Below are 72,089 nucleotides of genomic sequence, written 5' to 3'. Positions count from 1 at the left end.
GAAATAAACCAGACACAAAAGGACAACTGTTTTTATAATTTTACTTGTATAAATTTGCTAGAATAGGCAAATTTATAGAGACAGAAAGTAGAATAGAAGTTACCAGGGCCTGGGGGCAGAAAGAGATGGATGTTATTGTTTAATGGATACAGAGCTTCTGTTTAGGGTGATGAAAGAGGTCTGGAAATGGATGGCAATCATGATCATAGAACATTGTGAATGTACTTAACACCAGAGAATTGTATACTTTAAAATGGTTAAAATGTGTTATATCTATTTCATCACAATAAAAAAAAATTGAGAGAGACAAACACAAACACAGAGAGACAGAGACAGAGACAGAGAACCAAAGGTTCAGAAGCCTTAGGTGACTTGCCCGAGGCTGCGTCACTAACAGATGCCAAGGTACGGATTCAAGCCCCCTCCAGCTGGCCCCAGCACGGCAGCCTGGTGCGCGACCCTGCCCTACCGCCTGCACCTTGTGGTCCTCTCACCATAGGAGCTGGAACAAGGCGGGGAGCACCTGCTTCCACCTCGGCTGGGAATGTGTGCCACTCAGATTTTTCGAGGTTCTGCACAAGTCTGTAAATGACCTCAAAGGGCCACAAGTATGGATTTGGGTGTTACAAATGAATTTTAGCAAGTAGGGGAATGCACAGATGTGGAATCTGCAGATAATGAGGATCAACTGTATTTACAAAATTATATTTTTAAGCTTGCAAGGCTTTGGAAGTGACCTCCAAAGCAGAGGTACCCGAATGGGTGAGGTGCACAGTCCCCTGCTGGCTTTACTTGGATGGACTCTTCTTCAACATGCGTGGAAATAGATGGAGTTGTTCACACTCTTTCATGCACATAAGAATCACCTGGAGAGCTTATGAAATGCAGATCCTGGGCTTCAGCTGAGGCTCAGGTGATGTAGGATTGAGCCCAGGAATCTTCATTTTTAAGAAACAGGCTCAAGTGATTCTGACACATTTTGAAAATGAAATATTTAGAAATTTAAAATCTAAGCCTGCTTCTTGTTCATGCACTGCCGCCAAAAACCACCAGTAATACACCTGAAGTCAAACGAATTGGGGTTTATTGGCTGGGCTCACTGCAACCATGGAGACCGCACACTGCGGGGAACTATGGGGTCTCTCATCAAGAAAGAGTTAGAAGGGATTTTTATGGGAATTTGGCTTCTGTGACACGTTTTGGGGGAAGGCTCAAAAAGCAGGCCTTTGCCACAGATTAGGTGTTGTCTGGAAGTAAGAACAGTTCTATGATGGGGTATCATAATCATTTTTGTCTAGGAGGCAGGAGAAAGGAGGGGCTAAAGTTGCAACTGGTAAAGAACCAGCAATTACTCTGCTGGGACAGAGGGCATTTGACCAGTTTTATGACTGCACAGTGACCTTGTTTGTTGTTGAGCTCAGAAGCGATTACTGAGTGGTCTTGCGCCTTTTTCCCTGCATCACGGACGCCGATCCACCTCACCCAGTGTTGGTGCTCTGGCAGCCTGCATGGGTTCAACAGAGCAGCAGGGCCAGCGGCGAGTGCTGTCAACCCCAAGGCCAACTGGTAGGATGAGGCCTGCTCTCAGCTGTGAAGGGTTGCTTTTTCCTTTCTCACTCGTGGACGTCAGTTTTTTGCCCTTTTCCGTCCTCCTTCCATGGCCCTTTCACATTCCCGTTGTCTCGTTTCTGCCAGTGTCTTAGCAGAGTCAAGTCCAGCACTGCAGACTGGGAGCAACAGCCCTTGCTCACCAGCCCTTTCACAATTAGCTTGTCGAGTATACTCATAAAATTTTCCAAGCTCGGACAGATACCATAATACATAAATCCTTGTTAGAGAAAAATGCTCCCCAAACACCCACAGATGAAAGATGAAAGTAATGTGGTTCTTTAAGTTGTTATCCCAAGGGAAGATATTTTGTCTTCTATATAGCTCTTGGCATATCATAAATATTAAGCAAGTTCGAAAGGCAGTGTGGTGGTGATCTTGGGCTGAAAAACGGTGGAAGCAGCAGTGTTAAATGGAGTCAGAGGTGTTTAATCTCATTTCAAACCCTTAGAAAAACTATAACCACCTCTAACAAACAGCTCTAAACATGTTGCAGTAAGAAGATGTGGATTGAGTGATCATAAGGGCATTAAGAAAACCAAAACATGTAGTTCAGATTTTTTAGAAATACAGAATCCACTACTTTTTAAGAAACTTGGAATGGTCAAATTTGATTTTCCATTGGTTCTGGGTCTGCTTTGGATAGGAGGGCTAGAGCTGATGGGCGTGTGTAGTGATGCAAATGGTTGGTAAAACCTAGATCTTTATAAGCGGAGTGACAGTTACTATAAATATGCTAATTATCACTAACTATAAATGCTTAAATTCACGCTTTCTCAATATGCTTTTACTTGCTCAGAGTCTGGGGAGTAGATATGTTAAGTTAAATGTTTGCATCATAAAAATATATGTAATTTGTTCACTGAAAATATTTGCCTTTATCACATATTTGGGCAACATTCCCCACACCCCAACAAAAAATCTTAATGAAAACTTTTGCATTATTATTCCTATAAACCAAGTCTCTGATAGTTCAAAATAACAAAATGAGTGTTCTATGCCTGAAGAAAAAAATCTGCTTTTACCAAAAAGAAAAAGTAAAGAATTGGGATGAAAATAGCCCAGGGGAAAAAGAGAAATTGCATCAACTTGGCAAATAAAATAGTTCTGGATAATCTATTTATAGCAGCTCTTCAGATTCCAGGTGATCTTAGTTTTTCCCTGAAACAATACACTCTTTCAAAACTCTATCTTAAAAGAAAAAAGTCATTTTTCCAAATATAGAATACCTCATTATCCCCTTACTATCCTTACCTCTTAATTTCTCTATATGTTGTCTCCAGACAACATCTACTTCCAAACAGAAAGTATCTGGAAAGAGAAATATAAACATACAGAGAATCCTCTATTTTATTATTGTTTTTGAGGCTAGATTTATTCCAACCTTGATAATCACATTAAAGCACATGGTTACTCTACAAAGGATTAAAGTAAAATATGTGCTTTAAGATCTTTACTGATGTGTTGACAAAATATACCAGTTCAGTAAAACAGTTGTATAAACGGAAACCCATATGAAGTAGACCAGTAGTGGGCAGCGGTAAACATATTTTGGTTTGTTTGAAAAACTAAAATCTTGGTTGGATAAGAAAATACAACCACAACTAAAATTATAGACTTACCTGTTTACAACATTTAAAATTGAAGTGTACACCACATAATATTTGCCAGTCTTCTGCATAAGAGGTGGGAGAGGGGACATATATTCCTTTAGTCCCATTTTATTTTTGAAAAATAAATTTCAGAATCTAGATGGGTGTAAAGCACTGAGGCTGGGCGTGTTGGGAAGCTCAGTCCTGTCTAGGCTCTGCCCAGGCTTCCAACTGTACTTGCACTGGGTCTCTGTCCCTCTGAGCCTTCAAGGTCCCAAGCCTCTTAACTTTCATACAACTTAGTTGTTAAAATATACAAGATCATATGACTGGTCTACAACCCTGATTTTCCTGGCTCTTAAAGCTATGTAAATTGTTTATGTAATAATTAAAAATAGTAAAATCTTGATAAAGAAGATGTGGTATATATACACAATAGGATATTACTCAGTCATAAAAAGATGAAATCCTTCCATTTGTGACAACATATATAGACCTTGAGGATATATGCGAAATGAAATAAGTCAGAGAAAGACTAATACTGTATGATCTCACTTATATGTGGAATCTAAAAAGCTAATAAACAAACAAAAACAAAATAAATGAACAAATCAAACAAAACAAAAATAAACATGTAGATACAGAGAACAGAGTAGTGATTACCAGAGGGGAAGGGGTTGGCAGGAGGGCGAAATGGGTGAAGGGGATTAACTGTATAGTGATGCATGGAAACTAAATTTTTGGTGTGAGCATGCTGTAGGGTATACAGAAGTAGATAGATAATGTTGTACATGTGACACTCACATAATGTTATAAATCAATGTTATCTCAGTTAAACAAATAGCAAAATCTCTGTTGAGTTTACTCAATAATCATCAACCAAGAATAATACAAAAGGAAAAAGTACCCTAATTAGAAGGAGAAGAATGAAAAGATGCCTCAATTTTGTGACTGTATTCTTGAAATTTATATATACATAGATAGCTTATGTATGTTTATGAAATTAAACCAGTTTTTCTGCAAGACACACATCTGCAATACCTTTTGAGAACAGACGCGTTATGAAATAGCACAATCAGGAGAATGGCATTTAGGTGTATTCTCTTTCAGGGTTAACACACTACAATTTTACTCAGTCTGTTCATGTGTTTAATTGCCTTCTGTTATTATTTTTTATGCAAGAAATCCAGCCAGAGATCAGTGAATTGGAGCAGTGATATTTGGTTTGTACTCGTTCAAATGAGAACAGGGCGTACTAATTGCTATGAAGTTTACCTTCACCTGCGCTTTCAGTAGTCTGCCTCAGACCACCTACACAGGCAGAGCGGAGGCTTAGAGCATTGTTCAGGTAAACCAAACCCCCCAAAATAACTGGGATAAAAAAGTACTTTCTAAAATACGATATGGTGACTAATTTACACAGATTGATTTTATTTTATTTATTTTTTTATGTTAAGGCAGATTTTATTCAGGACCATTGTGATAGGTATGGGTACCACTACAATGGGATTTTACAGTGGGGGAGAGAGGTTGAACTCAACTCCAAATACAGCATGGACAAGTGGGACTTTATTGTCAAGGAGGAGGGTGGGAGTCATACACAGATTGATTTTAAATATGCATTTTATCAACCAATTGTTTATAAAAATTACTTCTCTTAGGTATTTAATAGTCATGTGATAATATGTGTGTTATACTAGTTATAAAAATGAAAAGAATGGTTAGAATTACATGGAAAAGGCAATTAAATTGAACTGAGTCTTAACATTTGGAGAATCATTGTAACGGACCACTGCCTCGGTGTGACGCTAAATGGAGTGGAGGTGTCGACACTCTGCAGCCAGACTTCAGAACAAACATTTTTATGTTTCTGATTTTTATCACGTTCACATGTTCAAGACTAGATTTTCTCTCTTCTTTCTTTCTTCGGCTTTTAGCTTCAGTAGTTATGAAGAACTGCTGGCTTCCCTCCCGCCTCTCCACACCAGGTCCCCTGTGGTTGGCCCACAGGGCTGCGGGGACCAGCTCACAGAGGCTCCGGGAATGTGGTTCTAGGCGGGCTTAGGAAGCTCAGAGTGCCTTCTCTGCAGTAAGCCTTGTTGTATTTCTCTTTTCTCACTGTTTTTCCTCAGTAGTTAAGTACGTTTATTTCTAAAATACTATATTCGTACTCAAATGTTTTACTGTCAGTTTTATTTCTATCATTTAGCTTGTTCTACCACTAATTCCTAAATTTATTTATTTGACATAATTACTAAATTTTCTCTCTTTGTGCAAGAGGATCTCTTTTGGATTTACATTATATTTAACTTTTTCTCCTTATCTTTTATTTAGATTTATTTTCCATTCTCTAACATATTTTTCTCAGTTTAATGGTGTCTTAGTTTTCTGACCAAGAGCTACCTTGAGTTTGGTTTTACCAGAGTTAGAGTCAATCTTTGGCTTAACGATAAATATACATAGTGTCTTAGCTAGTTTTCTGTTCAGTTCCATACATTTAGCATTGTCCCTCTTTCTATAGTATATTCTCTCTTTTTACACTTACCTTTACACATTTTTATCCACTTAAGGAAAGAAGCTCACATTTGTAGGTTTAACCTGGAGGTTAAAAAAATCACATAATTTGGATTGTTCAGTCCTCAGCCTTTTTTGTAGACGATATTGGAAATATGCCTACATTGCAATGATCTTGTAGCATGCTGTGTGTTATCTTGGTCTTTTTGACTATCAACAGAGTCAAGGTTCTTCTACTAAACTTAGCTTATGGAATTGGAACTCAGCCCTAAAACTGCCTTAAAATAGATGAATAAACAAACAGTAGCATGTATATAAAGAAAAATCAGTTCAAAAGCAGAAGGTTACAGAAGGATTGTTTAAGAGAAATAACTTGGGAAACCAATAATTTGCTTATCTGATACTATTATCTTTAATTACATGTCTATTGATTCCACTCATCATACTGTCTGCCTATGTTAGATTTGTGGTTTTTTTCCTGAGGAAGGCTCTTCTGGACCTGCATATGTTGGAAGCAATTCCAGAATGCCTGGGCTGAAGATCAAAAAATAAAATAATTGTAAGAATTCAAAATCTTAGGGAACAACATGGTAATTAGGATGCATGGTAACTGATGGTGCTTGTTGCTTCCCTTTCTTCCGGCTAGCCTCCTTACCCAATGAACCACAGGTGCCTCTGGAAGTGTCTTTGCTTTCTGGAAAAAGAAATTTGCAGGCTCAACTTGACTTTTCCTGCTGCAAGACACAGGATCAGATGTTTTGAAAACTCATGGTTCCTTTTAAAAGAGAACGATAGTGGAGAAAAAAAAAACAAATTAGGGCACTGGAACGTATTTTACATACTGTTTACTGTTCACATGACTGCTGGAAGGAGGTTGAATGACATCAGGGAACACACTTCTCCAATTACTGTGCTAACAGCAATAATCTGCTAAGAAGAACAGATGATGAGTTCATGTTAATGGTTTTAATTTATCTCTGCTTAAATTAAGTCCCTTTAGTCTTGTTCTGTTAAGGGAGCTTATTTTTCTACTTTAGATAATAGAGTTCTTCTATTTTATGTTAACTTTAACATGCCATTCTATCTACTTGCATACGAAACCATGTGTCTTAATTATTGTGTTGTCCCCTAAAATGTCAAATTCTTAGAATTCTTCTAATTTTGGGAGGGAGGAATCATCCACCCAGGTATACTGGAATTGGCTCCAACGTATGCAAGTTCAGAGAGCTTTCTCTACCATCAGCAGCATCATCAGAACTCTAAATATCTTAAAGTGAAGAACCGCCCCCCAACCTCAGGAACACGACCACAAATCCAACCCAGCCTGATGAGTAGAATGGACACTTAATTGAAGGTAACAATACCTGATGGGCAAATCACTGGTTCTCTAAGTTTGTTTATTAGCAATGCATCTCTACCCTTCTCCTTTTGAGCTGATTTCTCCTTTACTTTTTTTCTTCATGGTTGTGCCATTGTTCATTTGTTTGTATATTTATTTTAAGATTGTCTTAGGGCTGAACTCCAGTTTTAGAAGTCCTTGGATACTATTATCTCAGTGTTGTACAACTCCCATGATCAAAACAAGGCAAAAAAAAATCAGATAACCTGAAAGTAAAACGAAATTATAGCTAGAATCATTGGAAACCCATATTAAATGGAATAGTTGAGAGAAGTCTCTTCTTAGGAAGTTTATTTTGAACAACTTCTACTGACTCTGCTACATTCCACAAGAAGTTTTCTTAAAAGACAAAAGCTCAACTGAATTATATTGTTTCCATATTTGAAGAACTTTTAGATATTCCCCTAATAACATTACATGTAATACCCAGACACCTTGGCTCTTCTGCAGAAACTTGCAGTCCAAGAATTTTTTAACTCAGCATATTATAGCTATAGAAAGTTTTAGTGCAAAAAATCCAGATTCTTGATGGATTAGAATATTCCATGCCTATACCCCAATACTGCAGTCTATGATAATTACCTAGTCACCACAGAAATAAATAACCCAAATAATCCAGTTCTACTAAAAATTTATTTAAATAGAAAGAAAGAAAAGAAGAAAAAGATGGTTTCCTTTTTCAATTAAAAACATATATAGAGAAGTCTCACACAACTAAGAAATATTAACTTCTTCAGTTTTATTGTACCATACATGTCAATCTTTTTTTTTTTTAAATGACATGAGGAGAGAGGTTTACCCTGTTGTAACCAGATGGAGGAAAGAAACAAATGAGAGTCCAAATAGCCAGATTTGTGGTTTTGGTGTCAGGAGGATAAGGAAGTTGAAGTCTGAAGGTTTCTGTCTTCTCAGGCAAAGTATTTTCACAATGAAGTATGAAGTGAGTGCATCACCTTGAGAGTGGGTGTGCAGGAGCGGGTGCAAAAGTTTGAGGAGAGAGTACGAGATAGAAAATAATCATCTCAAGGAGTGGGAAAATTGGTCAGTAAGAAACAGTGGGATTGCAAAACCAAATGTCTATGTGAAGTCTGTCACCATGAATTTAAAGTGAAGGTATTGACCTGGGTTGTGTGGTGCCCAAATGTCCAACTGCTTAGGTGGCAAAAGAAAGCTGTGGTTTCCTGGTTGTGCCTTGCCTCAACCCAGGTGAATACCGAGGGTGGGGAAGGGGGAAGGGAGGTAAGACCATGGAATACAGACCAGCAAGGAGGGAGGTAAGATGAGAGGAACCTGAAATTATGGTATAGTCCAGGAACTGGATAGCTCCATGATGTGGAGGAGGGGGGCTTACTCCGGCAACTGAGTTAAAGGGAAGGAAGTAGTGAAGTGAGTATTTGAAAACAAAATTTCAGAAGTGGAGACATTTTTTGAGATTGATATCTTGATTGTGACCATGGGAAGTGGTGCCAGGGATCAAGTAGAAGAAAAAGTCATTAGAGATGTCTTGGACCCTTTTCAGCCTTACATGTTTAATTGCTTATCACTGGTGTATAGAACAATGTTGATTTTTGTATTTGTTCTTGTATCTGATGGCCTTACTAAACAATCTAATTAGTTCTAATTATTTTAAAGTTGATTCTCTTGCATTGTCTAGGGAGGTAATTATATTACTGGCCAATAGTGACAAATTTCCAATAATCTTACTTACCTCATTTTTCCTGTCTTATTGAATTTGCTAGAATATCCAGTAAAATGTTGAATAGTACTAGTGATTATCAGAGTCCACTTTGGTTCCTAACTTTAACACGAATACTTCTACTATTTCATCACTAAATGTGGTGTTGGCTATGACTTTCTGATATATGCCCTTTATCAAACTAAGAAGTTACCTTTTATTCCCAGTGTATAAGGTTTTTGTTTTATTCCTTGCTATGAAATTGGGAGTGTGCATTACATTTTATCAAATGTTTTTTCATCATTTATGATGCTAAACATGTTTTTCTCCCTTAATTTCTTATAATAATGGGTCTTATTAAAATGCAGATACTATTTCAATTCAATTTAATAAATATTTTTTGAGTTGTTGCTATATTCCACATCCCATATATTTAAATCTCTGCCCTCATCAAGTGTATATTGTAATGGATCCATATAACTTAGTACTCCTTCATCTAGGGATTTATTCTAGAGATATATACTTAAATGTACGTAGGTTCAAGAGTATTTTACTGGAACTATTTTCTATGTTGAAAAATATTCAACAACAGGTGAGTGATAAAGGAATGTTGTCATATTCATGAATGAACACTGTGCGACTATTAAAAGAATGAGGTAGACACATGTGTACTGACATGAAACGTTCTTTAAGATTATTAAATTTAAAAAGAAGTGCATCATCAAAAAACAGACATCAATGGAACAGAATAGAGAGCCCAGAAATAAATCCACATACTGATGGTCAATTGATCTATGACAAAGGAGGCAAGAATATACAATGGAGAAAAGACAATCTCTTCAATAAGTGGTGCTGGGAAAACTGGAGAGCTATATGTAAAACAGTGAATTTAGAACATTTTCCCACACTATATACAAAAATATATACAAAAACACCCTCAAAATGGATTAAAGACCTAAACATAAAACATGACACCACAAAACTCCTAGGAAAGTACATAGGCAGAACACTCTTTGACATAAATCACAGCAATATTTTTTGGATCTGTCTCCTAAAGCAAAGAAAACAAAAGCAAAAATAAACAAATGAGACCTGATTAAACCTAGAAGCTTTAGCACAGCAAAGGAAACCATCGACAAAACCAAATGACAACCTACTGAATGGGAGAAAACATTTGCAAATGATATGACTGTTAAGTGGTAATATACAAAACATATAAAGAGCTCATACAACTCAATATTCAAAAAACAAATGACCCAATTAAAAAATAGGCAGGGGCTTCCCTGGTGACGCAGTGGTTGAGAGTCCACCTGCCGATGCAGGGAACACAGGTTCGTGCCCTGATCCGGGAAGATCCCACATGCCACAGAGCAGCTGGGCCTGTGAGCCAAGGCCGCTGAGGCTGCATGTCCAGAGCCTGTGCTCCACAACGGGAGAGGCCACAACAGTGAGAGGCCCACATACCGCAAAAAAAATAAATAAATAAAAAATAAAAAATAGGCAGAAGACCTGAATAGACATTTTTCCAGAGAAGACATACAGATGACCAACGGGAACATGAAAAGATACTCAACATAATTAATCATCAGAGAAATGCAAATTACAACCACTGTGATATATCACCTCACACCTGTCAGAATGGCTATCATCAAAAAGTCAACAAATAATAAATGCTAGTGAGGATGTGAAGAAAAGGGAACCCTTGAACACTGTTGGTGGGAATGTAAATTGGTGAAACCAATGTGGAAAACAGTATGGAAGTTTCTCAAAAAAACTGAAAATAGAACTGCCGTATGATTCAGCAATTCCACTCCTGGGTATATATCTGAATGAACAAAATCACCAATTTGAAAAGATACATGTACCCCAATGTTCATAAGAACATTCTTTACAATTGCCAAGATATGGAAGCAACCTAAGTGTCCATCAACAGATGAAGGGTTAAAGAAGATGTGGTATGGATATACAATGGAATACTACTTAGCCATAAAAAAGAATGAAATTTGCAGCAATGTGGATGGACTTGGAGAGTATTATACTAAGTGAAATAAGTCAGACAAAGAAAGAAAAATACTGTATGATATCACTTATATGTGGAATCTAAAAAATACAACAAACTAGTGAATATAACAAAAAAGAAACAGACTCACAAATATAGAGAACAAACCAGGGGTTACCAGTGGGGAGAGAGAAGGAAGGAGGGGTAAGATAGGGGTAGGGGATTAAGAGGTGCAAACGACTATCTATAAAATAAGCTACAAGAATATATTGTACAATACAGGGAATATAGCCAATATTTTATAGTAATTATAAAGGGAGTATAACATTTTAAATTGTGAATCACTATGTTGTATAACTGAAGCTTATATAATATTTTACATTATCTATACCTCAATTTAAAAAAAATTAAAAAAAAGAAATGCATCATAGATCCATTGTGTAAAAGATGTGTATGTCCATGATATACATGTATAGAAAGAGAAGTGAAGGAAATTGTGATGGTTAGTTTTATGTGTCAGCTTGACTGGGCTAAGGGATGACCAGATGTCTGGTAAAACATTAACTCCAGGTGTGTCTGTGAGGGTGTCTCTGGAAGAGATTAACATTTGAATCAGCAGACAGAGTAAAGAAGATGCAAGTGGACATCATCCAACCCATTGAGGGTCTGAATAGAACAAAAAGTTGGAGGAAGGGTGAATTCAGTACCTCTGTTTGAGCTGAAACATCCATCTTCTCCTGTCCTCACACATCAGTGCTCCCTGTTCTTGGGCTGTTGGACTCAGACTGGGACTTACACCATCATCCCCTGATCCCCCATTCTCAGGCCTTCAGACTTGGACCTAATGACACCACCAGCTTTCCTGGTTCTCCAGCTTGCAGATGGCAGATTGTGGGACATCTTGGCCTCCATAACCATGTGAGCCAATTCCTATAATAAATCTCTTCTATGTGTATCTATAGCTATAGCTATAGCAATAGCCATATATATATATATATATATATATATATATATATATACATATACATATATGTATATATCCTAGTGGTTCTGTTTCTCTGGAGACCTCTGACTAATAGAGATGCCCATCAAAATTAACAGTGGTGGTTACCTCTATGGAGGGAATTAGAAATGAGAGTAGGGTGAATAGGAAACCAAAATGTTACTCCACAAACTGTATTGTTTGTTGTTGTTCTGTATTGTTTGAACCATTTACAATGAGAATTTATTTGTGTATTATTTGCGCACTTTTAAAAAGAGAGAGAGGGAAAATATCAAAAGCATGCAACTGCTGTGAAACTAGCAAAATTTTAACAGATGGTCTGTCAGAACTGCTAGGGAAAAAATGCAAGCACTGGGGAAATAACAGAGAAAAAATATCAGGGAAACATCCTCGGTTAATTAACACTAAGAAAGAAGAGGAAGAGAGAGAGAAAAATAATCTAAATAATTGGAATCTAAAACCAAAGCAGGAGATCTGAGAGATCTTGAATAGCTGTTAACTTGACCACAGCCCATTACATCTGTGATTTATGAAGATCATTTTGTCAAAATGAGAGCGTCACGAGTCTTTCTTACAGTTCTATTTCAGAAAGGCTGGAAAGCATCATTTCATTTTAACACCCAAGAGGAAACGATCATGAGCCAAGAAAGATTTAAATATCCTCAGAAACAAGACTTTTGCTTGCCAACTTTTAAGGAGCGAAGATTTACTTGTCATGATGAACCAAGATACTGAGCAGAAAACAGATTCTCAAGTAAAAGGCAGGGACCAAGCAGAGTGACATATGCAAATCAGATGTTTTTATTAAGGAATTTGGATTTTTTTTAATTTTTAAGACTTTTAGATTAAAAACTTATTTAATACATGTTTCTCCAGTCAAAATCAAATCATATCAAAGGAGAGATAGCAGCAGCTTCCTGGAAATTTAGCTGTCCACATCATTGGGCCCCTTGTTCTTGCACATTGTCTGGTGGTTTATAAAACACTTTCTCATGCATTCTCTCAGGGAGTTCTCACAACAAGTGTAGGACTGGTCCTTTTGATCTTATAAGTGGGAAACAGCTCAAGGGAGTTTCTTCAGCAAGGTCACATGAGTGAATAGCATAGCTGGGAGGCAAATCTATGACTGCTGACTGCAGTGTTCCCCACAATGATCTCTCAGACAGAGATAATTAATGTAGTTGACCTTTGCCTGAACAATATTTGTGTATTAGTACAAAAGAAGGAAAGCAGATAGTTTTGGACAGAGCAGAAGAATTGGGACAAAAAATAATAGAAAATAAGCTTGGGGGAGCATGTAAGGATGAGTGACTGAGCAGTGTTGATTTTGCTGGAGGGTTTTTATATGTTATGATTAGGCATTCCAAATGCCACTACATAACTTTGAAAAGGGAAACACCATGATGAAAACTGTGTTTAAGTGAAATTATCTGAAGAATTCAGCTTCAGAGGAAATGGAAAAATGGTGTATTAGAAAAAAGGAGAGTGGAGCAATACAGTAAAAAATGATGAGAATCAGAAATATCAAGCACAGGAAGTTTCTCAAGACCCTGGAAAGAAGAGCCATTGAGACCATGAATGAAAAGTGAAGAATGAGTCAAAATATATAGCCCAAGATTTGATACTAATTATGCCAGACTGGTAGTGTTGCTAGGAACCAATGGGAATGTTGACAAGGTGGGTAAAGATGATCCAGCCAATTACAGGTACATGAAGTTTCAGGTCTCAACAATCAAGTGAAATGCTCTTATGTAAAGTTGGTAGTGGGACTTCCTTGGTGGCACAGTGGTTAAGAATCTGCCTGCCAATGTAAGGGACACGGGTTCGATCCTTGGTCCAGGAAGATCCCACATGCCACGGAGCAACTAAGCCTGTGCGCCACAAATACTGAGCCTGCCCTCCAGAGCCCATGTGCCACAGCTACCGAAGCCCATGCGCCTAGAGCCCGTGCTCCACAACAGGAAGCCACCGCAATATGACGCTCGTGCACCACAACGAAGAGTAGCCCCCGCTTGCCATAACTAGAGAAAGCCCATCTGCAGCAATGAAGACCCAACACAGCCAAAAAAAAAAAAAAAAAAAGAAGTTGGTAGTATAAATCTGGAGAAAAGTGAGAAATGAATGCTAGTCCTTTATATCTGAAAGCTGTTTATTTAGTTAGGTGATTGTGACAACTAGGAGAATAGAGAATTGTGCAGGCATAAGAAACACTGGAGAGGTCCACCCAGTAGTAGCCAGAGAGGGAACTCCAGCCAGGCAGAAGGGATGGAGCAGATAGTGAATGTTTCAGCAAGCAGAGCATTAGCCAAAGTAGAATGAAGTAATAGGAGTCACTTATCTACCCAACAAGATCTGCAAGTCTGCGAATACAGCCTCATGGAACATTCCTGGTAAACTCTGGATTCATAGCAGACCTCCTTTTTGCTTTTGCTAACTTCTTATTGAATGGAAGCAAATCCTAGGCTTAAAAGCACTCATTATGGCCATGAAGAGGCTACTGAAGGAAGGGCAGGTTGTTGGAATTACTTCATTCTAAAGGTGACTACTGTATAAAAGGGAGAAAAGCCAAAGATCAAGTTTAAGAGATAGCCCACAATTAAAGAACAGGAGAAAGGTTAGTGAAGGAGAGAGAGATGGGGAGAGAACAGGAGAAGGAAAGAAGAGAACAACAGTAGCCCATATCTCAGGCTAGGTAAAGCAGAGATAGTGCCGTTAATCTAATTTGAAAAGATATGCACCCCAATGTTCATTGCAGCACTTTTTACAATAGCCAAGGCATGGAAGCAACCTAAATGTCCATTGACAGATGAAAGGATAAAGAAGATGTGGTATATATATACAATGGAATATTACTCAACCATAAAAAAGAATGAAATAATGCCATTTACAGCAACATGGATGGACCTAGAGATTATCATACTAAGTGAAGTAAGCCAGAGAAAGACAAACATTATATGATATCACTTTTATGTGGAATCTAAAAAAATAATACAAATTTACGAAACAGAAATAGACCCACAGACATAGAAAACAAACTTATGGTTACTGAAGGGGAAAGGGAGTGGGGGAGGGATAAATTAGGAATTTGGGATTAACATATACACACTACTATATATAAAATAGATAAATAATAAAGACCTACTGTAGAGCACAGGGAACTCTATTCAATAACTTGTAATAACCTATAATGGAAAAGAACCTGAAAAATAATACATATATATATATATAACTTAATCACTTTTCTGTATGCCTGAAACATTGTAAATCAAATGTACTTCAATAAAAAAAATTTTTAAAGCAAAAAAAAGAAGTGTTGTTAAATGAACTAGAAGATCAAAAAGGCTGAGAACACACCAAAAAAGATTTCAATTATTTTATAATCAGGAAATCACCAGTGATGAGAGAGGGTAATTTTAATGAGGATGAATGCCAAATTGCTAGGAAGAAAGATGGTTAGAAAAGCCATAGGAAAGGAATAACCTTGCAAGACAGTAAAATAATGTAATGACAGTTGTTAGAAAAGGAAGATTGAATTTAACTGAAGAAACATTTAAGGAACATTTATTAAATGCATAGCATCATGTTATGTGTTTTAAATGTTTTAAAAAGAAACAGACAAAGGAAAGTAAGGGAGGGGTCGTAAACATGGCACGAGCAAGGTGGTCCCCAAAAGGCTGACAGGAAGAAAGCAGAAGGAGTGACAATCTGTCAGCTAGCTGCTCAGATACAGAGGCCACGTGGAGGGCAGCTGGGGCAGAGAAAAACTCAGGGTAGAAGTATGGCTTTAAAGGGGGGTTGGTCATTACTAATCATCTACAAGATTGGCAACTCCAGTCAAATTGCAGTACAGGTAAATGTAAGGCAGCCGTTGAGGACAGCGAGGTGGGGGAGAAGGGGTCTTATGAGAGGTCTGCATAATGAAAGTGAAGAATGTTCGGGGCAGACCAGGTCATTTCCAGCGGCACGTTGCCTTTGTAGTCAAAACAGACCTGGTTTTGAAAGCTGGTCCTGTCACCCTCTAGCTGTGTGACCTTAGGGAAATTGCTTAACTTTCTGGAGCTCTAATTCCCCCCTATAGTAGCTATCTCATAGTGTTATTGTAAGTATTATATGAGAGAATGCCTGTAAAAGCAAGTGCCTGACATTTGGTAACTACTTAAGAAATAGCCACTATTATTAATATGAAGTTCATGGGGACAGAAGCATGGGGGTGGGGGTACAGGGCTGGATTGCATCTGAGGCACTAAGGCGCCATGGTTCTCAGGGAATGGGGTAAGGAAAGCAGGAATGAACTCAACAGTCAGGCAGAGAGCGCTGGGAAGATAGACAGCCTTTGATACTTTCTAGAAGGTACCATCGATAGTGCTAGCAAAGAGGACCCCTAGAGAACAGCTGACTAGCATTTCAATTTTAATATATTTATTATAAAACTAATACATACGATCTATATAAAAAACTAGAAAATCCAGAAAATATGAATAATGAACTCTAAAATATTATGTAATTCCATATGTGGGAGATAGTCACTATTAAAACTGTAATTCCTTAGTTTTGTTTTCTATATTCATGTGCATATGGGGGTAACAAACTGAATCCTACTTTTTTTGCTTAACATTTATATCATAGCTTTTGTCCAGACTCTAACTTATGGACATATTGTAGTTCATTTATCAAATAGCTACATTTATCAAAGAGTGATATTAGTATCTGTGCATCATTTAAAGCACTTGCATAGTGTTCTATTGTGTTACTAAACCTTAATTTACTTAGCCATTTAATCCTCTCATACTAGATATTTTAATTTTTTCTTTCTCTCTGATCTTTGTTATTGAAACAATGTCATAATGAACATACATATGTGTATTGGGGATAAATTCCTTTTAAAAAAAAACTTTAAAAACTCACTTGATACAGACAGCCAAATTTACCTCTAGAAAGTTTGTGCCAATTTTCACCCCATCATCAGATCCTGCTAGTGTCTATTTTAACACATCCCTAACAATAATGAACAATGATCATTTTCTTAAATTCATTGCCAAATTGCTGACCAAACCAATGGTTTTTGCTTTTTTTATTTATTTTATTATTAGTGAGGTTGCACACATAAATTTTTTATTGGCCATTTGTTTTTAATATAATGCTTTTTGAACCCTCTTTAAGGCAAAATGACAGCGACGGAAGCCTCCTTTCAGGTATTAATTACCAGAATCCCAGAAATAATGCTTTCTGTAATACCTTAAGAGAACTTTGTTTCCTTTCAAGCTATAGCTGGGTTACAGAAACATTTGGCTTCAACTCCCAACAGCTCTTCATTATTTATATGCTGGAATGGAAAACTCTAGTGGATATCTGAGAGTGTGTCAGTAACAGAGTCTTTCTTATCTTCTGAATGCTATTTTCTAGTCAGTCTTCACTGGAGTTCACTGAAAGGCTAGGTTGAATAGACTCTATACTTTTCTACCATGCATGATTAAGTGCCCCTCCTTTTTCAAGTTGGAAAATAGACACTGGATATTGGAAGTGTTGACTGTAATTAATTTTTTAAATATAAATTTATTTATTTATTTTTGTCTGTGTTGGGTCTTCGTTGCTGCGCACGGGCTTTCTCTAGTTGTGGAGAGCGGGGGCTACTTTTCGTTGCGGTGCACCAGCTTCTTATTGCAGTGAATTCTCTTGTTGCGGAGCATGGGCTCTAGTCCTGTGAGCTTCAGTAGTTGTGGCTCGCGAGCTCACTAGTTGTTTGTGGCTTGCGGGCTCTAGAGCGGAGGCTCAGTAGTTGTGGTGCACAGGCTTAGTTGCTCCATGGCATATGGGATCTTCCAGGACCAGTGATGGAACCTGTGTCCCCTGCATTGGCAGGGGGATTCTTAACCACTGCGTCACCAGGGAAATCCCTGTAATTAATTTTCGAACAAGGCAGTGGGTATATTTCTTTTCTTGTGGCTAGTGGCAGTAAGGGTAGGGAACTGTAGAAATTTCAAACAGAAACAATCTTATTTAGATGGATGAGACCACAAAGATCACTATAGTGAAAACCTATTTGAGTGCCCAAATTTCTCTTCTTTTGTGAACTCTTTCCTGCTCTTCTTACCCCTGAAGTCTATATAAATTATCACTGACAGATTGGTTTTACTGTGGACAACTGTCCAAAACTGGGCCAATCCTAATCTTCAGGAATCAGAAAATTCTTTCACCAGGTGGCTGGACCTGTAGGCTAATAAAAATTGGGGATGTTTTGGCAGCCAGGTTTTCTGCCATGTGGCTTGGGAAACAGAGAAAGTTGGTCAGCGAGTAGAGAAAAATGGTGCCAAATATTTCCTTGGTTCATTAGGATGCTGTAAGCATCCTACTTCCAGTCTACTGCCATGGGTCCCTGCCTCTTTATAATAAATTCTCTCAAGTTTTCCCTCTCTCTCCCCACAACTCTCTCCCTCTCTCTTTCTCTCTCACTCTCCCCATCTCCATCTCCATCTCCATCTCTTCTTATTGCTGACTAGGGTTGGTTTCTCCTATTTGCAGACAAGACAATTCTAAAGAATACAACCACCCACCTCCCTTTTTTGTTTTTTTACCACCCTACCTGAGAATAAAGAGCATGCTAATTATTTTTGACTAGTGAGGAAAGGATATATTTTCTCCTCTACTGCCCTTATTCCATCTGCTCTCTCTTTGTGTAGCAAAACAATTGCAAACCATTTATTATCATAGTGTTCTTGTAAATGTAATCAATTTAACTGTGATCAATTCAATTAGCAAATGTAATCAATTTAATTGTAGGAAGATGTTATTGTATGATTGCCTTGGATATTCCTCTTACTCAAAAGAATTCTAAATCTTCTAAAGGACATTCCAATTAATTATTTTTCTAGGCACAATCTTGTAAAGTAGGCATGTTTTGAGACATACTGTTGAAAGAGTTTCTTGTTCAAAAATATTTCTCCGGGCTTCCCTGGTGGCGCAGCGGTTGAGAGTCTGACTGCTGATGCAGGGGACACGGGTTCGTGCCCCGGTCCGGGAGGATCCCACGTGCCGCGGAGCGGCTGGGCCCGTGAGCCATGGTGGCTGGGCCTGCGTGGCCGGAGCCTGTGCCCTGCAACAGGAGAGGGCGCAGTGGTGAGAGGCCCACGTACCGCAAAAAAAAAAAAAAAAAAAAAAAAATTTCCCCATTTGGGGTGATGAAAACGTTTTGGAATTACATAGCAGTAATATTTTTAAAAATCATTGCATTATCCACTTTAAATGGCAATTTTATGATATGTGAGTTAAATATCAATAAAAATTAATAAAAATAACAACAACAACAAACTTAGCCACAGTGGATAATACATGTTTAAATTAGAACATGATATAATAAAATTAAATTTGTTGATGATATAATTCAGAAAAAAAATCCCTCCCCAACTACCATGCCAAGATGCCTCTAATTCTATTAGTGGAGAAATTGGCTCTTTAGTTAAGGCATTGCCACTTCTGGAAACCCCTATTTATAAGCAATATATTTTGCAGGGTTACATTTAAAAAAAACAGTATCGGCTGTTCACTCCTTTTGTTAACCTCTCAGGTAAGCAGCTGTCGTTTATTGGGACCTTGAGGAGAGAAAATATGATGGAAATGTGTAAGTTCTTTTCAATGTGGACAGTTGATAGAGGAAGGCATAGTGGTGAGAAGGTGGGCAATGGTCAAAGAATGAACTATGTCCTGCTAGGTCCTGGACACCAGAAGGTAGCATTAATGTTTGGGGCCTATGAGAGGGGTAGTGGGGGAAATGGTTGTGGAGTAGGGAGAAGAAAGAGGAAAGAGGAGTGTAAAAAAGGACAGAAGTTGTTGGTGGGTAGGAAAGTACTTAAGCCACACTTTACCCCTCTTATAACTACCCCAGAGTGGATCCAGCCTGTTATCCTTCCTAGAATCCTGGCTTTCCATGGAAATTGACGTCAAAGACAAATCTTAGAACAAAACTAAATTATGAAGGGTCCCTGAAACAAAATGGACTTTTTATCTCTCTGACCAGACGCTTGTTCTCCTTTGCTTGTTAACTGCTGCTCACACAGCTTACATTTCCCTTTGTTCTCCGAGAGGCACAAACACTTTTTGAATTCTTGCCATGTGACAGAATGACAGGATGGGGTTTCTATATGAGTTGTGATGGTAAGTCAGTTACACAGGCAGCCATGCACTAAACTTTTCACTAAGTCAGACCCCATTCCAAAGAAAGACTCTTAAGAAAAACGTAAAAAATAAATTCTTTAGAAATAGCATTTACTGGGACTTCCCTGGTGGCGCAATGGCTAAGAATCTGCCTGCCAATGCAGGGGACACGGGTTCGAGCCCTGGTCTGGGAAGATCCCACATGCCATGGAGCAACTAAGCCCGTGCGCCACAACTACTGAGCCTGTGAGCCACAACTACTGAAACCCACACAACAAGAGAAGCCACCGCAATGAGAAGCCCGTGCACTGCGACAAAGAGTAGCTCCCACTTGCTGCAACTAGAGAAAGCCCACGTGCAGCAACAAAGACCCAATGCAGCCAAAAATAAATAAATAAATAAATTTATTTTTTAAAAAAAGAAAAAAAAGAAATAGTTTTTACTAATCTTTAAAAAAAATAATTAAAATGGTACCAATATTCCCATCCAAAATTAAAGTGAATTTACTGGAAGAGGATTAAGTGATGTCTTTGTAATTCAGTATGTGAGTAGAGAGGTTAGATAATATGTTACTTTCTCATCAAAATGCTTTGGGAGAAATTTGCCCTGACCATTGTCTTTACCCATGTGAATAACTGCCTATGAGCCATGGTAGGTAAGGGAGTTAGCTAAGTTTCTCTAAGTTTCTTGGCATTAGAAGCTGGTTGAATGGTAGTATTTCTACTCAATAATATGGAGAAGTCCATGAAAGAGAAGGGAAGAAAATCAAGAGGTTTTTGTTGTTGTTGGGGGGAGATACTTCAAGTTTGAGATGCCCTTTAGACATTCAAGTGGCAATATGAAGTTGGCATTTAATATACGAGTCTGAAACTTAGAGGATAAGCACCTTCATTATTTTCCCTCCTTCCCCTGTGTTCTCAGGCAAAGACTTAATTCATATCAAACTACAAATTTTGATGGAAATTTTACACATTCTCCATTTAGAGATAGTTTAATTTCAATAAGGGACAAAGCATTATGCCATTTTCTGGTGGCAAAATTTCAGACATTCATATTGTTCCAATTTGGGGTGAATAAAAAAGGCAACTAGGGCTTCCCTGGTGGCGCAGTGGTTGGGAGTCCGCCTGCCGGTGCAGGGGACACGGGTTCGTGCCCCTGTCCCGGAGGATCCCACATGCCGCGGAGCGGCTGGGCCCGCGAGCCATGGCCGCGGAGCCTGTGTGTCCGGAGCCTGTGCTCCGCAGCGGGAGAGGCCACAGCAGTGAGAGGCCCGCGTACAGCAAAAAAAAAAAAAAAAAAAAAAAGGCAACTAAGTGCTACTTGAGCTGTACCCCATAAGTAGGTATTTATAATACTTTTTAGTCAGTCCTTATGATAACCTCAATGATCAAGAAGCAGGCATCCTTTTAGAAATGTCAATGAGTATCGTGACATTTCACCACTTTGCAAAGGAAATTTCTTGGAGTAAATATGTTCTTAGATTAAACAGACAGTTGGTAAAACTGTGCTTAAAATAAACTATTTTGCTCAATAAATGACACTCCTTTTTAAAAATGGCCTGAGAGAGAGAGACAGAGAGGTAAATATCTTTCCAGGCTGAAACTTTATCAGGAAACAAAGACACAAAAATCACAGCACCATATCAGAATGTGTAAGAAAAATACAACATATTAAAAATGTTTTAAAGTCAGTCTTTTTTAGATGCAAAAAGCACAAGTTTTCTTTGTGAAGTACACTTAAACTTAACTGTATTTTTCAGTAGCTAAATTAAATTTCTCTATTTGGATTTATAGCTGGAAAAAAGGGAACTTTCCCCAAAATGGTTCAACAGAAAACACTGCCAAAACCACTCTTATTTTATTTTTATGTTATTGTTTCTTATTCCCAAGTGTTCTTCAAAATAAAAACCTTTATCTTAGTATGTCTTGCATTAAGAGTGTTGTGTTTAACATGTCTAAGTTATAGTACTTTACAAAATATACTTACACATGTGTTATATTTATCTAGCTGATCTCTACAACAACCTTTTGGAGCAAGTGTTATTAATATCCCCATTTTGCAAGTCAGGAAATTTGAGGCTCAAAAAGTTAAATGATATGCCTAAGATAATATAAATTGATGGCTGTCGTCTAGTTCTTCAGATTCCATATTGTGCTACTTCTTTGCATTTTCCTCCTTCCCACCCACAATACTGACTCAACTTTAACTCATATAGAAATATGAGTTACCTTGAAACAGTAACTTTTCTATCAATAGAGGCTTTTTCAAGAAAATACACACCGCCTTGCCAAGGGTGAAATGACAATCAAATGCTTTCTATGAGTCTGACAGAGAAAGGAGAAGAACTTGTCTGTATATGTCATTTGTCCCTCTTTCTCCCCAATTTCCCTTTTCCATCTACAAATCCTATTCCAGATCTCTATTCTGAGCATATTTCCATTTATCTGATTGAACATAATAACAGCTGCTAAAAAGTCCTTTAAATTCTACCATCTGGGTCATCTCATAGTTGACCTCTGTTGATTTTCTTTCCCTTGAGAATAGCTCAGATTTTCCTAGTTCTTTTTAAGTCAAGTAATTTTGGATTATATCCTAGACATTGTGGATGTTATGTTGTAGAGACTCTGGATTCTATTTCTCTGAAGAATGTTGACAGTTTTGTTTCAGCACATAGTCTATTTGGTTAGACTCGATGGAAACCTTATCTCACCTGTGGTGGGTGGCAACTCAAATCTCAGTTCTGTTCTTTTATCTTTAGCTTCACTGCTTGCAGTCTGACACCATGAATAATTCAGTAGTCAGCCAGCATTTGGCACAAAGTTTACACACAAAATTTTTGGCTCCCTTCTCTAGCTCTTTCCTTTCTGGGATTCCTCTCTCATGTTCTGGCTACCCTTATTTGCCCCAAACTTATTGTTCAGATCAGAAAGATAGCTAACTTTCCATTGGAGTTTTAGTTGCTCTGTGCCCTCCTCTGACTTCGGTCTGCACTCAGGGAAAAGCTGCAAATAAACGGGAAACTCACCCTGTAATAGTCCCTTCTTCCAAGATTCAACGCTTCTCCAAAACTTACTGCTTTGACCAGACTTCATAGCCCTTGAGTAGTTGCTTCTTGTATCTTTTCCAGAGTTTATCATTGTTATCTGCAGGTGGTTTAAGCTGATAACTTCTTCTACAGTACCAGAAGCATAACTCTCCATATAGATCTCTATTTCAATTATCTGTTTCTATTATAACTAATCACCCCGGTCTTGGTGGATTAAAATAGCAACTATTTATTTGCTCACAATTCTGCAACTTGGGCTGGACTTAACTGGGTGGTTCTTCCCCATGTAGTATTGGATGCAGCCATCTGGAACCTTGAAGGGAGCTGAAAATCTAGAATAGTGTCACTGGTAAGCCTGACACCATTCCTCTCATTGCTCCTCCTGCTTCCCACACCTCTCCTTCTAACCCATCCTTCTTGATCATATTTATCCCACTCCCCACTTTCCACTAGTACCTTATTTTTATACCTTTCCCTTTTTTCTCTTTGACTGAGTTCAATTCAACTACCATTTGTTGCATGTTCAGTTATGGGCTGTCTGAAGTTGAGCTGAGTGGGTTAGGGCATAACCATGAAACTCCTGAAACAAAAGAGAACATTTACAATACCTATATTCCAGTCAACTTTGCTTCTGAGTGATTTAATCACCTTTATTTAGTTCATGGGAGTACGTACTTGATATAGTCACCAAAATTGCTAAGGATGTCTGTAACAGGCTTCAGATAGACACAACTCCTCCAGGTGCCCAGATGTAGCATGAAAATAGTGAGGGAGAAAAAATATTCTATAATCAGTCATATTCTCTTGCTAGGAAACAACTTTCATTCCCTCCTTAACCTTCTTTTAAAAGGCTGAAGACAACCTGAAACAGAGAACCAAATTTATCTTTATTATGCTGCTATGTTAGCACATAAAAGTCATGTAATCTCTGCCTAGAGCAAAAAAGGAACCTCCCTAAAACACACAGAGTTCATTTGAATATAATACCTGCTGAAGAGTATGCAATGAAATAGTTTTATATTGCTTTGCATTTAGTTTAAAATCCTCAATCATCTAAGATTTCTATAAAGACAATCAATATTGAAGAAAATGTCTTAAAAAGAGAATGAATGCTCAACATTGATTTCTAGAAAACACAGCCACCTTATTCAAGTTTCCTAATCTTGAAATTTTAAAATAATTTCAGAAACCTAAAAATACTCTCTCCCCGCAAAAGGGAGGGGATATGGGAACATATGTATATGTATAACTGATTAAATTTGTTATAAAGCAAAAAAATAAAAAAATAATAATAAAAAAATAAAAAATAAAAATAAAAATACTCTCTCCCATCAGAGACATCTGCCTTGGGACTTCCCTGCTGGCGCAGGGGTTAAAAATCCTCCTGCCAATGCAGGGAACACAGGTTCAAACCCTGGTCTGGGAAGATCCCCCATGCCCCAGAGCAACTAAGCCCGGGTGCCACAACTACTGAGCCCGTGTGCCACACTTACTGAAGCCCACGTGCCAAGAGCCCAAGCTCTGAAACAAGAGAAGCCACTGCAATGAAAAGCCCGTGCACCGCAATGAAGAGTAACCCCTGCTTGCCGCAACTAGAGTAGGCCTGCATGTAGCAACAAAGACCCAACGCAGCAATAAATAAATAAATTAATTAATTTAAAAGTACATCAATTAAAAAAAAGAAAGAAACATCTGCCTTCCATTTGTTGTTGTAGTTTGTATGTTTAAGGTGAAAAACCATCACTTTGCTGTCACATATATTTGATTTTACACATTGGTGTAACAGTGTGACTTTGGCCAAATCATCTGGCTTACCCGAGCCTTGGTTTTCTTTTCTTTAAATTGAGCATACTATCACTTACCTCATAAGGTTATGAAGTTTAATGAGGTAATTTTATAAAATAAGCACATAATACCTACTGTATAGTGGTCATTTAATAAATATTAATCTCCTTTCCCTGCTCTCCTTCTCAAGAAAAAAAATAAAGACACCCAGAATGCCTCTTCCCAAACTCACAGGTAAAGAATTTTGGTTCTGTTATCTGGCTTCATGTTCCTGCCACCTGCACAAAGACAAGGGTATCCAGGTACATGGCAACAGCTCAATACAGAACTAAAGACTCCGGCCTTAGTGATGATGAAAATGATGAGGATCATCATCAGAGTTGAGGCACATTATTAAGGTCTCACATTTTAAGACTCTTAGATATTCTGGTATGTCAACCTCTTAGCACAATGCCTGATGCATGCTAAGTGCTATACAGATAATAGCTCGCTTTAATTATTTAGTGTCCACTAAAGAGCCTCTTCATACACATCATGAAAAGGAAACAAATATCTACCTTTAAACACTTAGCCAGAAATACTATTTATCCATTTGATGGGAAAGATTACACTTCTAAGGGTCCACTGTCCATTTACTAGTGGAGGAGCAGCACTGCTCAGTGGGCTGGATGAGAACGGCATCTCTAAGTGCAGCGGGGGACAGGGAACTTACAACGAAATTGCTCAGCTTTTGCAAAGCAAGTCAGTTCAGGAAAGCTGCTGGATAGCTTGCAGTCCTTAAGGCAGTGAGATGAGCATGTTCCATCCTGCCCAAACTTCATTGCTTGCTCCTAGTGGGCAGCCACCAGAGCAGTGTAGGGGAGGGGTGGGATTTAGAGTAGGAGGAGGAGTGATGAGGTAGAGAAGATTCCACACCACAGAATTTCTCCTAGGGAGAGCCCTGAAGCTCTGTTTGGAAGCTGCTAGTGGAGGAGGGCAGGGCATCAAGAGCCTGATGGGACATCAGAAGATGTAAGCAAGAATATGCACGGAGCAAAGAGGGGGGAAAGGGGCTGAGCCAGTGGGATGGCAGAAAGCCCCACTCTTCCTCAAATCCTCAGAAAATTCTACAATCCACAAACACCTGGTATAAATTGGTTTCTTGCAGAAATCAGTGAAGGGAAAAGGGCCAGGAGACCCCAGCTAACATCTGGGTTCCTACTGAAAGCCTTATCTCACCCTCTCTTCCTGACCTTTGAAGGGGTGATGACCGTGAACAAGCGACAAAGCACTTCATCAGTCTCTCTGACCAGCCTCCAGCTTAACCTTTTTGCTTCTATCTTAGATAACTATGTGATCTAAGGGCAGGACACTCAAATTCTAGATGCCTGACTGCCCAGTGCCATAGAGGCGATGCTGTGAGACAGGTGTGAGAAGTGTCATTCCATCTTGGGGAGAAATGAATTGAAGTACATTATGTGATTTGCCAAAACAACACTCTGAATTTAGCATTGGTGCCATCTGAAATTCTGCCAAGGAAAAACATCTAATCAGGGTGATTGAGCAAAGTGCTTTTCGCCTGCTATGATGCTGCTGAACTTAATCAAAAAGCATTTGTGAAGTACTTAATTACGGGTGTTGCTGTGCTGGATACCCACAGAGAGAACTAGGTGCCCCAGGCCCCCCTCCTGCAGTTTACAGTATAGAGAAGTGGGGGGGGGGAGGGCAGAGGGAGAGACAGGAAGGAAGCTAACACATCATGAGTTCCTCATTTGTGCCCAGTCCCATCAACATGTGAGTTAACCCTTATGGAACCTTATAAGACAAGTATCATTTTGTCCATTTTATATATGAGGAAAGTGAGGCTCAGAGGGGAAATTGTAGAGCTGGAATTTTCTAAGTGCCAGGCTCTCTCCTGGACATCACAGTGCCTCCGAGAGGACAGGCTGACGTGGAAAGTGTGCTCAGAGCAAAATGGCCCCTTAAAACAATAAGACGGCTTCCCAGCATTTGGGGATGGAAGGCAGAGATGATGAATGAAATGTAATTTGGGATCAAAGAAAGGATGTCCTGTAGACATCCTGAAAGAGACTTCTTTATTCAGTCCCAAAAGCTTGAGGCAAAAACACTTTGCTTATTCTCTCAGGCTTGGGGTGCTGCAGAGTGCAGGGGACTGAGAAGCGGCTGCCCCCGCCACGCCCCTCCAGGCTGTTATGAGATCCCGAGATTGCCCTTCGTATTTAACGCCTCTGGACAGTGAATCTGCCGCAGATGCAGGACCATTCGGAGAGTAAGGCTGCAAGGCTACAGCGGGGTCCACAGAAACGCCCAAGCACGGAGCCCGCTGCTGCTGGTGGCCGGGCTGGGACCTGTCACCACGCAGACGTTTGCTCGCTGCCTGGCATCCGTCTGCCACTCACTGTCAGCACGGAGTGTCTGTGTGTTTGGTGCCTCTGCTGCCCTACGCCAGGCACCTACACGGTTTATCTCCCTGTGCCCCGGCCAGCCCTTGGTGTTTCACGTAGATCTTGTTCTCCAGGTCTTGAACTAATTGAGGAGGGGCGCAGTGAGTCCCCAGGTTAGTGCCCCTCAGGCCTCGCCCCACTGCTTTTCTGTACCTCTGCTCAACTGCCGCAAGCGTTCTTATCTGTTCTTCCACCATCCCTCTCTCTCCTCCTCCTTCCCACGTCTCTCCTAACCCATCCTTCTTGATCGTATTTATCCCACTCCCCACCTTCCAGTGGCATCTTATTTTTATCTCTTTCCCCTCATTTCTCTTTGAGTTCAATTCAACCTCCATTTGTTTCTTGTTCAGTTCTGGGCTGTGTGTATGGATCACACTTTAAAGCGTCTGATTTTGGGGGTGCGGGGGGCATAACCATGAAACTCGGCGATTACAGGAAATCATTATTGGAAGTCAGACAGAAACACGGTGTGGACTGGGATCTAAAGAGACGAGAAAGGCTTTGGTCTTTTTTTAACCTTCTAAACTCTAAATATCTGGTTTAAACTTTGCTAATTTCTCAGTCACTAAAGGATAAAAGTCAACTTAAAATGTATGTTAAAAGGTATGAGAAAAGGATACCTTGAAAGAAAGAAATTCAGGTTTGTTACTTCAAGCAGCTGGAGAAAATCTGCTGTTAGGGAAGAAAGAGGAGCCACCGGTCCAGACAGGAGCGTCAAGGAGCCAAGGGCATCAGTGCACTTTTCTCCCAAGTCCGGCCTCATCCTGGCTGAGGAAACCTTTACTCTCTGACTCCCCTTGTCCAGGGCTCCTCCTCACATTTCTGTTGATGTTTGTTTTCCTTACAGTATTTTTCTTAATTTCTTCGGTTATAGTTTCCCATCTTTGATTCAATATACTTAATTCAAACCATGTTTTAGCATGTTTTAGGCATGTTGACTATGAGGTAGGTTTTTAAGTCATTTTCCCCCCATTTTATTTCTCTTGGCTGCTTTCCAATGACACATAGAGAGACACCTTCAGCCTTTAAATATATATTCTATTTATATTGTTGGATACTTATGTCTGAACTTTCCAAATTTATGTCTAGTAGCCTTCCAAAGCATGATTCTTTGTCAAACTTTTTTTTTTTAATGAAAGCTTCTTTATTTATTTATTTTTGGCTGTGTTGGGTCTTCGTTTCTGTGCGAGGGCTTTCTCTAGTTGTGGCGAGCGGGGGTCACTCTTCATCACGGTGCGCAGGCCTCTCACTGTCGCAGCCTCTCTTGTTGCGGAGCACAAGCTCAAGACGCGCAGGCTCAGTAATTGTGGCTCACGGGCCTAGGTGCTCCGCGGCATTTGGGATCTTCCCAGACCAGGGCTCGAACCCATGTCCCCTGCATTGGCAGGCAGATTCTCAAGCACTGCGCCACCAGGGAAGCCCTGTCAAACTATTTTTAATTGTAAAAATAACATACCTGTTCCAGAAAATGCATCAAGAAGCACAAGTGTACTTAAGGAAGGAAGTAGGAAAATGTTCATTTATTGCGTTATTTGAAATATCAAATAAAACAAGCTAAATATCCATTATTTGATGGTATTATTTGAGTTTATATAATATGTGAGGATATATATTGAGGTTAAATAAACTATGATATTCATAATTAGAATACTATTCAGCAATTTTTAAAAAATGAAGTGGATCTATATACATTATCCAAAAATACTCGGTTCTACAGTGTAGAAAAATAGTTATGATATCATTTTATTCATTAAAAAATGTATACATAATAGAAAAACCAAATGCAAATGTATGCTATATAAGTATACAGAAAAAAGTCTGCAAGAAAACACATGCCAAAAGGGAGGGGATATGGGAACATATGTATATGTATAACTGATTAAATTTGTTATAAAGCAAAAAAATAAAATAAAATAAATTAAATTAAAAAATAAAAATAAATAAATAAATACTTGAAAAAAAAAAAAAGAAAACACATGCCAAACTGCTCATGGTGTAGTCATGATTTACCTGTTTAATGAAACACTTAAAAGTTAAGTGTTAAAAGTCACATATAGTAAATACTTTAAAGTGTGGAAAAATTTAACCTGGAAAGAAAGCATTCTTCAATACCCTTAACTCCTACTCAGTAGAGGTAATCACAACGGAAACATATATAATATACGTATAATTGCAAATTGGAAATTTTTTACTTGCTATGGCATTGAGATCTACCCCTATGCTTTTTAATGGTAAGTTTCTTTGGTGCAATATTTTATTTAACTAGTCCCCTACTGATGGATATTCAGATTATTACTGTTTTTAATAAAGAAGAGAGTTTAGAAACAATATTCCAACAAATGTCCACAAACAAATATCTCTCTTATCTTTTCTAGTATAACATCAGGAAAAACTCCTAGAGTCAAAGGATAAATATTTAAAACTTGGATTTGATTTGGTGGGTTAGACAGATTTGGCCAAATTTTTCTCAGAATGGTGTGTGAATACTTCCCACACTGTCACCCAGACTTTCCATCTTTGTCAATCTGATAAGTAAAATAGCATCTTCTGTTGTTTTAATTTGCCTTTAAAAAATTATGGGTGGGGCTTCCCTGGTGGCGCAGTGGTTGAGAGTCCGCCTGCCGATGCAGGGGACACGGGTTCGTGCCCCTATCCCGGAAGATCCCACATGCTGCGGAGCGGCTGGGCCCGCGAGCCATGGCCGCGGAGCCTGTGTGTCCGGAGCCTGTGCTCCGCAACGGGAGAGGCCACGGCAGTGAGAGGCCCGCGTACAGCAAAAAAAAAAAAAAAAAAAAAAAAAATTATGGGTGAAATTGAACATACTTTTCCTATGCTACTTGTATTTCTGTTTCTGTGAACCACTTATTATCATTTGACCCCTCCCCTTTTTTTACATTTTTGTTTAACAGTGATTTGAAGCACTCTTTGTATAATAAGTAAATTAGCTCTTTATCATGTGAGTTAAAGTTAGAATCATGCAATGATTCATAATTACACAGTAGGTAGTTTTGTGTGTGTATTCCAGACTTTTTATTAACTATATTTTTACTGTGGTAAAATATTTATAACGTATCATTTGCCACGTTCCCAATTTTTAAGTTTACAATTCAGTGGCATTAATTACATTCACAATATTATGCAACCATCACCACTATTTGTTTCCAAAAATTTTCATTTCCCCAAACAGAAATCTTTATCCATTAAACAATAATTCCTTACTTCCTCCTTTCTCCAGACCCCTGGTAACTTTTGATCTAGTTTCTGTCTCTATGAACTTGTCTATTCTAGATATTTCATATAAGTGGAAACATATAATACTTGTCTTTTGTAACTGGCTTATTTCACTTAGCATAATATTTTCAAGGTTCATCCATGTTGTAGCATGTATCAGAACTTCATTTCTTTCGATGGCTGGATAATATTCCATCGCATGTATAGACCGAACTTATTTATCCAGTCATCTGTTGATAGACGCTTGAGCTGTGAGTGAAGGGAGGTGCTGGAAGGCAGAGGCCTGGCCTCCACACCCCAACCCCTGCAGAGAGAGGCTCATGTCCCCAAGATGCCCAAAGAGTTCAGGCCAGGTGCCGGGGCCTGACTGGCACAGGAATTGCTAAAAAAGGAGTTGTAAACAGAGGACTTGGTGGGTGATTATGTGCACGGTGTGACTGCCCTGTGTGTCTTGCCATGCACCTGTGAGGAACAGCTCAGCTCTGAAGCTCTTCGTTCCATCTGTTTACATTTGTGATGTTTCCAGAGCCTCATCTGTCAATCTTCTTAATTTCAGTGGCAGGAAATCATAACTCTAGCTGAAAATTACAGGGATTTAAGTCCCCTGACTTCTTTCATATGTAAATATGTAAAATCTATCCTATGTGTACATATACAGTATATATATATATATATATATATATATATATTCACACACACACATATTACCATTATTGCCTTTAACAAGACTGCTATTATTTCTACTCATACTATTTAATGATGTTTATATTTCCTATCTGTAATTCTAAAATAAACATGGAGAACTGCAAAACAATAACAGCAACAAAACAGATAGAAAAGAGAAAGGAGTGTTCCACCTTTTGACTATTGTTAATAATGCTGCAGTGGACACTGTCAGACAAGTACCTGTCTGAGTGCCTGCTTTCAATCCTCTTGGGTATACACCTAGGAGTGGAATTGCTGGGTCTTATGGTAATTCTGTTTAGCTTTTTTGAGGAACTGTCAAACTGTTTTCAGCTACATCATTTTACATTTCTACCAGCAATGTTTGGGGATTTCAGTTTCCCCACACTGTTGCCAACATTTGCTGTTTCCCATTTTTCTGAGTATAGTAGGTGTGATGTGCTATTTCATTGGGGTTTTGATTTGCATTTCTCTGATGACTAATGGTGTTGAGTACTTTTTCATGTGCCTATTGGTTATTTGTATGTCTTCTCTGGAGAAATGTCTGTTGAAGTTCTTTGCCCAATTTTTAATTGGGATGTTGTTGAGTTGTAGGAGTTCTTTATATATTTTGGATATTAAACCTGTATCAGATATATGAATGTCAAATATTTCTTATTCTGTGGGTTGTTTTTTAACTTTCTTGATAGCATCTTTGGATGCACAAAAGTTTTTCATTTTAATGAAGTCCAATTTATCTTTTTATTCTTTTGTTGCCTGTGATTTTGGTATCATATTTTTTTAAAATTGCCAAATTTAAGGTCATGCAGATTTGACTCTATATTTTCTTCTAATAGTTTTACAGTTCTAGCTCTTAAATTTAGTTTTTAATCCATTTGGAGTAGTTTTTGAATATGGTGTGGATATCCAGTTTTCCCAGCACAACATGTTGAAGAGATCATTCTTTCTTTCATTGAATGATCTTGGCACCTTTGTTGAAAATCAATTGATTATAGACGTGTGGGTTTATTTCTGGGGTATCAGTTCTATTCTACTTGTGTAAATGTCTAACCTTATGCTAGTATTGCACTGTTTTGATTACTACAGATTTGTAACAAGTTTTGAAATCAGGAAAAGGATGAGTCTTCCAAATTTGTTCTTCCTTTTCAAGATTATTTTGGCTATTCTGGGTCACCTGAAATTCTGTATGATTTTTAGCATGAGTTTTTCCATTTCTGAAAAAAATACTGTTAGGATTTTCACAGTGATTGCATTGAAACTGTTTATCACTTTGTATAGTATTTTCATCTTAACAATGTTAAGTCTTGCAATCAATGAATGTGGATGTCTTTCCATTTATTTAGGTCTTTAATTTTTTTCAGCAATGTTCTTCAGTTTTCAGTGCACAAATCTTGCACCTCCTTGGTTAAATTTATTCCTAAGTATTTTATTCTTTTTGATGTTATTTTAAGTGGAGTTCTTTTATTCTGGAATGTTTGCTGCTAATGTTTAGAAATGCAAATCATTTCATGAGTTGATTGTGCATCCTGAAACTTTGCTGAATTTGCTTCTTAGCTCTAATGGTGTTTCTGTGGATTCCCTAAGGTTTTCCAGATGTAATATCATGTCTTCTGTGAATAGAGATAGTTTTACTTCTTTCTTTTTTATTTGAATGCTTTTTATTTTCTTTCTCTTGCCTAATTTCTTTAGCTCTGTATGCTTTTATAGCATATATTTGCATATCAAAATATTTGTTTTTGTATTATGTGTGTACTCTCTTTTTCATGAAAAAATTTTGCAACCTGCTTTTATGACACACAAAATTATAGAGCTGCTTTTTTTTTTGCCAGCATATATAGATCTATCTCATTTAAAAAATTGTTGGATAGTATTCTAATTATAGATACTATAGTTTATTTAACCATTCCACAAATAATGGATATTTAGGTTATTTTCAATTATTTGGCATTTATATTTTAACTTTATGCTGTCTTTTTTTCTTATGCAAAAGTTTCAAACCTTTTACGTAGTCAAATTCATTACACTTTTTTCCTTTGGTGCCTCTGGGTTTGGGGTTATGCATGGAAAGTTTTTCTTTACTATAAGACTATGTTAAAAATATTCTTTTTTCTAACACACTTGTTGATTTATCTTTTATGTTTAAATCTTTATACTTTTAGGAACTTATTTTGGCTTAAGGAATGTGGGAGGGATCCAGTTTCATTTTCTTCTAAATGGCTATCTGGTTTTCCCAACATCATTCATCAAATAATCCATCAACTAGGAGGTACTTATAAAAGAAATATAAAGTTCAAGTTGAAAAAGAACTAGGACATTTTTTACTCCTAGGAGGGTTATACAGACAAAGACTCATGCTCTGGAGCATGAGTCTCCTGAAAGAAGATGAAACCTACTTATCATTCAGAACTGAATTGGAGCCAGATTAGGAACAACTGCTCAGCCCAGTGTGTGAGACTATGGCTTCTAATTTGGGTTCTTTGTTCATTCCCTTTAATTCAAATATCCCTCCCTTTCTACTTTTCTCTGTGAAATCCAACTCAGTTACCACCTCAACCATAATGAAATATTTATTTGCTCTCCAAAAGTTTCTGGTTTTTCTCCTGCTTTACTTCAAACACACATATCAGGACATCCAGGAATCCTTTTTAACTGTCAGCTGAGAATAGAAACCTGAAAATGGGAAAGGGTTGACAGGAGATACCAGAGAATTGGGCTAATGCTGGAGACCAGAACATCGTGTGAGGGTATAATTGGGAGAATTACAGGCATTTGTGAGTATAGGGTACTCAGTCCATGTAGAAGTTAAGCCTAAAGACAAGAGTCTAAGGGCAAATCTGAGAGCAGCATTTACAAAGACTAGCCAGGAGGCAAAGAATAAAAACAAGGAAACATAGGACTCACTAATTTTTTTAGTTTTCCACAGTGCCTATCAGTTTCCCATGTTGGAGGACTTTAGCAAATATTTATTAATGAATGAATAAATGAATGAGCGAGGCAGTGCTGAACATAAAGTCAAACTCCAGTGTCCCTGTGATTAACAGATGATCTTGGGAAAGTCATTTAAACACTCTTACCAATTTTCTGAACTATAAAATGAAAGTAATAATATTGTTCAACCCCACCTCTGAGGATTGTCATCAGGACCAAAATAAAAATGTTGTTTAAAAATGTGTAAAGGCTTTGTCAATTGTCATGCCCCCATAAATGCTGTACCTAGGATCCTTCTTAGAGAGAGGCAGGATATACACATGTCCGTGTACAAATTTACATATTATTTCTTTTTGTCTTCTGTTTTTTCTCCTTTTAACACTCTAGTAACTTAATTTTCACTTATTTTAAAGAACAAATTCATCATTAGCTTATATTAACTAAGATGCTGTAAACAGCAAACCATCACACATCCTACTTTATGTCACCTCTGCCCACACAACTTCAGAGACTGAAGCTACAAGCATTTCTAAATACTGGAAAATCAAAATAATTACTTTATAAGTTATTGGAGGACATTTCAAATGTCACGATTCAGCACACAGAATTGTGAATTGTATTTTAAAAGAGAAATTTTACTTCTTAATCTTACTTGATTAAATGAGACATCACTGCAGAAAGCTGAAAGCCTCATCTTCTGGATCTTTCTGGTATAAGGAAATCCTCCATGAAAATGTTAAGAACTAACCTGGCTGGATTGCAGAGCCTGGGACTTAGCATTAGAGTAGAATAAGGCAAGAGCAGAGATCAGATGAGACCAGCTCTAGAATTACTAAGTAGTAGCCTTGATTTCCATGAAAGTTACAAAATTCATTTCTTCCTGAGTTATGATAAAAGTTTTTTTCCTAAACTTTCAGGGAAATTTTGGTTCTGGTCTAAAACTTCACATATTTGGTGTCTATCCAAGGACAAATTATTTTTGGAAGTTTTAGCAAATTTGTTCTCCCACTGCCGAATTAGTCAGTGAAACCAAAATAAAATTTTTCTGTCTTCAAAAACAAGTGTGTTTTTAAAAATCAGGCACAAGAACTCCTGGAGAACATAAACCAATAACGTGGGAGGAAGTACTGGATAATGTCTGAAATTTCATTGGTTCTGAGGACTTCTAATAGACCATTTTCACCCAAATTTGAAATGTGTGGTTGCAATTGGATTCTATTTGTGGTACACAGTGCTGTGAAAGACACGAACATTTAGGGAACAAATAAATGGAAACTGTGGAATATTTCCAATTACTCACAATATGCTTACATTTCTTTCTAGAAAAAGTTTTTCTAGAAAAAGTACATAAGCCAAAAATAATTTGACACACTAAAATAACTGTTCACTTACTTTTTCTGACTGTTCATTGAAAGGGAAAATTTCAGTGACACAGCTCTGAGAAGCTAAGAGAAACTTAACTACAAAGCATTATCCAAAGCCAGAATTTGGAATATGTGCATTCGTGAGGTACAGGGAAACTTAAGAGAATTGTGAAAATGTCACAATTGTGAAAGAGAGTAAAGAGACCTCACTTTAAAATCAATGATAAATATTAATTAGGTACCTATCGTTTGCATAATACATGATACTGGATATATTAGGCTGAAAAATGTGTGAAATAAAATTCGTATTTTATGGCAAGACGAGAAAAATTTAAGCATAAAAAATTTTCTCTGCCTTTTGGCCTCCTATCTCCCCTCACTGTGCATTGTGTGTCTGCATTATTCATCGAACAAACCTCTCCATTGGCAGAAATACCTGCTCAACCATAAAGAGCAACATTCTCCTAGCACCAACAAGACCACTCCTTAAAAGATAACGTTCCTTCTTAATCTTGTAAGGGGCCACAGTGACCCATGACTCACTACTCGCTTTGTATGTATACACCTGGATTGTGTAAACTGTCAGTAATATGTACGTCATTTGATGGACAGCTCTCTGTCTCAAAACTTTATGTAACTGTGCTTTGACTTTTAATGGGTAGAATAGTTTTTGGAGCTTTCTGAGAGGCTGTTCCTGGTTTATAATCCTCACTTTGGTTCGAGTAAAATTTTCCATTTCTTTGTTAGATCAACATTAATTTTTCGTTGACAAATGGAAGTTACAGTGAATTAAGGACACATTGTGTTTTGACGTTGGAAAAAAGTGAGATATTATTAACACTGTAGTATCTGTGATAGAGGCTAAGCACTGTGCTTGGAACTGTATAAATGGTGACAACACTCATAGGAAAGATGGCACTTCAGACCTGAATCTTTACCAGCTGAACTGTTTAGCCGAAAGACAGGTTCTCTGCTCTCCTCTTACTCCTCATAGGTAAACAAGTGCAAGAATCTTCACCAAAAACATTTTAACCATGCAAATACGAAGTGTCAGACACTTTTATAAGTATAATTTCTTCATAGGGCTATGTTTATTTAACTTGTTTTGTCTATCACTAGAGCATTATGTAGACATGAGATTTTAATAATCTTTCCTGATGATGACTAAGTTTTAATTCCCCATATCTATCATATATGCGTTTGGTTCTATAAAAACACAATTTGGAGGCTGCCTTTCAGACAGAATTCCACAGAACCGTATTCCTGTACCTAACCCATTGTTTCTGCTTATATTCCCTTAGTATGGATATTGATGACTTTTAGTGGCAATTATATATTTCTCTTTATTTCTAACTTTTGACCCGGACACAGTAAACGTGACATAGCACCTACTCCTGCATGTCTAGGCCTACACAAATTGGTGAGGCAAAGATAAGCTTGTTCTACTTCTTCCTTCTAAATATTCACTCTTACCTTTCCATAGAGCACCCTTTTCCCCCACTCAGTGTTATTCCTGAAAGTCAAGGTCTCCTACGGAAGCACACCTCCTAACCTGACAACCTCACTCCCCACCAACCCACTCCAATAAAACCTCATGAAGTTCAGAATTCTATTTCTTAAGACCATTGCTCCCCCTGGTTTATACTGGGTAATCATAGATTATTTCTACCCTAAAGTGTAAGCAAGTCCTTTAACCTATCAAGTACACCATCATCTTTGTCCCCTTGTAATAGGGAAGAACCTTTGTATGCTAAGTTAATCACTAAAGGGATGTTGCCTATAGGCTTAAATTATACATAATGGCCCATCTCTGGGAACCCTGCCTCCCAGGTAATGAGCATTAAGCTAAAATACCTTTGTTTAGCTCACACAGGAAACATCCTGACCAGGCCCACCTGTGAATGACTGCAGGGAGAAAGAAATTAACACATTCCCCTCCAGAGGCTGATGGGAACCAGGAAGTGTTTGATTTTACTCCCTCCCCTTTTAATATAAAAGAAGCCTGAATTCTAACTCAGGCAAGATGTTTCTTTGGGACACTAGTCCACCATCTTCTTGTTTGGCTGGCTTTCCGAATAAAGTTGGTGTTCCTTGCCCCAACAACTCGTCTCTCGATTTATTGGCCTGCTGTGCAGCAAGAAGTATAAGCTTGGACTTGGTAACACCTCCAACTTTTTTTATTTTGAAAAATGTTAACCTTTGGAAAAAAGACTTGCTGAATGATTTGAATAACAGTATTTTAATGTGTTATTAAAACAGTGACTATGTGTGTTAATAATGCTTCAACAAACTTGAATTAGACAAAAATGTGACAAATATTTGCTGGGTGCTTTGTAGAGACCACCCTGTACAAGAGCATTACATGCATATTTCATTTAGTCAAATAGCTCTCTGAAATTAGAAATAGTAACAGTTCCATTTTTACAAATGAGGAAACTGAGCCCTAGAGAACTTAAAGATCACACCCTTAGTAAGATGCAGAATTCAAACCTCTGTGACTAATTCCAGAACCCTGGCTTACAGTTTACTATACCTGTTAAAATACATGTCAACATAATAACTAAATGCAGTGTGTGAACCTTGATTGGATCCTAGATGGTGGAAATTTATAAAGCAAAAAATACATTTGGGGGACAATTTGGAAATTTTTTGCAAATATGGAATTACTATTTGTTTTCTTAAGTGTAATAATATAATCGTAGTTAGGTAGGAAAATGTCCTTATTTTTAGCAATGAAGTATTTAGGAATGAAGTTTCATTATGGCCTCAACCTACTTTCAAATGCTTCAGTTAAAAAATGTGTGACACACACACAAGCATGCACTCTCACACAGAGCAACTAACTGTTGGCATAATGTTAACACTGTTGAATCAATGTGAAGGGTACCTGGATGTTCACTGTACTAGTCTTTCAACATTTCCCTAGGTTTGAAATTTTTTTAAATAAAACGTTGGGGGAAATGCACATTTAGACAAGGCTCTTAAGAAATAATTCATAGAATCTCAGGAAATTTTAAAGATTTAAAATTTTCATGAGATTTTAAAGATCAAGTGGAGTCTTACACCATCTTTTTCTTTGCTGCTACTTAAATGATTTTATTTCACCAACGGTATAAACAAGATTACACCATACACAATGTACAAATAAGCATTAAAAACTGTGAAAGTGTATGTATTGTAGTATCAGCATAGGGATTGGTATTAACAGAAAATTTTCTTTCCTTACACTTTTACAACGATCGTGTATTTTCAGGAAAATGTCATAAAATTTTCTTTTTCAATTCCACTTAAAAAAAAGAAAGAGAGAGAGAAAGCCCTAAAAATTCCTTATTGCCTCCTGTCCCTCTGGTGAAAACTGTATGTCCTGGAAATCAGTCTTTATTCTGTTCGTGTCCCTCTGCAGGTGGAATTTTGAGCTATAAATAGGAACCTGGGATTCCACCGCTGGTTCTGTGCGCGGAGCTGTGCTACAAACAATAATTAAGCAAGACCGAGAAAAGTTAACGTTTTACAAAGAAGCAAGTGGCGGCCGAAAACAGTTCGATTCTTGGATTTGGAACGCATCCTTTGGTGCCCAAATCTCCAGCCAACCTAGAACGCGAGCGCAGGTTGCGGGATCCCCAGGCACAGCAGCTTTCTCAGACGCAGCGGCGGCCGGAGGCTGGCCTTCAGGGAGTATAACGTCCCCCTCCTCCTCGGCCATTCCGGATCTAGGTGTCGGGGCATCTGCCAATAGTAAGCGAGAGGCGAGGCCAGTCCATCCTGCCCCCTCTGCCAATCGGGAGCGAGGGGGCGGGTCCGGGAAGGCCGCTGGCAGTGGATCCCTGGAGCGAGGAAGAGGGGTCCGCCCTCTGCGCCTCGGCTAATTGAAAGCGAGGGGCGGGTCCCGGGGCGGGTCCCGGAAGGCGGTGCCAGGCGCAGGTGCGAAGGCTGGGCGGTAGGGCTGCGGCCTCCGCTGGCGGGCAGTATGGAGGACGTGAGTGCGCAGATGCTGGTGGCGAGCGACAAGCCCGGAGCCCACTCTTCCGGTGCTGGGCGCGCTGGGCGGAGACGGGGGTGGGGGCAGCCTTGGCCGGAGGGGCGCCTCCTGCGCGGGTCTGCCCGGGCGTGGGGTTGTGGGAGGAGGCACCGGGGCGGAGTTGGGGTCCACGCCGGCCTCGGGCTTATTTTGTGCGGGCGCGTGTCGGGTCCCGGAACTGGCGCGGCCCGAGGTGCGAGCGGGGCCCCGTGCGCGGGGCCGCTTGGACGCCCTGGCGCAGGGGTGAGTCCCCCTCCTCTTGGGTCCCGGCCTTGGCCCTGAGGGCTGTGACTTGGAGCGGCTGCGGCAGACCTGTCGTTATCATCACCCGAAAACCCACATTGGAGAAAAACAATGTCCTGATGTTTTGAATCGAGGCATGGTAGGAGTGAAGGGATTTTTAAATCTCTTTACTTAGATGGATCCAAACCAGATTACTAAAAAACCAGTGCACTAGTTACAGTGTATATAGTGTACAGAGTGAAGAGTAATTGCAAAAATCTTTGCTTAAATGTATTAAAGCATTTTTAGGAAAAGCATGTATTTGTGCCCAAAATTAACTGGGTTACCCTTTGGTACAAAATTATTGCTCTTGAAAAATGCAAAGTTGATAGTTAAAGCACTGATTTGTGTTAATAGATTAATAGGAATATTACTGTGATCCTACCACTGAATGAGGTGCATCAGGCAAGACACATGAAACACAGTTCCAGCCCTACACAAGACCTTAGATTCTTGTGCAAATAGTGACTATAGTTCAGTTATCTTGACTAAATAAAGACCGAACAATTTCTAATGATAAGACTAAAAAATTCTATTTTTTTTTCAGTTGAGAACATGGAAAGCTAACTGTAACACCTGGAAGTAGATTTGAGACATATATATTTAAAGAAAAACTGTTTCTAAAATTTTTAAGGGTGAGATTCATGAACTGACAATGTGTGGAGAAAATGAGTAAGAGGAAAATTAGAGACTCATCAAAATGTGTGCAGTAAATGCTTGGTTTGTGCTAACCTGCCCCAGGGTTCTTGGGTCTGTAGCTTTCAGTGTTAGGATTAGTACAACCCTAGAAATTTGGTTCACCAGTTGGAGAGTAATGTTTCACCAATAGCTACATAGCTTTAGATCTGAGCAAGTTGCCTGCTTTTGGTATTTTGTGGATACGGTTTATACCACTCAGTAGAAAGCTAAAAACTGTGTGCCATGTCTTAGGCCCAGACACCTAAATGAGTTAAAAGAGGCAAAGGCTTTTTAGTTAACGGTTCTTTGTTTGCAAGTGGGTGAACCAATTGTGGCTACTTTAAGGAAGAAAGGGATTTATTTGAAAGGATATAGGGTAGATGAACATCTAGGCCTCTGAAAGGATCCAAACAAGGGCAGCTCAAGGGATCCAGAGACAGGGGTCCTTTCAGGATCTGTCCTGGGATGGATCACCTCAACCATGGACTCTGTTTGCTTTGCTGCTCTGAGAGAGAGTTGGATTGGCCCAGCCCTTTTTGGTTCCATGACCACCCCAGGACAGAGGAGGGTGAAGAGCATCAAAGGATGTTCCCCTTGAGACTTAATGCAGAGGTAGACATTGGGTCCCCAAAGGAAGTAGCTATTGTCACAAAAGAAGAGGGAGGAGATGGTGTGGAAAAAACAACAGCTATCTTCACTTGCAGATGGTGAGTTCCAGAGGGTGCTGTTTGTATGGTTTTCCCACATTTCCTGTAGGCTCCGAAGGGCAGTGTATTTGATGTAGTCACCACATACATTGTATTTCATGAACACTGAATAAGTGACATAGAAACCATATTGTCCCCAAGCTCCTTCAGTGTCGTCAGGGAAAACAAAAGGCATACACATAAAGGAAACAATACAAGGCAGCATGAGAAATATTCCAAATTAATATTATGGGCAGTAATTTTTTAGGAGTTTTAAAATAGAAAGAAAACACTTGGCAGGACAAGTTTTATAGAGAATATAAGTTTTGGTTGGACTTTGAAAGATGAGTTGGATTCTGAAAAAGATAAGAGAGGATATTTGTGGGGCATTCCAGAAAGCTCATGCAGGCTAGAGGAGAAGGTGCATGAAAGGGAACGAGTGGGAGATAAAGTAGACTATTGTCTTACAGTCAGGGTTTCAATGCTACCTTTTAAAAAGTTCCCAGATCCCAACTGTTCAAGAAGTTGGGCCGTCTTTCATTCACTCAACACATGTATTGAGTACCTGCTGTGTATCAGGTACTAAAGGTACAAAGAACATAGTATAATATAGAGTCCTGACCTTGTGAAGCACACCTTATTCGAACCACTTTGATACCTTGTCCTTCTGCCTGGAAGAACCAAAAACCTGTATATAATATATGAAAAAACAGGCGCAGCCGCCCCCGGAAGTGGACTTCGCCTCCCAAGATCGCTTTCACGGGGAAGGTTATCAGGAAGGCTATGAAGAAGGAAGTAGTTTGGGTATGATTGAAGGAAGACAGTATGGCACGTTACATGGAGCTAGAATCGGATCTGAGATCGGGTGCTACCAAGGTTTTGCTTTTGCTTGGAGATGTCTCCTGCACGGCTATACCACTGAGAAAGACAGCAAAAAGATGAAGGTCTTAGAATCGTTGATTGGAATGATTCAGAAATTCTCTTATGATGACCCTACTTATGATAAACTTCATGAAGACTTAGAATTAGAGGGAAATTTAAGCAGCTTTGTTCATGATTAAACGTCCAGCCTGACTTTAAAATTAGTGCAGAAGGTTCCGGACTTTCATTTTGAGGATGACAGACGCACAAAAACAAAATATCAGGGAACAGATGTTCGTTTGTCAAGTGTTTAAAAATGTGATTAAAGGCAAAACAATGATGGGGGATTCATTGTTTTGCAGGGAGGGTTCCAGCTTGGCCAGTGAAAGGGCTTCCTTCCCCCGAGGTCTGCCGGGTAGCCTCGGTGCCCCCCACGGGGCCCCTCCACACAGGCCCGTCCTTTGTTGGGCCCTGTCTGCTCTGCAGCATGAACGTGGCCCTGGCAGAGCCCTCACCAGTCTGCTCTTCTCTGGTCCAGGGTCCAGGCCCCTGGCTCATGGGTTCTCGTCACCTGGCAGGCCTGGCTGGATCTAGACTCAGGTTGGCTCTGGATAGGATAAACCTCCCCTTTACCCCCTGGGCTTTGGTCAACGCTCAGAGGGACAGTTTTTTTAAAAATGAGAGCCACAGGGTTGACACGAAGCAGGTTAATGGGAAGGAGTGATGGGTACTGTGACATTTATTGACCCTTGAGATGTGCCAGTGCTGTGACCTGCTTCCCATGTTTTATTTAGTCCCTTCAAGAACCCGTGAGGTAGGCGTTATTCCCATTTTATAGATGAGGAAACTGAGGCCCAAGAGACTGCCTGGTCCAAGGGCAGTGGGCGGCAGAGCTGGGACTCCAGCCCTGTCTCCTGGTGCCTGCTCTGGAATGTGTGGTCGCACCCACAATCTCAGGGTCCCTGCCTGCAGGTCCCCGCTATGCCCCGTGGAGCCCTGGGGCATCTCATGTGGCCATGGACATGGGCGTCTGGCTGAGAAGAGGAGAGGCCAGCCCTGTCCCCAGGGAGCTGGGATGTGCTCTTCCTGTGTCCCCGGGTGGGGCTCTGCAGCATCAAAAATGGTCAAGGGGAGGAGACTTTAAGGCCACTGTTCTATGTGCAGAAACTTTGGAGCCTTATTGCAGCCTTTCTTCTAATGTGAGTTCTTCTGCCTTCTGCCCGGACTTAAAAGGCATCATCTGTACATGGTGCACGGCCTCAGGTGCGCCTTTGTCACAGACACCAGCAGCACTTATCTCTGGCTGGTGGGATGGAGGGGCTTTTGTTGTTTTCCTGGGTGGATTTTTGTGCTTCCTAAGCTATCTGTTTGGATGATGTATTATTTTTATAATTGGAGAAAAAAATAGAGTATATTTTAAAGCAAAAAAACCCCCCAAAAAAACAAAACAAAACAAAAAATATATGAAAAAATACTTTTTGAGATCATAGACATCAGGCGATGAAAGACAGTGATCTTGGAGAGATGGGAAGCAAATGACGTGAGCCATGTGATTGCCCCAGCTCACTGCCTTGAGAGAGTTTTCGGGGTGGGCAGAGGAAGGGGGACCAAGTGGGGCTTCAGTAGACTCCGAGTTGAGGAGATGGAGCTGAATCTGGGGATACCGAAGCAGCTGGAGTTCACCAGACAGAAAACCCAGAAAGGAGAGTGCTGCACAGAGGGAGAGCTCGGAAGAGGTGCAGGGTCCCCTCAGGTATTCAGCTGAGTCCTGTTCTTCGTGCCTCTGAGGAAACTCCCTGAGGACTGGGAAAAAGCCACTTAGAAAGACCAGAGGGAGCTGTACTTTCATGCAGGGCCAGGAGTAGTGCCTGTTCTTCCAGCCAGACTGGAAACCTCATAATCACAGGGTATTAGGTTTTCAGAAAGGTCTTGCCTCACTTGTGGGGAATAATTAGCACTAGACCAAACATGGTATGGTCCCATCTAAGAAAGCACCTTAAAAGAAAGACCAAAAAGATCAAACTGTTTCAAGTAACTTAACTGAATCCCAGAACAAAGCTCAATAATACAGGAATACAAAAATGTCCAGCACCCAAAGAGGTAAATTTTGCAATGTCTGGCATCCAGTCCAGAATTACCAGGCATTGCTAATTATGTGATTTAGTGGAGGTGCTAGGTAATGCTATGGTGGTAATCATTTTGCAATATATAAGTGTATCAAATCAACTCATGATATGCAAACTTACACAATGTGACATGTTAATTATATCTCAGTAAAGTGGAAAAAATGATCAAGCATGCAAAGGGGCAGGGAAATATGACATAATGAGTCAAAACTGATTCAAAAATGACATGCTAGAAATAGCAAACAAGGACATTTTTAAAAATTATTATAACTGTTTTCTATATGTTCCAAAGGTTAAAAAGACACATGGGAGGTATAAAATAAACCCACTCAAACTTGCAGGAATAAAAACTACAATGTCAGATGAAAAAGGCAGTAGGAACAGCATTGAGGCATCAGAGAAGGCAGCATTTTTGCTAAGACAGACACTTGACAGGTGGGGAGGGATGAAGAGGCACAGAGACTGGAAGGATGGCCTGGAAAGGTTCATGGACATTAGTTAAGGGAAGAGCCGTAGAGGTGGGACAGCTGCTAACTGAGAAAGCTAGAAGCAGAGGAGTCTTGAAGAGAATAGAAATCATCAGAATTGCTCCATGAGTTATGGCAAACTAAACAGGAAGCTATCTAGGCATTGAATTAAAAAAATTGCAGCAGCATTGAATGCCTGGGAGTGGAAATTGAGAAGCCCATTCCAGATCTGGTCATTTCCCAGATTGCTGTGTTATCTTTATAATCCTGGTGCACAGCAGCCTGCCCTTACACCATTGGTCCCCCTCTCTACCCCTTCCAAAGTGAAGAGCCCATATCCTCTGTCTCCAAATCCAATTCTCAGGCTTCCCCTTTTCCCACTAAATTTTCATTTCCCTCTTGTTCTAGTGCAATTATCTAACCTACATTTTTTGCATCATTTGTGCTATTCATTTGCTAATTTATTATGTACTGCCCCATAATATGACTCACACTATATTCTATTGTGCATTCTTATATTGTTCAGTCCTGCATGCCTTTATCCTAACCTCCCCGATGAAAATGTAATCTCCTTTTGAATAGGGACTGTGTCTTACATTCTTTTATCTCAGAAACAGTGCCTCATATGTAACAGTTTTCAGTAAGGCTCTGAGACTGAGAGCTTGTTTTATGCACCAGATACCTAAGATGCTGTTCCTGTCAAGACCCTAACTTTAAACATGGCTAACAAGATGTTGAGGTTGCAGCTCAGCCTTTGCTGGCTACTTCAGTGACATTGCAACTAGTTGTTTTCATTGAGAATCTGGTATCTACAAACTGAAATCTCCTCGAGGGTCTATCAGGGTGATGTTTCTATTAACACTCTTAACATATTTCTCTCATGATTGAAAGTTTGTCTAAGATCTCTTAGTAATGCGTCAACCAGCTTTCCAAAATTTTGTGGAACACCGAGATACAGTTTAAAAATTGCAACCACATGTAATTATTTTTATCAATAATATAAATAATGTTGGGGACTACCCTGGTGGTCCAGTGGTTAAAACTGCGCTTCCCACTGTAGAGGTCACGGGTTTAATCCCTGGTAAGGGAACTAAGATCCCACATGCTGCATGGCACAGCCAGAAATGTAAATATATGTGTGTGTGTGTGTGTGTGTGTGTAATGTTAAATAAATCAATATCTAAGTTTTGAGGGCTTGAAGAAAATTATTTGAGATTAATGAGATTAATAATTGATAATGAGATTATTTATACATAATCTCATTATGTCTTACCTCATTTGGAGATAAAAAATTAAGATTTCTTCTACTTGTTTTAATAATTGTTTTTACCAGTTTGTTTACAGTAGTCATCAAGAAGTTTATGGTATTTTTTCAAAATTGACTTTAGGTAGGGAGTGTGTTTTCTTGTCTATAATTTGTGTAATGAATTTTAAAGCTTTATAGTTTAGTAGATTTGTCTTGGAAACATAATCCAGAGAGTGGTGATTATAGCTTGCTTCCTTTTTTCTGCACCTCAGGGTTCCTTGGATCTCATCCAAAGTATTGAAGATGACCCCCTTCTGGACACCCAGCATCTCCCACATCACTCATTACACACTCATTTTAGGCCCAGATTCCACCCTCTTCCTACAGTCATCATTGCAAATCTTCTCTTGTTGATACATGTAAGTTGACTGGGAGAAAGTGATCCATCCAAAGGCGATGTTTTTCAAAAATTTATAACCTCTTCAGAGGGCAGTTTGGCTATATCTATTAATATTTAAAGTGTGCATACTTTTTTACTCATATCTCTACTTCAAATAATTTATTGTAGACATATTTGCATACATGTAAGGATATCGTTTATGATAGCAATGTTGTCTGTAATATGAAGAGACTACAAACTGCCACCATCCAGAAGATGCTTTGTATGTCCTGTCCATATGAAGGAATGCTTATACAATATTAAAAGAGAAACTTAGAAGAGAAACTTGGGGTGGATGTGTACCCTTCATGGTTCATTGTTGAATGGAAAAAAATGAGGTTTACAATGGTGTGTACAGAATGTTCCTATTTATACATTTTAAAAGGGTGTTGAGAGAAATGTGTATATGGGTGATGTTGTGACTTACAAGAAATATACTTGGTCATTCAGATGATCAAAATATAGTTCTCATATGTCTTTGGTCTTCATCCATGGTTTCTGGCTCATAGCTCCCAAAACCCTTGGAATTTCCTGAGTGATAAGAGCAATGGAGCATCTTTTGTTATAATTTTTGGTCTTTTGTCCTCAGTCCCTAAAATCGCTTCAAAGTCATAAAGGTGAAATGGGTGTCTTGATATTCATAACAACCCCTTTCCACCACTGCTGGATTTATGTTGGTGAGGTGACTTTGGAAAGCACCTAAGGATGGGGGCTGTTGCCAGGGGAACCAAGCAGGAACAAAATTTCAGTCCCATGCCCTGGCCTCTGGGGATGGGAAAGGGGCTGGAGGTTAAATCATCCACCGATGGCCAATGATTTAATCAACCAGGCCTATGTAATGAAGCCTCCATAAAGACCCAAAAGGAGGGGGTTAAGAGAGCTTCCAGGCTGGTGAGCTAGAACACTTGTTATGAACCACCTGCCAGGCCCCCAAACTCCACCAGGACAGAAGCTCCTTTGTTTGGGAACTGGCAGGAAGTATGTCTTCATCGGGCTATTGATTTGTGTCTTTTAATATCCTTTGTAATAAATTGGTAATGTGGTGAGTAAACAGGTTTCCTGAGTTCTGTGAGCCAGTCTGGCAAACTAATTGAACCCAAGAAGGAGTTGATGGGAACCTCTGATTTATAGCCTGTCAGTCAGAAGTGCAGGTAACAACCTGGATTTGCAAGTGGTATCTAAAGTCCAAGGAGGGGGTTGTGGGAACCTCTGATTTGTAGCCAGTGGGTAAGAAGCACTGGTGACAACCTGGACTTGCAGTTAGCATCTGAAGTGAGGGCAGTCTTGTGGGACTAAGCCTTCAACCCATGGGATCTGATGCTCTCTTCAGGTAGTGTCAGAATTGAGTTGAGCTGTCTTCATCAAGACACCCATTTCACCAGTCGAGCTCCCAGTTGGTGTCAGAGATTTGCCGCCCCCCTCCGCCGTCCCCTCCCCCCCCACACACATTGGAATTGGTACTGGAAACTTTTAACGTTTATTCCTGTATTCTGTAATAGAATATTTCCAGAAGCATTCACAAGACCCTTTTTTTTTTTTTTTTTTTTTTTTGCGGTACGTGGGCCTCTCACTGTTGTGGCCTCTCCCGTTGCGGAGCACAGGCTCCGGACGCGCAGGCTCAGCGGCCATGGCTCACGGGCCCAGCCGCTCCGCGGCATGTGGGATCTTCCCGGACCGGGGCACGAACCCGTGTCCCCTGCATCGGCAGGCGGACTCTCAACCACTGCGCCACCAGAGAAGCCCCACAAGACCCTTTTAATGCTAGTTGCACTGAGCGCCTCAGTGGAAGGGACACCTAATATATTTTAATGTTTACTTTTTGTACTATTTGAATTTATTTTTTACCATATGCATATATTACTTTTTCAGTTATAAAAACAAAAAAAGATACAGATAAATCTATATATGTTGACATGGAAATTTATCTATTTATTTACACTTAGGAAATAGTGTTAAGCAGAGAAATCAGTGTACTGTTGCCCCATGTTTTATATGATAAAATTACAAATATCTGGGGATTTTTTAAAATGTGTGTTGCAACCACTAGATAAATAAACCCTGGAGATCTAATGCATAGCATAGTGATTATAGTCAACAGTAATATTATAAATTTCAAAGTTGCTAGGAGACTAGGTACCTTAACTGCTCTCACCACAAAAAAGAAATGGTAATTATGTGACATGATACAGGTGTTGGCTAAAGCTACAGTGGCCATCATTTTGCAATATACGAATGTTTCAGATCAACACATTGCACACCTTAAACTTATACAGCATTATGTCAATTATATCCCTCAATAAAAATAAATAAAGTTCAACGTCATAAAAACAAAACAAGGCACATGTATGAATGGTCTTGCAGGCTTATTGGGGGCTCTGCTCCAAGTCTGTTAATTATTTCCTCATTTTGGTTACTGTAGTCTCAGACACTAGGGGCTGTAGTTCTTTGCTGCAATGTGAAAGATCAAAAGAAGGCAGATTCTCGCCACTCCTTGGGTGTTCATGAGGAGGGTGGATGTGGTTGAGGACTGGCCCAGCCGCTGCTCCAGTGAGGTGCACTGTGGAAGACTTGCACTCAGAACTGAGTGCATTGAGGACAGAGGTGCACCTGTTTTCCTCATGTAGATCTAGTAAGTGGCCTGATTCTGCCATGGCTTCCTGATCCCCAGGTAGCACCTGAAGCGCTTCTTTCCTTGTGCCTCTTTGTATTGATATAATTTATAAATTATATAATTATACATTATATAAAGAGTATAACATACTCTTTATGTATGTACAGTACACACACACACCACTTAAAAAAAACTTTTTACATTAAATTGCCTGCCTTCGATACTGTGGGATTGATTGCCCTAATTTTAAGACTAAGAAAATCTTATGTTAAAGAACAAGAAAAACTAATGTCTTTATATACTACTTTGTATAAAATGGATCAGTTGGGTTCAATGTACAGTATATTACAGTAGAGGGAATATGTTGACTTTTCCACTTTTGCTTTATGAGGATGTGCATCTTGAGCTGCTATAGCAAATATTACTGCTCTTGACAAACCACATAAATTTTAAAGAGATTTATTACATTCTAAGATTGGTTGCTATTGGAAGCTTGGTGATGGATGCTAATGACAGCACTTAAAATTTTCTTTGATTTTTAAAAAATTATAGAATAATACTGCCTTATGGTTAACAAGTAAATCATTACCAAAGTATACAAAGATATAATCTTCCCTTTTCTCTGCTTTACCCCTTCTCCCTGAGTTAATAAATGGGGTCAGTTCACTGTATCTCTTTTGGTGTCTTTTGTTAAGTTCATACAAATGTATACAAAAAGATTACCACGTTATAAAAGGATGTCCCCCATTTCCAAAAAAGAAAAGATTGGATAATACAGTATTTATTACTCAACAGCAGTGTTCCTCAAACTTGAGCATGCACCAGACACCCTGGCAGGCTTATTACACTACAGGCTACTGGCCACACTCCCAGAGATTTTGATTTGGGGCCTGAGAATTTACATTTCTAACTGGTCTGGAGACCACACTTTGAACTACTACTTTACACCTTACTTTCTTTAATCTTAACATGTCATAGATATCCACCCAAACTAATACATAGAGCTTTAGTTAATTCTTTTTTTTTTTTTTTGGCTGTGTTGGGTCTTTGTTGCTGCACTTGGGCTTTCTCTAGTTGTGACGAGAGCAGGGGCTACTCTTCATTGTGGTGCAGGGGCTTCTCATTGTGGTGGCTTCTTTTGTTGTTGAGCACGGGCTCTAGGCATGCGGGTTTCAGTAGTTGTGGCACCAGGGCTCAGTAGTTGTGGCTCGTGGGCTCTAGAGCACAGGCTCAGTAGTTGTGGCACACGGGCTTAGTTGCTCCATAGCATGTGGGATCTTCCCAGACCAGGGATTGAACCCGTGTCCCCTGCATTGGCAAGAGGATTCTTAACCACTGTGCCACTGGGGAAGTTGCCTAGTTAATTCTTCTATAGCTGAATAACATTCTATTATGTTAGTGGGTATACCTTAATTTATTCAAATATTCTGCTATGGATGCATACAAATACTTGGGCAATTTACAGTCTTTTTCAAATACAGAGAACACTGCAGTAAATACATGTGTCCATATATCCTAGGTACTGTGCTTTTACTTCTGAGTGATAGGGTCCTAAGGTAGGATTTCTGGGTCAAGATATTTCCAAATTATTTTTCAGCAGCACTTCCCAGACCAGTCAGCATTTTATGAGACTGTCTGTTTGCCCATATGTTGACATCAATCTTTTAAATTTTTGTCAATCTAATTGGATAGTTATTCTTGTTCTCTTAAAACTGAAGCTAGAAATAAACTTTTTTAATTCACGATTTTTATTAGTTTTGAGGTGCTAAATTAACTGTTTTTACTATTTTTAATAAAAGAGAAGTGGGCAGGAAATTGAATTTAACATTAAGTACTCATCTTTGTTAGATGGGATTTAGGGTGATTTTTATTTTCTTATTTGTGATTTTATCTGTTTCCCAAATTTTCTGCAAATTTTTCTCCAGATTATCTGTTTAAAAAGTTTGTAAAAATGGCGAAAAAGAAAGTATTTTTAAACTCATAAAAGTAGGATACTGAAAGTCATAGGTATAAGAATATGTGCTGGGGATGGTCATTATTGTTTCTTAAATCCAAATATTGAATATTAATTCTACTGTTTTCCTTTCCACCAGATTGTGTTTGTTATTTTAGCATTTTTAACAGGTGTGCTTTGTTCTTACCCCAATCCAATTGAGGACAAGTGCCCAGGAAACTATACCAACCCACTGAAAGTTCAGACAGTCATAATCCTGGGAAAAGTTATTTTGTGGATTCTGCATTTCCTCCTTGAACGATACATCCAGTATCACCACAGCAAAGTAAGAAATCGAGGCTATAACAAGATCTACCGGTCAACAAGGCATCTTAAAAGCCTTGCGCTGATGATACACTCCACTGGTAAGCCCAGTTGTCTCACTCAGCTATTTGGCGGCTTGCTTGAATGTAATAAATGACAGCAGAAAGAAAATGTTAAGTTTGATTTCATAATCAAATACATGCTCTCATTTTTGTGAGAGTGATGTGGCCACTAAAATTAGGATCACCTTAATGTCTTGAAGTTTTTCTTATATTTCCCTTTGAAATCTGTATTTGTTATGTAGGGGAGGAAAAATATTCCCTCTACCCTTCTAGGTTCTTGGCTGAGATTCCACCAATAAAGGACAGATTAACAGGAGAAAAACGAATAGAAGTTTAATAACATTATACCTCCTGTATACATGGGAGAGACCCAGGAAAACTGAGTAACTCCACAATGGCCTAAGCCACCCTCTTAAATAATATCTCCAGCTAAAGACCAAAGAAGATGGGGAGGGTTGGGGGAGGGGCAATAGTTCTGGGAGGTGACCAGGAAAAGCACAGTAAACAAGTGTAAGTTTGTTATGCTTGCCTTCTGCATTGATTAGAGTTCCTACAGATTTAAAGTCATCCTGGTACAGAGAGGGATATAACCTTACAAATGGAGATTTCCCTTATAATTGTAAATGCCTCTTATAAAAGGTAACTCCTACTTGGTTTTCAGAGCTTCATCTGTGTCTGCCGTTTCTTAAAAATAATCAGCTTAAAATAATCCTTAAGACAAAGAAGGCATATTTTGGGGTAGAATTTTCTGTCCCCTTCATTATGAGCAAGATACCCCTGTGTGAAATGTGGACTTTTTCCCCCTTTTGATACTAGCAGACTTACTCATCTCAAGGAGATATACAGCTGATGCTAGTTGATACTTGTAGGATAAGAGGGGATTGTTTTATTTTAAATGAAGCTCGGTACTTTTCTCGCAGTAAGAGAAAGACTGTTATATAATAAGATGTATTACTAAAACAGAAAACCTGGAAAACAATTTATGAAGGCAAGGTCAGAAAGTCCATCCAGGATGTAGACAATTTAAAGGCTTAATGGAATTAAATTGAACTTCTTTAGGTATTTTTGCCTAATTGTCAAGGTTTCTACCTTTTCTAAAAAGCCCTCTTTTTCAATTTGAGTCCAGAATAAATGTTTGAACATTTTAAAACCAAATTAGAAATTAATTTTTCCCCAGAAAAAACAGCTCTACAGAATTTAATGTTTTTCCTGTGTTCTGGTAGTGCATTTTCTTAAAGGGCAGGCTGTGAGTTCATCTGCTCAGCGAGGTTGTCAATGGGAACGGGAGGGCCCAGCGGTTGCAGAGAAAGAAGCATTGTATTGGAATGGCTGGTCTTGAAGCATCTCCAAGGGGCGGCCTTTACTGCCCCCAGAGGAAGAGTGCGGTTTCTACTTCTACTGCTGACTGCAGTACTTGTTTTTGGCCAGAAGATGTCCCTATAATCTTCGCGCCTCTGACAAAGAGAAAAGCAGAAACCTATTTGTATACTGACCAAAATAATGTTCAGTTTCTCCACTGATGGTCTGGAAATAGTATTTTTGAGGCCCACCAAGAGATTGTCTAATCTTTGCCTTTCCTCTGACTTTAAAATTATTGCTACACATGTGACCCTTAATCACAGTCTGTTTCTAAACAATTGGACCCTCAGTTTAATCACAGATGGCATCACTTTTAAGTTACTCATATAAGGACCCAGAAAATCCAGGAGAATTGGAGCAGTTGTTTACTTTGTTTCTGTTTTCTTTAAATATTTTTTTTCTTATTTGAAGAAAAAGAAGGTAAATCTATGAGGATATAGAACTTCCAGCTAATCCGAAGGGTGTAACCATTTTTTTTTTTTTTTTTGCCTGTGATAGTATTGCTGGGTATTGTCTGGCTTCATCCTGATGCTTGTTATTCTCTGCAGAGAGAAAAATAAATTGATTTTACTTTATTTTGTGGAGATGGGAGAAGGGGCTTTGCTTTCCTTCCAAATAAGTTGAAAATATTTATCTGATTTATCTGTTCTCCTTCCTTAGATCGAAATACATCCTGGACTCTATCAAATGTTATTAGCTGCATAACAAGTTCCCTATTTAGTTGTTCTTTTCATTGAAGTGAAAACTTGACCCTTGGAGACATGGTGCTGGGCAGGGTGCTCTCATGATGTCCACAGTGCTTACCATTCAGGGGAATGTCTTACTTCTGCAGTCTCTGCTGCCAGCCTGCAAGTTCACCCTGTGACCTGCCACACTGCTGACACAGGCCTTGCTCAGGGCATCAGAAATCCTCTGGAAACTGTGTGTTCACTTTCCCTGCAGAGGTTTTTCCCTAGTTTTTTCCTCTCCCTAAAGCTGTAAAGTTATATTTGTCTTGTACACAAAACTAATTCATAAATTGAGCTATTGGTCAACATGCTAAGACACTGTGACATTTGTGAGTGTAAGGGGAGGGCTTAGGGATTTGTGCTGGACTATTGCTCTGTGTAGAGGGACTTCTGAGAGGTTATTTAAACAGGGTTCTTTGGCTCACAGTCATCCCTTTGTACCAAGAAGCAGAAGGTAAGTCAAATGAGCATCTCCCCAGCCTTGATCAGACTTGGATAAATACGTTAGTTTTAGGAAATTCTAAGATAAAACACTACAGGAATGACTTCTGCCCCTAAACTTTTCTTTGACAGTCTTCAGGCTGTAAGTGCAGAATGAGGTTAAAATGGTCTTCAAAAATAAATAATGGATACGCTGAGCAGGGGAGAAACAGCTCATATTTATTGTCACCCCATTTTTCAGATGAGGAGTGGAGGTGTTAGGTCATCTGTCCAAGGTCAGCAGCGTGTCCCCGGCTTTTTTCTGGATACTCGCCGCGTCCTTTACTGTGCTGCATGACCAGAAGGGGTCACCGGGTGCTCATAGAAATTCACTCCTTGAGTTTTAAAAAAGTCCAGATTCTTACGTTATTTGTGTCAAGGGGCATCATTTGCTCTTGGCCGTGTTATGTTTGATTTCCATCCTCTACCTTCCTTCGTCGCCGCGTAGCTGGGTGGGTGCCTGCGCCCTCGCGGTAGCTCTGCGGGGGCTGCGGCGGTGGCGGCGGCGGTGCGAGCTCCGAGACTCCAACCCCGCCCACGCACCCACGCTGAGTCTCCTCCCCGCAGGCAGCACGGCGCTCCTCCTCCTGCTCTGCCTGCAGCACTCCTTCCCCGAGCCCAGCGTGCTGTACCTGGACCTCATTCTGGCTACCCTGGCCGTGGAGCTGGTCTGTTCCCTGACGTGCCTGCTCGTGTACACAGGTGAGAATGACAAGGAGCCTGTTCTTATAGATAAGGCCTTTCACTGCTGGTCGCATCCCCACCTGAAGCCCAGCTCATTACCTTTCTGGCGGGAAACCTTTTCTACGTGGCCGTTACCCTATTGAGCACCCATACCTCATTGCTGACCACATCCAGACTCCTCTAATTTCAAACCACCAGGAACATACCGGTGAGTCGCATTTCTAAAGTTGTGTCATCAACAAATTCTTATCAACTAGAATGAAGGCTTTCCATTAAAAAAAAAAAGAAAGTGAAAAAATAAAAAAGATCTACAAACTTTTGCATCCTCAAAGGCAACTGAGATGTAAGTCTGGCTTTAAATTAAAATATAGCTAAATATAGGACTTCCCTGGCTGTTCAGTGGTTAAGGCTCTGCGCTTCCACTGAAGGGGGCATGGGTTCAGTCCCTGGTAGGGGTAAGATCCCACATGCTGTGTGGCAAAATAAAAGTAAAATAAAATAAGTAAATAAGTTCATACATGTAAAACTGCATTTAGCCCAAACTTGATTTTGATAAACCATTTAAGAACCCACTTCTTTCTAAATTTAGAACTGTCTGAGGATTGTTCTTTCTGGTTGTCTCTCAAAACTCTCAGTGGTAAAATTAAATAAGCTTCAAACATGTTAACATGAAAAATAGATGGAAGGATACTTGAAGAGAAAAAAAATCCAAGCCTGGAAGAAACAAGATTTCATTCCTGCTGCAGTACTGATATGCACTGAAATCTGTAATAGCAGCTAATTTGGTGGCATTGAGCAACAGTTGTTTTGTGACAATAAAATACCTTATCTGTCCATTTTGAAAGAGATTATTTCTTCAGTTATGAGGAAAAGTCACATGGGCCAAAGCTTGTATTTCATTTTACTGTTTTGTGCCTCTTACGGCTTCTAGGACAAATGTTGACTTTGCTCAGTGTATCACAAAAAATTTAAGGTTGATTCCCTGATACATGCATTTTTCTTGCTTCTCTATATTAAAAAGATTTAAAAGATACCTAGTTTTGGTAATGCTGATAGTAGCTCTTCATGACAAGATTCTTTGATATACTACTTCTAATCTAAGCTTGACTAATTTGTCTGCAGTAAAGTAGTTAATCTCTAGAAGTGAAGATGGACTCTTCTCATTGGGCACCTGACTGCCTCTGTAGGAAAAAACTAGGAAAAGAAAACTTAAAAGCTTTGTGGTGATTTGATTAGCTTTCCATTTGTTTAAAAGTAAGCAAGGATTCAAAAAATGCTACTCAGTTACCAGCCTTCCAGTAGCCCTGATGTTCGGGCTTCAGCTCAGGAGGAAAGGACTGTAAGGGGCAGCAGGCCCATGTCCAGTGTCCTGCGGTTTAGTGAGAGCTCTCCTTGGCTTACTGTTGTGGAAAGGAAGAGTGGAAGATTCTCATTCCATGTAGATTGCACTGGTGTTGTTGCCTGGCCTGTGGTCTGATATATGCTGACTGCATGCAATTTAATTTATTTTTAAAACCACAAACACCAGAAACTATCACAACATTGTAAATCAACTGTACTTCAATTAAAAAAAAAGTGGAACACCTTCAGGAAAAAAAAACCCACAAAGATGAGTCTGAAAAATGGACATTTTTATATTGTTGCGCTATATTGTCTTTTATTTCTGCCTCTTAACTTTTACTTTAATATTCTGTAACTGTTATTTCCTTTTCCCCAGTTCAAGAAACTTAATTCTTCATTTATCTTAGAGTTATTATGTGGAAGACGCTATTATAAGGAGATGCCATATGAACGTAACTCCAATTTTGAGGCAAGCCTCATGGGACAGTGGAGTCTCAGCCTTCATCTCCTGAGTTGCACTGGACACAGTGGCTCGCTCCCGCCTTGAGATGCGTTCTTTACTTGTCCTGGGAAGCTGGCTTCTTGGCATCCCGCCTGGCCCCCGATGGCCCCATCTTCTGTTTTGTTGAGCTCTCCCGGCCTGCGTGGTGGAGCCCAGCACTCAGTCCCCGTCTGCCCTTGGGTGGGCGTGCTGTTCTTGTGCCATCGGAAGCCAAGGGGCTATTCATATCTTTTTTTTTTTGAAGTATAGTTGATTTACAGTGTTGTACTAGTTTCAGGTGTACAGAAAGATGATTCAGATATATATTCTTTTTCAGATTCTTGTCGATTATAAGTTATTACAAGATATTGAATATAGTTCCCTGTGCTATATAGTAGGTCCTTGTTGTTTGTCTATTTTATATATGGTAGTGTGTATCTGTTAATCCCAAACTCCTAATTTATCCCTCCCTGCACACCCCGTTTCCCCTTTGGAAAGCATAGTTTGTTTTCTGTGTCTGTGAGTTTATTTCTGTTTTGTAAATAAGTTCACTTGTATCATATTTTAGATTCCACATATAAGTAATAATCATATGATATTTGTCCTGCTCTGTCTGACTTATTTCACGTAGTATGATAATCTCTAGGTCCATCCACCATCCATGTTGCTGTAAATGGCATTATTTCATTCTTTTTCATGGCTGAGTAATATTCCATTGCATATATGTGTCACGTCTTCTTTATCCAATCATTTGTCAATGGACATTTAGGTTGCTTCCATGTCTTGGCTCTTGTAAAAAGTGCTGCAATGAAGATTGAGGTGCATGTATCCTTTTTTTCTTTAAACAGATTTATTTATTTTTATTTATTTATTTTTGGCTACATTGGGTCTTCGTTGCTGCGTGCAGGCTTTCTCTAGTTGTGGCGAGTGGTGGCTGTTCTTCATTGCATTGCGAGGACTTCTCATTGCAGTGACTTCTCTTGTTGCGGAGCACAGGCCCTAGGTGCACAGGCTTCAGTAGTTGTGGCACGTGGGCTCAGTAGTTGTGGCACGAGGGCTCTAGAGCACAGGCTCAGTAGTTGTGACGCATGGGCTTAGTCGCTCCGCTGCATGTGGGATCTCCCAGACCAGGGCTGGAACCCGTGTCCCCTGCATTGGCAGGCAGATTCTTAACCACTGCGCCACCAGGGAAGTCCCCTGCATGTATCCTTTTGAACCATGTTTTTCCTCTGGATATATGCCCAGGAGTGGGATTGCTGGATCATATGGTAAATCTGCTTTTAGTTTTTTAACAAACATCCATACTGTTCTCCATAGTGGCTGTACCAATTTACATTCCCACCAACAGTGCAGGAGGGTTACCTTTTCTCCACACCCCCTCCAGCATTTATTATTTGTAGACTTTTTATTTTATTTTATTTATTTTATTTTATTTTATTTGTATTTATAGACTTTTTTTGTAGACTTTTGATGATGGCCATTCTGACTGGTGTGAGGTGATACCTCATTGTAGTTTTGATTTGCATTTCTCTGACTAGCCATGTTGAGCATCTTTTCATGTGTCTGTTGATCATCTTGATGTCTTCTTGGAGAAATGTCTGTGTAGGAGTTTTGCCGAATTTTTGATTGGGTTGTTTGGGTTTTTTTTATATTGAGCTGTATGAGCTGTTTGTATATTTTGGAAATTAATCCCTTGTTGGTCTCCTGGTTTGGAAATATTTTCTCCCATTCTGTAGGTTTTGTTTTTATGTTGTTTATGGTTTCCTTTGCTGTGCAAAAGCTTTTAAGTTTCATTAGGTCCCATTTGTTTATTTTTGCTTTTATTTCCATGACTGTAGGATATGGATACAAAAAAACATTGTTGCGATTTATGTCAGAGTGTTCTGCCTACGTTTTCCTCTAGGAGTTTTATAGTCTCCAGCCTTACATTTAGGTGTTTAATCCATTTTGAGTTTATTTTTGTATATGGTATTGGAGAATGTTCTAATTTCATTTTTTACATGTAGCTGTCCAGTTTTCCCAGCAATGCTTATTGAAGAGATTCTTTTCTCCATTGTATATTCTTGCTTCCCTTGTCATGGCTTAATTGACCATAAGCATGTGGGTTTATTTCTGTGTCCTCTGTTCTGTTTCATTGGTCTGTGTGTGTCTGTTTTTGTGTGAGGGGCTTCTCATTTCTAACTCTCTTGGCCACCACCTAAAAATCAAGGGCTTCTTGTTACATTCCCTCACTGGTTCTTTTGGCATCTCACTGCCCACTTCCTTCTGGTCCTTTCTGATGAACCCTCTGCATGTCTCCTAACCTTCTCACATTTCTCTTTAACCTCTTTGTTTAATCTTCTTCAGCCTCATTCTCATCTGAGGGTCACATCAGAATCATCTGTGGGTCCTGGCGGTTCCATGACAGGTTGAACATATGACTCAGCACATGCACTTCTGGGTCCATGTGTACTTTTACACAGGTGTTCCAAATGGCATTATTTATAGCAGCCAAAAGTGGAAACAACCTAAATGGTGTTAAGATAAAGTGATGACTAGACTAACAAAAGGTGTTCTATCCATACAGAGGATAGTATTCAGCCACAAAAAGGAAGGAATAGTGGAATGAAGCACTGACACAGTATGGATGAACCTTGAAAGCATTATGCTGAGAGAAAAAAAAGCCAGTCGTAAATATTGTATGATTCTGTGTACTTGGAATGCCCAGAGCAGGCACATCTATAGAGAAGGAGAACACATTAGTGGTTGCCTAGTCCTGGAGGTGGGGGCACCTAGAGGGTGACTGCTCATGGATCCAAGGCTTCTTTTTGGGGTGACAAGATGTTCTAAAATTTATTGTGGAGACGGTTGCACAACTGTTTGAATGTACCGAACCATTGAATTGTACACTTTGAAGGAATTGCATTGTATGTGAATTATATCTCAAGGGTTGTTACAAGAAAGGAAAGAATCATATGTGGAGTTTTTAAAAATTGTGCTGGGGCCTAACCCACCTCCCCTCCCCCTTCCCACGTGTTGAATACTTGACCCATTTGGAGCTGCACGAACAGTTCTCAAGGCCAGTCTCATTGGATAGTCACTGCCATCACTGAGGCCTGGCTCAGCCCTTTCTCTTGTCCCCTTGTCACCATCTGTGGTGGGAGTGCTCATTCCAGCCATGTCCCAGGGTTATTACGCAGGTTGGGCAGGGCCCCTGGACAGTGGCTCTTACTCAGACATGCAGATTGTTCGGCTCAGTCTGTAGCCAAACGTGCGAGGTTGGGAACAACAGCCTTGTTGTGTGTGATTATTCAACTCTCTGCAGCAGACTTCTACCCACGTGCATTAGGCTGCTGGGGCTGCCAGAGCACATACCCAGCCTGGGTGACTAAGACACACAAACTTATTTTCTCTCAGTTGTGGAGGCTGGACCTCTGAGATCAAGGTGTCGCAGGCCTGGCTTCTCCAGAGGCTTCTTCCTTGGTGTGTAGGTGGCTGCCTCTCGCTGTGTCCTCACGTGGCCTTTGCTCTGTGCATTCCTGGTGTCCCTTCATCTCTCAGATCAGCACCGCCCCCATTACTTTGCTCTTACTTTGATTACCTCACCAAAGGTCATGTCTCCAAGGACACTCATGTTGGGGTTAGGGCTTCAGGTTCATCAATGGCCTCCAGGTCGCCGAATTCCCTGGCTCTTTCACGTGTCTTCGCTTCCAGTAATGAGCGCTGATGGCTCTTTCCTGACTCTTCTCCTGCCTCTGCATCAGCATTTCCATTCCCTTTTAGCACATTTTCCCTATTTGTTAATTCCCTTTATGAACCGTTTTTTTTTTTTGCATATTACTTGAATAGCCAATTACTAATGAAATTTGAATAAATGGAATTAGAAAATTTTTCGTGATTGGATAACCTGACAATAATGACTTTATTATTTTAGTGAAAATTCGAAAATTTAATAAAGCCAAGCCACAGCCTGATGTACTTGAAGAAGAAAAAATCTATGCTTACCCCAGCAATATTACCTCAGAGACTGGATTCAGGTAAGTGTGGAGTAAAAGATTAGCGAAAGAGATTTAAGTTTATTCCATCTGGAAATCTAGAGACCATTCTGATGCTTGGAGTTTAGGACTCTGCATATGTTAAAATATGTTTACAACTATGTTTGATTTGTTTACTTCCTCTCAGCTGTGGTGAAGCCAAGTCTAAAGAAAGAATCTCATTTGGGGATATTGCCTTGGCTTATAAAATCTAAGAAAAAGTAACGGATATAACGTGCTGTACTGAAAACTAGTAGAGATCCATTTGCAAAGAGACTTTTGGTGAACATGTGTAACTCATGAATACCTTGGTTCTGTGCAGGACTCTCTCAAGCCTGGAAGAGATTGTGGAGAAGCAGGGAGACATCATAGTGTACCTGAAGCGGCACAATGCCCTGCTCAGCCAGCGTCTGCTGGCCTTCACGTCCTCTGACCTCAGCTCTCAGCCAAGTGGGATTTGACAGCAATTCCAGAGGAGCCAGAGTAATTCAGACTGACCGGCTACCTGACAGGCTGTCTTAGAGAAATGCGGCTTTGCCAAGTAACACTCTACAATTTCTGTTGGAAACCTGAATTTGGTTCTCACCTGTGTGGCTGTTTACTAAGTTGGACTCGTGGATCATTTGAAAGACACTTTGTAGCGCCTTTCGAACTCAAGGGGAATGTCTGTTTTGCACATTTTGAAATTATTTAACTGCCTGGTTTATCCTAGGATCAAAGGTATAGATTAAACATCTCCTTGACCAACACTTCTTCCATACTCATTGGGACCTGGTAATAATTTGGCTTTTTATAGAGGAAGTCTGAAATGACAACCTATTTAAAATTGGGCTTGAGTTTTTCCCACTTTTATACTGGTGAGAGAAGTCATCATTTCTCGTGGTTAGTGTTTTTTCACATGGAGCCTTATGTATTTTATATGCTTGTGTGGTATTGGATGGCCTTGGCCCTTATAGCTTTTATAAGAATTTCGTCACTGTAGGACCAAGGTCTCACTGGATGATTTACTTTGCAGCCCCTACAGGTTTCCATTCGCCAGAAATAAGATTTGAAGATTACTTGGACCAGCATTAGACCGACCAGTGCTGCTTGTGAAAGCAGGAGCACCTGCCATTGGCAGCAGCTGAAATAGTTAGAGAAGACTTTTCAGGCTTTCTCTTTATTTTGGCCCTTCTTTGAGAGGTAGCCATGTATTTCAGTATTGACTGTCTTTGGATCAATAAGTTCAGTGATAGGAAAGGGGTCTTCTGTAGCTTTAAGTTTGAAAGAAAAAAAGAATATGTTTTTTAGTCTTGGATCATACTTAAAATTTATGATGGAAAAAAAATGTCATATCAACCTATATATAGATAGTAAACATATATAATTCTCCAGATAAAATGAAGCATATTTATGAGTAAATGGCATTTTTTCTCCAGTTTTCCTAGCATGCCCTTTTCATGTATCACTTTGCTTTTGGCACCTTTACATGCTGCCTCAGAAAGCCTTCTGTGTGAAAGCTTAACATGAGGGAAGGGGATATGTGTGATTATGTATGCTGCTGAATTTTTTTTTTATTTAGCTGAATAATCAATATTTGATTTAAACATCCTTGAGCTATACATAACTATTTGGCAAGGGATGTGTTCACTGAGTCATACCATACATCTGAAGGGCAAACATCTGTTTCCTTTAGATACAGCCATTGCGGAGCATTCTCAAGGTTTTCTGCTGAGGTCAAGGTGATTGTGTGTCACCTGTAGTCAATACCATTGAGTCTCCAAATTGCAAACATTCACAAACTAAAGCCAAAATTGTATTTTTAAAGTTAAGATTGTATCCAAGTTTCCCGACTTTTCCTTCCTCTCATTTTTTCTTTTTTCCTTCCTTTTTAATATGTCTCAAAGCCACTGCCTTCTGTGAAAACCTGTCTCTATGTTCTGCAAGAGCTTTTGCCTTTAGCTGTTTTCCTTAGGGAAAATACATGTGGTAGATGATTAATTCTCATTTACTTTTAAATTCAGTTTGGATCTACAGTCAGTTTCTAAGGTTTATGTGATGAACATTGGTTTACAGAGAAAGGTATAGTTAAAAAGTTAGAATACTCAAGTTCTGATGGGCTGTCTGCATAATCACCAACACTCTTTTCGAAACTCAATACTGAACATTTCAAACAATACAAGAAAATGAAAGGAATGAACAAAACAATTTAAATGTTAATCATTCTGCGCACCAAGTAGATACTGTGCTAGCGCGGTGGACACAAAAATTAACAAGACAGTCCTAGCTTGTAGCTTACATTCTAAGGAGAGGACTAGGATTTTCAGGCTCTGTGCTAAGTGAAACGATGACAGTAAAGCCCAAAGTGCCCGTAGGGGCTCCAGGTCAGAGAGTTTCCTGGGGGGAAAGGCTTTAGGTATTCCAGGGAAATTTATGAGTAAACAAGAAGGTCGAACAGCTACAGATGATCATCTGCACTGTGTATAGCTTGAGCCCAAAGGGTGATGCTGGACATTGGAGGAGGAACAACCAGTGGCAGATTCTGGGGACCCTAATGCTCTCTAGGCCAAGGGGCCTGCAGTGGAATGGGGCCCACTGAAGGGTTCCAGGCAAGGAAGTGGCAGTCAGTTTTAGTTTCAGAAGGATCAGACTGCCAGTGTGGTGTAGGAAAGTGGGTGGCAGAGTATATGGCGCTGAACTAGGGCAGGTGAAGTAACATTTTATCATGGGTATATATGTATATATCTGTATTGTATTTCTATATTGTTAATTTGGGGATTTTATTTCAAATGACAATAGCATCATGACTTACTGCATTTCTTTGAATACTAATGGATTAGAGCTTTTTTCCCGTATTCTTTGGCCTTTTACAAATCTTTTGTGATGTACACGTGTAAGTCTTTTGCTTATTATTCTCCTGGGATATTCTTTTTCTAACAAACATCTTCTTTTATATATAAGGATAGTCTTCAGCTTATATTTGTTGGAAATATTTTCTAGTTTGTTTTGGGTTCTTTTGCCATGTACTCTTCAAACAGTACAGCCTGGATTCTGTCCCCGTAGCACCAGTGGAAAGTTCACACAAATGAATTCCTAAAGCTACATCGGGTGAGAGCCAGCAGTGTTTGAGGGAATTTTAATATACCCATGCTTGGGAATTCCCTGGCTGTCCAGTGGTTAGGACTCCGTGCTTTCCCTGCTGAGGGCCCAGGTTTGATTCCTGGTCAGGGAACTAAGATCCCACAAACTTCACAGTGCAGCCAAACACACACACAAACACACACATACACACACACACGCCCACCCACCCACCCACCCACCCAGGCTTCTGCTGGAGGCCGTTTTTCTTCACATGAATTGAGTTAATTCTTTTCCCTTTTTTCTCTAAGGCAGGGTTCTCTAACCTTGGCACTACGGACATTTTGGGTGGTATAATCTTTGTTATGGTGACTGTCCTGTGTGTTGTAGGATATTTAGCAGTATTTCTGACTGCTAGGATGCCTGTAGCAACCTCCAGTTGTGACAACTAAAAATGTCTCCATACACAGGCATTTCATTTCATTTAATACTTAACATTTAGTTGAGAGCCGGTGTGCACCAGAGAACAGGGGTCAGTCAGGCGGACCAGACGGCCGCCGACCTGCCATGGTAGCCATGGCAGCGGATCCACTCTGGAGGACTGTACACTCGAGTCCCATCGAAGTCCGTGTAGACGGCGTCCTTGACCTGAAGTCGATGAGCTTGAGCTCGCAGCGACTGAGGCGGATAATGATGTTCTGGTCCTTGATGTCACGGTGCCTCCAGGACCTGCCAGAAGAAACTGCTGGCCAGTTCCTCCTGCAGGGCCCCACTTTCCGTGATCAAGTCGAAGAGGTTTTGCGCCAGCTCAGGCCTCTCCAGGATCAGGACGAAACTGTCGGGCCTCTTGAGCCAGTCCAGGAGCCTAATGACGCCGGGGAAGCCCGAGCTCACCTTCTTCAGCAGAACCACTTCCACAGACACTCGGGTGCCATTAGGCAGCTCTCCGCCGTCGGAGATCCGGTCCTTCTCCATGTGCTTGTTGGCCACTGGCAAGTTGTCGGCGACACAGATGCCTGAGTGGTGGGCCCACCTGGTACTGCGACTCCAGGGGCTCCTTCTCCTTGCCGGGTGCCAGCTTGGTGCCGTGCAGGTCGTGGCAGGGTGCGACGCGCAGGTGGGCAAGCAAGTTGATTTTGGAGAAGAGCATCCCAACCTCCATGGTGTCGGCGCAGGGACTGTGTCTGGAGGAGCTGCAGCAGGACCTGGGGCTGGCTTTGTGCCGGTGGCTGTGCCTACTGCTGGGGCTGAGGCTGCAGGTGGCGCGAAAGGCTGAAGGCAAGTCGGAGGACTCCTGGGGGCGCGGCGGGCGGCTCCTGGGGCGCGTGCAGGGGCGCCCCGGCATGGGGAGCTTGTAGCTGCTGCTACCGCTGCAGGTGCCGCTTCCTCCGCCACTGCGGCCCTGGTCTAACTTTAAAAGAAGCTGACAAACTATTTTCCAAAGTAACTGTGCCATTTTGCACACCTACCAGCAACTTGAGTTCCAGCCTCAGCCTATTGGCCAGAGCTTGACATTGTCACTCTTCAAAAGTTTTATCTATTGTAATAGGCATGTAGTAGTATCTTTGTTTTTAATTTGCATTTCACCGATGGCTAGGATTTTGAGCATCTTTCGTGTGCTTATTTCCCATCTCTTTATCTTCTTTGATGAAATGTCTGTTCTAGTCATTTGTCCATTTTTAAAACTGGGTTGTTTGCTTTCTTGTTGATTTTTAAGAGGCTTTTAATATATTTGGATGTGCCCCAGGCATGAGCCACTCAGGAGCTGTCTGGGACTTTCTGTGGGTTTACATGGCAGCTCATTTCTCAGAGCAGCTAGAGGTGGGCCTGGAGCTATCCACAGAGTTAGGGAATTCCCTTCTCCAGGTCCCACCTGCTTTCCCCACACTCACTGACTTTCTTTTCCTATTACATGTGGACAAAAAGATGGTGTTTTCCTGAAAACTTAGCCTCCCATGCTATTGCGCAGTTCTGAGCAATCAGGCCTTCCCTGAGGACAAAGTGGCAAAAGAGAAAAAATAACAGGAGAATCCACCCCCCCAACACACACACACACACTTTGTAAGAAGTGGTCTCTTTCCACCGTTTCTGTAGCCCGCGAGTGCAATTTCCCTGCTGGGTCGTGAACTGGTCTCAGGCAGAGCAAGGTGAGAACTCACACTCTCCATGTGCCCTTTCCCTGTCCTCTCACTAGAAGGGTCTTTCTCCAAGGGTTTGCCGTCTTCGATTCACCATCCCACTCTTGGGTCAAAGCTGAGAGTAAAGGAGGGAAACCCCAGGAAACTCACTGCCACCTTACAGCTTGCTCTACAAGTTTTACCTTCCTTCCCCAGTCCGCCTGCCCTTAATTACTTTTCAGAGTCCTCAGGTAACTGCTTTTTGTATTTTTTCCAGGTTTCAGTTGAAATTGATGCAGGAGATAGATGGGCTCCAGGCTAGGCATTTACAGCTGGCCTCCTGTTTACATTTCTTGGGGTGAGAAAAAGATGGGCTTCAGGCCAGACACTTACAACTAGCCTTCTGTTTGCATTTCCTGAGACAGGAGATAGGTGGGCTCCAGGTTAGATATTTACAACCTGCCTCCTGTTTGCTCTTCGAAAGAGAAATAACTACAGAAACAGGGTAAATAGCCAGGCTTTGTCTCCTGAGGACAGAGGGGCTAAACCCTGTTGGAGTAAAGATCAGGAGGCCACATATTTCCCATCCTTGGGGCAAGGGAGACACTGCACGTGGGCAGAAAGACCCCTTGCGGGTCAAAAAGGAGGGGGCACCACCCCAGAAGAGGTGATGCCAAGGCTCCCCCTAGGCCTCTGGGCTGGAATCCATCTTGGAAAAAAGTGGCGCACGCGTGGTGGGGAGGGCCCTAGGGCAGGTCAGATGTGGAAAAGGAAACCAGATAATTGGCTAGGGTAAACAAAGACCGGGAAGAACTGCCCTATATAAATGATTTCACAGCCTCTTTACTGCACTCCTCATTGCGGGGGGAGGCCCACACCCTTCCTCTCTGGGTGTGTATCTCTACCTTGCCTCTATCTTAAATAAACAGACCGTTTCTCTGTGTGCTCTCGCATTTGTTGTGTTGTGTCTCTAATAATATACTTTGTACCTGTTTTAACAGTTCTTACCTCCTGAGAAATGCAGTTTTCACTGGGGGCAAGAGCCAGGGAAATCTAGCCTCTAGACCTTGCTGGTCAAGAATTCCTGGTTTTCATCCAGGCTACCCAGGTCTGATTCCTGGGCAGAGAACTAAGACCTTAGTGGCTTCAAGCCACTGCCCACTGCTGCCTCTCCAAGATCAAAATCAGTGGGAGAGATAGACACTAGCAGGCTTATTCCATTTCGTTTGGCATCCGAAGTTTCTCTCCCTGGGTTTTCAAGGTTGGAATGACCAAGGGCTCAGTCCTGGGCCCTCTTGTCATCTCTTGTCTCCTCACACCCTGTGACTTCATCTACTTTCATCGCCCAGAAATGTTTAACCTAGGCACCCCACAGCCAGTCAAGTTGACAAGAAAAATTAACCCTCACATAAATATATAAGAAAATATTGGAGACCATTTTTACAATCTGGGTATAGGCAGTGAGTTTCTAAACATGACTTGAAACCAGAACCCTTTAAACATTGTTTACAGTAACTTATACCAAGAAAAAAACTAAGTGAATAAATATGTAGATAAAATATATAGGCTATCAGATAGGAAATCCCTCATCTTCCTGTAATAAATTTGTAAGACCTGAATCAGATGGGAATCCATGCTCTTTACCTTCTTTTTAAGACAAGGAGACACCTCTCCAGGTTAAATGGCAAACTTTTCTCTTGTGATCCATCTTCATCCTATTTTTCTTCCTTTTAGAACTTTAGAGCAGTGGTTCTCACTTTTTTATCTCAAGACACGTTTACACTGAAGGGTAGCAGAATAAGCCTCTTTGGCATAAAGATTATTTTGAGCTGACTATTTTGTAGAACTTTAGACACAGAAGCTCTGAAAACAGAGTAGAAGTTACCCTTTGGTAAGGAGAGTTTCATTAGAAAGGGGGCCTGAAACAGGAGCTACCAGCAGAAACAGCCTCTCTTGCAAGCATAACAACCTTTGTCTACCAGCTCCTCTTCTCACCTTCCCAGGAACTGCTCCCCCTTGGCAATCCCAGGCTCCCATCCCTTTCCATAGCTCAGGATGGTATATAAATCATAATCCTCTGGCCACCTTTTTAGTTCCATGTCTTTGTGTTGCTGCCAGATGTAGATGGCATACGTAGTTAACTTTTTGTTTCTCCTGTTAATCTGGTTTTTTTACTACAGGGGGTTTTTAGCCAAGAACCTAGAAGGGTAGGGGGAAAGTTAGTTTTCCTCCCCTATACCCTTAAATATTAATCAGGACCCTAAAAGAAGTTTTGTTTATGTTGGTAATGTCAATTGATAGCTGCTATTATGAATAAAACAGAAAAATTGAAGTCACTTAAAAATAATAAAGTCATCACATATTAATATGAAAAATATATTTCTAAAACAAAAATAGTGAGAAGAGTGACATTGTTTTACACTTTTGCCAGCATCTTTAATTTCTGGCTTAATAGAAGACATCTGGCTTACCATATTTGCTTCTGCCTTCAATCTGCTGTGGTATTATATGTTATGTTGTTATCAGAAAAGGGGGTTTGCTTCTTGGTGGGTGTCAAAAGACAGAACCACACCAAAGTTCAGGAGAAGGAAGGATTTATTACGTGCAGCAAGTAAGAACAGCAGGGATCTTCCCAAAGCAGTGTATCCCAGAACAGCAAAATCTGAGAGGTTTTAAGCTAAGGGTACATGCATGTTCATGAAGGGGCTCAAGCAGAGGAGAATTAGGTATAGAATTGGGATAAAGGTCAACAGACTCCAAACTTTAGTTGACTGAAGTCAAGAGTGTCAACATCATCGTTCCATCCTCCACCTGGGTGGGGGGCCTTAGTTCCTGCAGAATGCAAAAGTGTATTATTACATATATCCTTTGAGGAGGAACTAGGACTCTGCTTTATCACTGCACTATCATTTGACTGTCTTTTCTCTGTTCCTGCATTCATTTGTTCCCTTACGATCATTGACTACTGAGACCTGTTCAAGGGCAAGCATTGAGGCCAGGCTTAGATCACAAAAAGGCTTAGGTCAAAACAGTCTCTCTTATGTCAAGAAAGCCATGCCTGATCATCTTTTGCCAAGGACACCCTAACCTATCTGCTTATATTACTGCAAGTCACAAAAAAAAGATACCTCAAGTGAATGAAGTTAGTGCTTTTCTATGTGTGGGAAGATGCAAGAATCTGGGATCATTGAAAATTCTTTCTGAGGTATGCATCTAACTATCTAGGGGCTCATTTATCCAAAGCACAGAGTGCCTCATCCTGGTTTTCACCCTGAATTCCTAACAGGGTCCACTGTTGGGGGGATGACTGGTGTGGGTGGCCTCTTAACCCTTGAGAGCCAGGTGGTGAGCAATGTTCTTTTTTTCTTTTTTTACTCAAGCTCTGGTTCATAGATGCAAACTGACTTCATAAGGAAATTCTTGAGAAATAATCTAAGTCCATTCTATTTATATATATAGAACATAATTCTAAAGTGATTCTTAAGTTGTAGAAAGGATAATCACTCTGGGTGATGACTGAATGGAGGTTTATTATCCTATTCTCTCTACTTTGTATAAGCTTTAAATTTTTCATAACAGGATTAAAAAAAGATTTAGCTGAAGAGAAAGTTAAAAAGGTGTTGTAGCTGATGTAGTGGAGAGAAAATGACCACCTCAAAATATGTTTCTGGCATATCAATTATTTTAAGCTGTTTATCTTTTAAGAAACTGCAAACATTCAGGAAAACTGTGAACACCAAGCAGGTCCCTTAGGAAACATTTACATTTATAAGGGAAATTTCCCTTTGTAAGGTTGTCTCCCTTTCTGTACCAGAAAGGAGGATGACCAAATCTCTAGAAACTCTTATCAATGAAAGAAGCAAGGACTTAAATCTGCATAAACAACCCTACCCTTGTTTACTGTGCTTCTCCTGGTCAACTCCCAATACTGATCCTCCCACCCTCAACATCCTCTTTTGTCTTTAGCTGAAGATGTATTTGAGGTGAAGCTTTGGCTATTTTGGTGAGTTACTCAGTCTTCCTGGGCCTCTCCCATGTATCCATGTTATTGAACTTCATTTGATTATCTTCTGTCAATCTGTTTCATGTCAATTTATTTTTAAATTAATTTTTATTGGCGTAGAGTTTCTTTACAATGTTGTGTTAGTTTCTACTGTACAACGAAAGGAATAAGCTATACATAGACAAATATCCCCTCTTTTTCGGATTTCCTTCCCATTTAGGTCACCACAGTACATTAAGTAGAGTTCCCTGTGCTATACAGTATGTTCTCATTAGTTGTCTATTTTATACATAGTATCAATAGTGTATATGTGCCAATCCCAATTTCCCAATTCCTCCCACCCTCTGCTTTCCCCCTTGGTATCCATACATTTGTTCTCTACATCTGTGTCTCTATTTCTGCTTGGCAAATAAGATCATCTATACTATTTTTCTAGATTCCACATATATGCGTTAATATACAATATGTCTCATGTCAATTTAGTTGTTACATTGAGTTGTTTCAGTGACTGAAACAACCCTCCCTGGCCAGGCCCATGAGTTCTCTTACAACAGGAGGTCCTGGTAAGGACTGCAGATCTAACAAGATACCACCAACCCGAAGAATTCGGGGAAGTTCAATAGGAGAGAAGAGGCTCCATTTAATATGTCCTACCAAGCTTCCAGAATCCTTCTTGCTGGAATCCATCTTGGTTGAGTGACCTGTGCACCACCAGGAAGGACCCAGAGTCAGAGTGACTGGCCAGAGACAACCGGGAAACTAACCCAATTACCATAAACCCGAGACTGCGAGCCACGTGACAGAGCAGTCCTCCTGGGTTCCCTTACCTTCCTGCTCTCCACTCGGGAGCCTTCCCAATAAAGTCTTTTGCTTTGTCAGCACGTGTGTCTTCTCAGATAATTCATTTCCAAGAGTTAGACAACAGTCCACTCTAAGGCCCTGGAAGGGGTCCACATTCCTGTGACAGTTAGACCAGCCAGAACAACCTAGAAGGGTAGAGGAAAATTTCTTTTTCCCCGACACTAAAAACATAGTTTTGTGTTCATGTGAATTCAGTATAACGTGTAATGGAATCCTTTTGGAAACAATACTGGAGAAGTGTGGTATTCTTCCATTAACCTGATAAAATATAAATCATTAAAATGAAATATATTATTATTAGTGAGTACTGGTAGATTGCAGGCAAAGAAAACACAATTTCTGAAAAATAAAGTATTACTGTCATTCACATGGTACTATAAAAGCAAATACCAATACTGCTTTTAAGTAAATCCAGTAACTATAAAGCAAAGCCCAACATAATAAATTAATTCCTATACAGTATATACATAAAAATGAACGTATCAGTAAATTAACACTTATACATGCAAAGCAGTACTTCATATTTAGAAGAAAAATCCATTCTTAAAGACAAATGAGATTCAGGTGCCCAGTGGGGGAAGTGAGTGGGAGTGGGGATCAAGAATAAGGGGGGCATATTTTAAGTAAGGGCTGCATGAAATTATGACATGGCCTCACTGAAGAGCAAGGTTAAGTCACGTCTCTCAGGAGACTTGTAGCAACACTACCTGCACCCAAAATTATATTCCTTCATAAGTCTTACTGATAAAATTGAAGCATGTTATTTTAAAAAATCAAGTCTATTTTGTCCTACGATGCTGCAATTTTTTTAAGTGTAAAAAGAAAATCTGTATCTATTAACATTTCCAATGATAGTAGATGATTTCCTTCACAATCCTTGCCAATTGGTTGTGAAGGATCAATTTAACTTTTGTTAATCTGATGGGGAAAATGTAGGAAAAGGGACCTCTTCCAGGGCCTGAGAGTGGGCTCTTGTCTAACACTCAGAAAATAAATTGCCTGAGGAGACACACATACTGACAAAGCAAAAGACTATTGGGAAGGGGCACCCGGGCAGAGAGCAGCAGGGTAAGGGAACTTAGGAGAACTGCTCTGTCCCTTGGCTCGCCGTCTCAGGTTTTACGGTAATGGGGTCAGTTTCCAGGCTGTCCCTGGCCAATCATCTTCCTTGGCCCATGTTTGGTCAGACTCAGGATCCTTCCTGGTGGTGCACACATCTTTCAGCCAAGGTGGATTCCACTGTGAGGGTTTCTGGGAAGTTGGCAGGGCATATTGTCTTCTCCCTCCTTCTTTTGGCCCCCCAAATTCTCCCAGTTGGCTTTTGATGGCAGCACTGCATCCTTTATCCAGACTTTCTGTTGTGAGACAACTCAAGCAAGTGGTTATCATTGTGTCTGGCCAAGGAAGGTGGTTTTGGTCAGCAGTTCCCTACCAACTGCCCACCGAGAGACTTCATACTTAAGATACTTCTTGGGAATTGGGGTGGAAGTCTCTTTCTTCTGTAACTACTTCCTGCTGGGAGTGGGTGCCATCCTGCCCAGGAGAGTAGAAGTCTCTCTCTCTCTCTCTGATCTAAATCGAGGTATTCCATGTCTGAAACCAGCTTCTACCCTTGTGGTAACAAAAATTTAATCTGAAACTGTTGGACCATGTTGGACCATGGAGATAAACCTGTACACAGTTAAAACAGACAGGGACCATACAGGAGGCTTAACAGGATGATCAGCACTGGGCCCAGAAAAGGAAGGCAAAATTTGGGATGAAGCTTATATCCTACAGAAACAGAGGGCACAGAAAGGATTTGTACCTGGG

At 40.0% G+C, this 72,089-nt stretch overlaps 1 protein-coding gene and 1 pseudogene across 2 annotated transcripts; one reads left to right on the top strand and one right to left on the bottom strand.

Annotated features, from left to right (window-relative positions):
- Positions 1 to 39,237: 39,237 nt before the first annotated feature.
- Positions 39,238 to 63,132, top strand: TMEM192 (transmembrane protein 192). Its single transcript, XM_081245259.1, has 6 exons — positions 39,238 to 39,396; positions 46,057 to 46,203; positions 50,928 to 51,192; positions 54,288 to 54,422; positions 60,140 to 60,242; positions 60,562 to 63,132. Exons 1-6 carry the CDS (start codon positions 39,388 to 39,390, stop codon positions 60,698 to 60,700), a joined length of 798 nt encoding a protein of 265 aa, XP_081101385.1. The 5' UTR covers positions 39,238 to 39,387; the 3' UTR covers positions 60,701 to 63,132.
- A 525-nt stretch (positions 63,133 to 63,657) lies between these two features.
- On the bottom strand, positions 63,658 to 64,562 carry LOC308615623 (serine/threonine-protein kinase pim-1-like; annotated as a pseudogene). The gene has a single exon. The product of its transcript is annotated as a serine/threonine-protein kinase pim-1-like (transcript).
- Positions 64,563 to 72,089: the final 7,527 nt, after the last annotated feature.

Source organism: Mesoplodon bidens (assembly GCF_964165515.1).
Source record: "Mesoplodon bidens genome assembly, chromosome: 1".
In the NCBI taxonomy this organism is placed as follows: Eukaryota; Metazoa; Chordata; class Mammalia; order Artiodactyla; family Ziphiidae; genus Mesoplodon; species Mesoplodon bidens.
This window is presented reverse-complemented; position numbering and strand designations above follow the sequence as displayed.

Excerpts from the sequence above, each read along its gene's own strand:
- TMEM192 (XM_081245259.1), top strand. Across the intron at positions 46,204-50,927 it reads ATCTTCTCTTGTTGATACAT|ATTGTGTTTGTTATTTTAGC; the intron begins GTAAGTTGACTG and ends CCTTTCCACCAG. Across the intron at positions 60,243-60,561 it reads ACCTCAGAGACTGGATTCAG|GACTCTCTCAAGCCTGGAAG; the intron begins GTAAGTGTGGAG and ends GGTTCTGTGCAG.